At 42.7% G+C, this 57,786-nt stretch overlaps 3 protein-coding genes across 4 annotated transcripts; 1 reads left to right on the top strand and 2 right to left on the bottom strand.

Moving 5' to 3' along the window:
* Positions 1 to 6,576: 6,576 nt before the first annotated feature.
* On the bottom strand, positions 6,577 to 13,967 carry LOC311113731 (uncharacterized protein). Its single transcript, XM_084157042.1, has 4 exons — positions 13,676 to 13,967; positions 9,110 to 9,233; positions 8,314 to 8,930; positions 6,577 to 7,854 (listed from the first exon to the last, which is right to left on the bottom strand). Exons 1-4 carry the CDS (start codon positions 13,834 to 13,836, stop codon positions 7,602 to 7,604), a joined length of 1,155 nt encoding a protein of 384 aa, XP_084013168.1. The 5' UTR covers positions 13,837 to 13,967; the 3' UTR covers positions 6,577 to 7,601.
* LOC311113792 (axonemal dynein light intermediate polypeptide 1-like) lies at positions 13,517 to 18,673 on the top strand (the record flags this gene model as incomplete). Of its 2 annotated transcripts, XM_084157103.1 has the most annotated exons (7): positions 13,517 to 14,229; positions 14,345 to 14,412; positions 14,632 to 14,768; positions 14,914 to 15,083; positions 15,326 to 15,504; positions 16,032 to 16,196; positions 18,553 to 18,673. In XM_084157103.1, 7 exons carry the CDS (start codon positions 14,214 to 14,216, stop codon positions 18,586 to 18,588), a joined length of 771 nt encoding a protein of 256 aa, XP_084013229.1. In that variant the 3' UTR covers positions 18,589 to 18,673. The 2 variants fall into 2 exon arrangements, with proteins under 2 accessions (XP_084013229.1, XP_084013230.1); XM_084157104.1 differs by lacking the exon at positions 13,517 to 14,229 and having other exon boundaries at positions 14,332 to 14,412; positions 18,553 to 18,604.
* Positions 18,674 to 18,720: 47 nt separating this feature from the next.
* Positions 18,721 to 52,109, bottom strand: LOC311113705 (nucleolar GTP-binding protein 2-like). Its single transcript, XM_084157006.1, has 16 exons — positions 51,915 to 52,109; positions 51,184 to 51,274; positions 50,822 to 50,916; positions 50,354 to 50,493; positions 41,877 to 42,061; positions 41,485 to 41,551; positions 39,441 to 39,599; positions 34,740 to 34,853; positions 33,540 to 33,668; positions 25,222 to 25,326; positions 24,275 to 24,433; positions 21,750 to 21,857; positions 20,816 to 21,315; positions 20,196 to 20,272; positions 19,547 to 19,629; positions 18,721 to 19,367 (listed from the first exon to the last, which is right to left on the bottom strand). Exons 1-16 carry the CDS (start codon positions 51,976 to 51,978, stop codon positions 19,224 to 19,226), a joined length of 2,220 nt encoding a protein of 739 aa, XP_084013132.1. The 5' UTR covers positions 51,979 to 52,109; the 3' UTR covers positions 18,721 to 19,223.
* Positions 52,110 to 57,786: the final 5,677 nt, after the last annotated feature.

Raw genomic sequence — 57,786 nt, 5'->3', positions numbered from 1 at the left:
GTCTGTAATAGTTTGCAAGCCCTGCCACATCCGACGAGCGTTGGAGCCGGTGTAGTACGATCCAATCTTAGTACTATATTGACGCTTTGCCTGTTTGATGGTTCGTCGGAGGGCATAGTGGGATTTCTTATAAGAGTCTGTGTTAGTCCCGCTCCTTGAAAGCGGCAGCTCTACCCTTTAGCTCAGTGCGGATGTTGCCTATAGCTATTCTACACATGTTAATCTACACATTTTTCCATGTGGCTGAGAGAACAAAATTCAGTTTATGTTCCAAAAACATGCAGTGCACTGCTTGCTATGAATTCTATCTGATGATGTTTAGTTAAAATGACAAATAATGTCCCGTTTGGAACACTGACAAGTAAAGAGCAGTAAAAATATGTTTTGCTCAATCTAATTGGGTGGGCCTGGCTCCCCAGTGGGTGGGGACAAACCAAGTCTTGAACCAAGTCTCTGGCCTTGGGAAGGAACATTTTAAAGGTCCGCTTCTTGGCATCTGTGAGGAAGCTGACTCTGTAGCACTCGTCACGAACTTGCATTATTTAATTCCCCTTATAAATTGTTTAGCGCGTTTATGTTCCCCATACATGTAGTAATTAATTTATCCTAAATGTACTCTACCGGTCAAAAGTACACCTACTCATTCAAGGGTTTTTCTTTATTTTTACTATTTTCTACATTGTAGAATAATAGTGAAGACATCAAAACTATGAAATAACCCCAAAAAGTGTTAAACAAATAAAAATATATTTTATATTTTATATTCTTCAAATAGCTACCCTTTGCCTTGATGACAGCTTTGCACACTCTTGGCATTCTCTCAACCAGCTTCACCTGGAATGCTTTTCCAACAGTCTTGAAGGAGTTCCCACATATGCTGAGCACTTGTTGGCTGCTTTTCCTTCACTCTGCGGTCCGACTCATCCCAAACCATCTCAAATTGGTTGAGGTCGGGGGATTGTGGAGGCCAAGTCATCTGATGCAGCACTCCATCACGCTCCTTCTTGGTAAAATAACCCTTACACAGCCTGGAGGTGTGTTGGGTCATTGTCCTGTTGAAAAACAAATGATAGTCCCACTAAGCCCAAACCAGATGGGATGGCGTATCGCTGCAGAATGCTGTGGTAGCCATGCTGGTTAAGTGTGCTTTGAATTCTAAATAAATCACAGACAGTGTCACCAGCAAAGCACCCCCACACCATAACACCTCCTCCTCCATGCTTTACAGTGGGAAATACACATGCAGAGATCATCCGTTCACCCACACCGCGTCACACAAAGACACGGCGGTTGGAACCAAAAATCTCCAATTTGGACTCCAGGCCAAAGGACAAATTCCCACCGGTCTAACGTCCATTGCTTGTGTTTCTTGGCCCAAGCAAGTCTCTTCTTCTTATTGGTGTCCTTTAGTAGTGGTTTCTTTGCAGCAATTCGACCATGAAGGCCTGATTCACACAGTCTCCTCTGAACAGTTGATGTTGAGATGTGTCTGTTACTTGAACTCTGTGAAGCATTTATTTGGGCTGCAATTTCTGAGGCTGGTAACTCTAATGGACTTATCCTCTGCAGTAGAGGTAACTCTGGGTCTACCATTCCTGTGGCGGTCCTCATGAGAGCCAGTTTCATCATAGCGCTTGATGGATTTTGCGACTGCACTTGAAGAAACTTTCAAAGTTCTTGACATTTTCCGTATTGACTGACCTTCATGTCTTAAAGTAATGATGGACTGTCGTTTCTCTTTGCTTATTTGAGCTGTTCTGACTTGGTCTTTTACCAAATAGGGTTATCTTCTGTATAACCCCCCCACCTACCTTGTCACAACACAACTGATTGGCTCAAACGCATTAAGAAGGAAAGAAATTCCACAAATGAACTTTTAAGAAGGCACACCTGTTAATTGAAATGCATTCCATGTGATTACCTCATGAAGCTGGTTGAGAGAATGCCAAGAGTGTGCAAAGCTGTCATCAAGGCAAAGGGTGGCTATTTGAAGAATCTCAAATATATTTTGGTTACTACATGATCCCATACAGTATGTGTTATTTCATAGTTCTGATGTCTTCACTATTATTCTACAATGTAGAAAATAGTACAAATAAAGAAAAACCCTTGAATGAGTAGGTGTTCTAAAACTTTTGACTGGTAGTGTATATACTGTTGTTCTTTTCCTCTTTTGCCAGTATCATGGGTATTTACTGTGCTCTAGGCTAATTATGTTTTGAGGAAATGTTTGGTCGAGTTGCATTGTGACGCATTTCAGTTTCATATTTAAATGCAGTAATTTACCATCTTGCAATCCTCCAAGAGGATGCGATGTTCAGGTGCACATGAACACTTGCTACACTGATGAGAAAGAAGTTTGTTTATTTCCATATTGTAATGTGTCCTGTGTTTGTAGTTTGCGTGTCTCAGAGCTGCATGTCTTGTCTGTAATGTCCGTGCGTAATGGGAGCGCAGCTCCATAAGTAATACTTTTGCCACCTATTGGCCTGCAGAACTATTGTTATGAAACATGTATTCATTAAACTGGTAGCCGGGAACTTCAGACAAGTCTTGAGGCTTGTGGGCCTCTTGAGCAAAACAACTGACATGTACTTGTTCTTGAGAGACTCAGTGTGTAGCCCAAACTTTTCGGATGCTACAGAGGAGTCCTGTGAAGCTTGTGGGGGTCATAAAGCAAAACGGAGAACACCATCATGTTTGTGAGAGTCACATTTTTCCATAATAGTTTGTAGGCCAAACCATTTGGACACTTTAGAAGTTTTTGTGAAAAGACAGATTCCTGGTCTCCTGTTCTGACAAACACTGCTCTAGCGTGTTTGAAGTTATGTTCTAGCTCTGGTATGTGAGCTGTGTGGGGAGGCTGTCCATAGCCTGGTACACCCCAACCTGCTATAGTTGGTTTGGCAGGGTAGGCCTGATTAAGGCTTAAGTTTTCGATTTAGGTTCAAATCTGTATTTTGAGTCTGTTTATTTTGTAAATACCTTTGTAGATTATGTAAATATTCATTCATTGGATTTTGTCATTCACCGGGAACCACCTTTCACTGTTAATAAACGGGACACTATTTTGCACCTGAACATTTTAAGGGGAATATAAGAAGTATTGAGTTGAACATTGTTTAATTGATGGAGTACTATGGATACCAATATCGCTGTGAGCCTCCAAGCAATTCTGTGTGGACCTAATACATTTTTTGGGGGAAAGAATATTGTGAAACACTATCATTCCACTATTACTGTAGATCTTAATAACATACATCGTAGATTAAAGGCGCTAGGCTATATGTAATATTTTTTTATTGTTATTTCTGAAAATGATCTTAAGATCTACAGTAACAGTGGAATGATAGTGTATTAGGTCCAGACAGAATTGCATTTAATGGTAGAGCCTTCTTATTGGTCAACAAAAGACGACCATCTCGTTGTCAAATTGACTTGAGTTTCCTTTAGCTTCAATAGACAGGTTAGCTGACGTCACTTAAACGATGCGCACACTTAGAAGGTGCAGAAGGCTGTGTGTTATTATGGTTCTGGATGGCCAGATAGCTAGCAACAATGACAAGAAACTGCCATGTGGTGAATCCTAAGTGGCTCGTTTCAGCTCGTCTGACCTTGTTCTTAATGCTATGTCTTATTTGTAGGTGTTTTGACTGATGTCACAACTATGCTAATATGGCAAAAAAAATTGCTAGCTAGCTAACCAACAACTAACGATGTATTTGAGAAACAAGTGCTCATTGTGCAACTTTGTGTTTTCAATAAACATTGGAGATGGAATATGTTGACAAATGCTGTCAAAAATCTACACCAACCCCATGTTTTGCCCCATAGTTGCGCACTTGTCGGGTTTGTTGCTAAACAACCAACCCCTTCTATAGCCCCAAAGTAAGATTCCACAGCAACAAATTCAAAATTGGCTACAAAAAAAATAGGTTAGGGTTCAATTTAAGGTTAGGCATAAGGTTAGCGGTTGTTAGGGTTAGGTTTAAAATTAAATGTTAATTAGAGAAATGGGCGGGGTTTATGACTTTGTAGTTATAGAAACGAGTGACGACCAATTGACTGGGGCCAGCAAATTGTTGTCAAATTGACTGGGGCTGAGCGATTTCTACGTTTGACGTTTGCTGGCCCCAGTCAATTTGACAAGAGATTTGCTGGCCCCAGTCAATTTGACAAGGGACGGTTAGTCTATTGTTGACCAATAAGGCTGCTCCATTAGAATGCAATTGTGTGCACCCCCAATAAAAATTTTTGGGGTAAATATTGTGAAACACTATCACAGGACATTTAAGAAATTACAATGCAAAAATATTACATCTAGCTCCTTTAATATTATTACATTGTATTGCATTACATTACACCCTCTAAACTTATTTGACATATACAGTGGGGAGAACAAGTATTTGATACACTGCTGAATTTGCAGGTTTTCCTACTTACAAAGCATGTAGAGGTCTGTAATTTTTATCATAGGTACACTTCAACTGTGAGAGACGGAATCTAAAACAAAAATCCAGAAAATCACATTGTATGATTTTTAAGTAATTAATTTGCTTTTATTGCATGACATAAGTATTTGATACATCAGAAAAGCAGAACTTAATATTTGGTACAGAAACCTTTGTTTGCAATTACAGAGATCATACATTTCCTGTAGGTCTTGACCAGGTTTGCACACACTGCAGCAGGGATTTTGGCCCACTCCTCCATACAGACCTTCTCCAGATCCTTCAGGTTTCAGGGCTGTCGCTGGGCAATACGGACTTTCAGCTCCCTCCAAAGATTTTCTATTGGGTTCAGGTCTGGAGACTGGCTAGGCCACTCCAGGACCTTGAGATGCTTCTAACGGAGCCACTCCTTAGTTGCCCTGGCTGTTTGTTTCGGGTCGTTGTCATGCTGGAAGACCCAGCCACGACCCATCTTCAATGCTCTTACTGAGGGAAGGAGGTTGTTGGCCAAGATCTCACGATACATGGCCCCATCCATCCTCCCCTCAATACGGTGCAGTCGTCCTGTCCCCTTTGCAGAAACGCATCCCCAAAGAATGATGTTTCCACCTCCATGCTTCACGGTTGGGATGGTGTTCTTGGGGTTGTACTCATCCTTCTTCTTCCTCCAAACACGGCGAGTGGAGTTTAGACCAAAAAGCTCTATTTTTGTCTCATCAGACCACATTACCTTCTTCCATTCCTCCTCTGGATCATCCAGATGGTCATTGTCAAACTTCAGACGGGCCTGGACATGCGCTGGTTTGAGCAGGGGGACCTTGCGTGCGCTGCAGGATTTTAATCCATGACGGCGTAGTGTGTTACTAATGGTTTTCTTTGAGACTGTGGTCCCAGCTCTCTTCAGGTCATTGACCAGGTCCTGCCGTGTAGTTCTGGGCTGATCCCTCACGATCATTGATGCCCCACGAGGTGAGAACTTGCATGGAGCCCCAAACCGAGGGTGATTGACCGACATCTTGAACTTCTTCCATTTTCTAATAATTGCGCCAACAGTTGTTGCCTTCTCACCAAGCTGCTTGCCTATTGTCCTGTAGCCCATCCCAGCCTTGTGCAGGTCTACAATTTTATCCCTGATGTCCTTACACAGCTCTCTGGTCTTGGCCATTGTGGAGAGGTTGGAGTCTGTTTGATTGAGTGTGTGGACAGGTGTCTTTTATACAGGTAACGAGTTCAAACAGGTGCAGTTAATACAGGTAATGAGTGGAGAACAGGAGGGCTTCTTAAAGAAAAACTAACAGGTCTGTGAGAGCCGGAATTCTTACTGGTTGGTAGGTGATCAAATACTTATGTCATGCAATAAAATGCAAATTAATTACTTAAAAATCATACAATGTGATTTTCTGGATTTTCGATTCCGTCTCTCACAGTTGAAGTGTCCCTATGATAAAAATTACAGACCTCTACATGCTTTGTAAGTAGGAAAACCTGCAAAATCGGCAGTGTATCAAATACTTGTTCTCCCCACTGTACCTTGGCCAAAATGTGTTTAATTTGTTGTGGTTAGTAATATTCATGTGATTTTCTTTTAAATGCAAATTTTATTTTTTTTGATCTGGCAGTACCTGCAGTACCTCCGTGGACCCCACTTTGAGAACTGCCAGGGGAACTCAACTCTTACCCTGCGAGGTCCACAGCCTGCTGGTTTTCTGTTCTACCTGATAATTAATTGCACACACACCTGGTGTCCCAGGTCTAAATCAGTCCCTGATTAGAGGGGAACAATTAAAAATGCAGCGTAACTGGCTTCGAGGTCCAGAGTTGAGTTTGAGGGGACTACGCGATACTATTACTGATGATATGACAGAAATGTATGAGAAAACATAACTCCCACAAAGCAGCACGCCATAGGACTGCAGGCGAGGCTAATAAAACTGAAATAACTGTGGTTATCTGAGTTTTGGGTACATTAGAGTTTGTTGCACTTGCACACTTACATCTGGTTTATCACTTGATGATGTATGTGGTTTACTGTATGGTTAAAATGGTTTACTTGAACATACAGTAAACCATCAAAGGAATGGCAGAGGTAAACCTGAACTATGAACAAATATCAACAAAACTAATAGTCTTTCACAACCTTTATATAAAATACAAAACATCTAAAAAGAAACTACAATGTAGATGGTGTTCGAAAAAGTAAAAAAGAAAATCGTCTTTAGAGGGAATAGTCATGCTTTGCTGTACAGTGTGGTATGATCTTACTCCAAAATCCTCCATAGCCTACAGTCAATCCGGTGGTAAAGACTGGGTAAACGTGAACACACTGCGATACAAACTTTTTTCCTACATCACAAGCACACATTTAAAGCAGATACATATACACATAAGCTTTGTTTACTCCTTGTTGCAACTTGCAACGCTCAAACCCAAATACAGTACACTATATAGTACACTATATGATGAATCCAGCGTTCACATTCAATACATCCAGTGTATTTACAGTGAAGGTCTGGACATAGGCTAGCCTTCAGCAATATACTTACTTTGTATTCAACATTCTATTCCAAAAATATAATAACAAAATCATTTTTTGTAAAGTAACTTATTTCTGGCATTGAGCACTTGTGTTGAACGTAAGCAGTCAGATATAGGGGGAAATATCAACCACACTACTGATCTTATGCTAATGTCCTGAGAATAGAGAGTATTGAGACTGGTTACTGCAGGTTAAAGCAGGTTTCTATGATCGCCAAATAGAGACCACACAGACTTCTCCTACCACTTTTTTATTTGTTCTGTTAACCCCGAAAGCTGCTTAACCCAACACGCCATCTGTTCAGTTCATTGTTCCATTCGTGTTTTTAAAGAGATGATGGCCAACAGGTGGTAGGCATCAGTGAGAACATTATTTTCCCACAATACACTTGATGGGATAATCCATGGCCTTGTTAGAATACTTTAAAAAATGCAAATGTCCTTCCTTGTTTCCCTGAAGTAAGCACATATTTATAAGTGACTGAATAGGTTCAACTAAATAACATCATATTAGTTTCAACAATCCAACCAATTAAGATCTGCGATTACTTCAAAGGAAAGTAGGACGGAAGGACGCATAAATCAACTATTCGAAAAGGCGCCGAGGTCCTGTATTCACTCGTCCATGCCCTCGTCGTCTTCCTCCGCCCTGGCGTCCACCTCGGCTGTGTCAGAGAACTCGTGCAGCAGGACGTACTCGCGGCTGCTGAAGCCAAACTTGAGCACGTCCTTCTCCTTGAGCTCGTAGTAGCGCTGCGCCTCGATGCGCTGGTTGTTCAGGTAGGTGCCATTGCCCGAGCCTAGGTCAATGATGTAGGGCTTCACCCGCCGCCCACCAGTTCCGTCCGAACGCGTGAACTCCACCAGCCTGGAAATCAGCAGACACAGAAAGAACTACATTACCCAGAGGTTGAAAGTGTCCCAACTCAGAACTACATAACCTAGAGCAGGGCTGTCCAACCCTGTTCCTGGAGAGCTACCGTCCTGGAGGTTATCGCTCCAACCCTAATCATCTGATTCTAGTAATTAGCTGGTTGATAAGCTGAATAAGGTTAGTTACAACTGGGGTTGAAACAAAAACCTACAGGTGGGTAGCTCTCCAGGAACAGGGTTGGAGAGCCCTGACCTAGAGATTGAAATCACACAAACACAACTACATTAACCAGACGTTAAAAGTGTCAGACTTCAACAAAATGTTGTGAAATTATGTAAGTGGGGAAAAGGCATAATTTCAAAACAAAGAGAGCTGATTTGCGAAGGCTTAGCAGCTAAACTAATGGCATCCCGAGGGCCTGATTTGAGCATCCAAGTGATTGTCAGATCTCACCTGTACTGGAACACTGCGTGCTGTTTGGAGCAGGAGGGGTGGTCGATTGGGATGTCAGCAATCTTCCTCTGCCGCCCCATCAGGTAGGCACTCTGCCTGTGGACGTACATGACCGGGAGCTGTTCATCGTTCTTGAAGGGGTACAGTCGCCACCTGCGCTTGGGGATGCGAGCCTCGGGGGGCTCGTTGTACTTGATCACTTCCCCCCTGAACGTGTTGGTATCTTCCGTGAGCGCTCCAGACAGTTCAAAGTTGGGCTTCTCTTTATCGACTGGGGGGCTGTCTTCGCCCTCACCCCCCTCTTGGGTACCTTGTCCGAAAGCTTGTCGCTCGTCGTTGTTCTCCTCAAACCGGTGCCGGTTGTCCCGTCGTCGATTGTCATGCTGCTGTCTCTCGGCCTGCTGCTCCTGGAAAGAGCGGGAGTCTCTGTCTCTGGGCCTGCCCCCACCTCCATCCCGTTCCCTCTCTCCTCGTTCTCGCTCCCTGGGTCTGTCAGACTCTCTGGGTCCGTCAGCCTGCTCCCACCTGCTTCGCCGCACTGGTGGCTCCGAGGGCTCTGGCTTGTCGTTGCGGTCACGCCTTCTCCGGTCATCGGCACCTCTGTGGTCATCCTGCTCCTGTAGGGGGGACAGTGGGACAGGAGATGGGACAATTAGCCTAATTCCTGAGTCAAGCACAGGGTCAAAATTATTTGGTAAAGTGTTATCATTTACAGAATACATTTGCTGCATTAAAAGTTTTACATGTATGCATTTCCCCAATTGTTACATTTACTCATAAGTAATGACAGAATCACCCGCTTTATTTTGACATCGGCACCACTGGTAGGGCTTCGGCTCCTTCCGGTGTTTTTGGGCGATCTGTCTCGTCTTCCCAACGCCCTTCTACCTGGCGAATGACCTTTTGTCCTTGGTGGCGATCTAGTCAATCAAATCAACAAGGAAAGGCTTTAAAACCAATAGTTTAGTAATTTAACACCAAGGCTAACTAGCTACAACGGACAGCTCCTACTGGATTCTTCTCTGAGCGACATCTGATAAATAATTTGTAACGCAGGGCTCGACATAAAGGATGGCCGCTGGCCTAGGGAGATTTTGGAAACCCTTCGGGCCAGTCAATCATCCACGTCAGTGCCCTGCTTAGGCCAGTGAAAAAAATATTGTAATAATACTATTTTCAATCTAGGATATATAATTGATGAAAAACAGACAAATTCCCAAAGCTGTTACTTCGTTATGAACATTATTTATTACACGCACTGCACACATAGCTTTTGAGAGGAATATAATATGTCGGGCAGCAAGAGCATGCAGCTCTCAACTGGTTGTCGCGTAGAGCAGCTCACAGAAGAACGACAGCGGTAGGGAAAACGTTTCAATTTATGATAACTACCAGTAAAAGCTAAGGCAACAATGGGTGTGCAAACCAGGTATGTAAAACGTTTGGTCCGAAGTCTTGGTTAAATCTTTGCGATGCGCATTTCAGTCATCATGCTCTGTTTGAATGAACATTTCTAAAGGCTTTCCTAAAAAACCTTCCCAATTAAATTAGGACTGCTAAGTAGACCTACCTGGCAGAATGATATGCATCAATTGGGTCTGCATTTGTTTTGCAAACTCTGGCATCACATTTAGGATACACTGTACGGTACAGAAACACCGCTAGCCAAACAACTGGCTCTTGCTAGGTGCGCATTTGAATTGAAGGGCAACTACACCCTCCCCCAACATGTCTTTTTTTCCAGACCTCAAAAGTAGTCTCCTGATGTGGTTTAACCTCTTAAGGATCGGACCCTTTTTTCCCCAATTTTCAACTAAAATGACATACCCAAATCTAACTGCCTGTAGATCAGGACCTGAAGCAAGGATATGCATATTATTGATACCATTTGAAAGGAAACACTTTGAGGTTTGTGGAAATGTGAAATTAATGTAGGAGAATATAACACATTAGATCTGGTAAAAGATAATAAACAAAAAAACATGCATTTTAATTTTTTTGTTTTTTTTGTTCCATCATCTTTGAAATGCAAGAGAAAGGCCAGAATATAATATTGCAATTTAGGCAAAATTTAGATTTTGGCCACTAGATGGCAGCAGTGTGTGTGCAAAGTTTCAGATTGATCCAGTGAAGCATTGCAATACTGGACTATTTTGTATCAAGTCTGCCCAAATGTGCAGAATTGGTCAATTGATACATTTTCAAGTACATAACTATAGAAAACATACAAAATTGATATGGTAATACAAAATGTCAGTTTACACACGCCCAGGAATGTCATACATGATGGATCATTAGCTTATACACTAACTTTCACACATCTAGCAGGGTGGTGTGGAGCCAGCGACAGCAGGGGTTCAAACTGTAGATCCCAGTTCCTACATTTGAATATAAAAACTGATTTTATCAAACAAAACCGGATGACTGTGTGATATCGCTCTTTGTGGCAGATGTGAGCAAAATGTTTAAAACAGATTTACAAGCACAAGGCTTGAATACCAGGGTGCATTCCCAAAGCACAGATCGGCTGGCAGTGTCTTCACAGACATTTTCAATATCTCCTTGTCCCAGTCTGTAACCCCAACATGTTTCAAGCTGACTACCATTGTCCCTGCTCCCAAGAGCTCCAAGGTAGCCTGCCTAAATGACTATCACCCTGTAGCAATCACATTTGTAATTATGAAGTGCTTTGAAATGCTGGTCATGACACACATCAACCCCATCATCCCACACACCCTAGACCCACTCCAATTCGCATACTGGTGCAAACAGATCCACAGATGACGCAATCGCACTTCACACTGCCCTCTCCCACCTGGACAAGAGGGGAAATTACTATGCGAGAATGCTTTTCATAGACTACAGCTCAGCGTTCGACACCATAGTCCCTTCCAAGCTCATCAAGCTAGGGGACCCAGGGACTGAACCCCTACCTTTACAACTGGATCCCCAGGTGGTGAGGGTAGGCAACAACACCTCCGCCATGCTGACCCTCAACACGGAGGACCCCTAAGGGGTGTGTGCTTAGTCCCCTCCTGTACTGCCTGTTTACCCATGCAGCTGCGTGGCCCTGCACGTCTGCAACACCATCATCAAGTTTGCTTGAGGAAAACAACCTCAATGTCAGTAAGACCAAGGAGCAGATTGTGGACTATCGGAGAAAAAGGGGAGAGCATGCCCCCATCTACATTGACGGGGCTGTAGTTCCTTGGCGTTTGTATCACTAAGGACATAACATGGTCCACACACACCCCCAGTCGTGAAGAGGGCACGGCAGCACCTCTTCCCCCTCCGGAGGCTGAAAAGATTTGGCATGGGCCCTCGGATCCTCAAAAAGTTATACAGCTGCACAATCAAGAGCATCTTGACAGGCTGAATCACCGCTTTGTATGGCAAATGCACCGCCCTTGACCGCAAAGCACTTCAGAGAGTGGTGCGGACAGCCCAGTACATCACTGTCAGAGGAAGGTCCGAAAAATTGCCAAAGACTCCAGCCATAGACTATTCACTCTGCTACCGTCCGGAGCATCGGCTCTCAGACCAACAGGCTCTGAGACAGCTTCTACCCCCAAGCCATAAGACTGCTAAATAGCCAGAATGCTAAATAGGGAGTTAATGGTACCAGAACTATCTGCATTGACTATCTTGCACTGACCCTACGCACACTCACTAGACTACATATATGCACTCACTCATACACACTACACTGACACTCCCACATTCACTACATATGTACACACACACACGCATACCGACAACACAAACACACACACATTACACACACACAGACACACTTTTACACTCATCATTTGCTGCTGCTACTCTGTTCTTTATTTTACTCTTATAATTATCTATCCTGATGCCTAGTGACTTTACCCTGCCTTCATGTGCATATCTACCTCATTTAGCTCGTACCTATGCACATTGACCTGGTACTCGCTGTATATACACTGTCAAATCAAATCACATGTCACATGCGCCGAATACAACAGGTGTAGACCTTACCGTGAAATGTTTCCTTACAAGCCCTTAACCAACAATGTAGTTAAGAAAATAGAGTTAAGAAAATATTTACTAAATAAACTAATGTAAAAAAATATTTAAAAAAATACAATAAAATCTAATAACAATAATGAGGCTATATACAGGGGGTACCAGTACCGAGTCAATGTGCGGGGTACAGGTTACTGTAGCTCCATTCTTGTGGGCGGCAGGTAGCTTAGTGGTTAAGAGCGTTGTGCCAGTAACCGAAAGGTCGCTGGTTCTAATCCCAGAGTCGACTAGGTGAAACATCTGTCAATGTGCCCTTGAGCAAGGCACTTAACCCTAATTGCTCCTGTAAGTCGCTCTGGATAAGAGCGTCTGCTAAATGACTAAAATGTCAAATGTATTCCTTGTTACTATTTTGCATCATTTGGAAGGGCTCATAAGCAAGCATTTGATGGTAAAGTCTCCAGTTGTATTCTGCGCATGTGCCAAATAAAATTTGATTTGAATTCTAGCTAGCTATCACTTTCCAGTCAACTAACAAATGAGACTTAGCTAGCTAATTGAGGTAAAACTAAGCGGCATTCTGCCTTCTCCCTACAGTTTTCAGTCATTTACTTTGCCCACGACTACCTCATGTGAACTACAATCCTGACACCATTTTAACGTTTTTAGAAACGTCAATAATCATCGCTTGCCATATGTCTTTCGAAACATATGCCACTTATCTATCATCAGCGAGAAATAAAGTAGAAATACATTTACTCTAACAGTTTTGCAGATCCATTCAGCTATGGGTGCCTCCATCAGATGAAACTACACTTCAGCTACAATTCCCGAGTTAGGCTTACACACAGGTGTTGGAATGGAGCATGTTAGCTAGATAGCTAATTAGTACAGGTGGTCGGTCGCCTCTTGTCTTCCGTCAACAAGCGCTGTAACAGAGATATTTCCGTGGGGGAACACTAACCTTAACCCTATCAAGGCGTGTATCAATTTAACCTTTTATTTTTTGAAAATTATATGATACGAAATATAAGGTCCTTATGCTTCCAAAGCACCGAAGCGCAATCTAAACATTAACGCGTGTTAATGTTCAGATTGCGCGTCGGTGCTCTTAACAAAACTCCCCCGTACAGAAGACGCCTTCTTCCAATGATTTATGTGTAATGGAACAGTCATGATCAAGGGCTAATTGAGGACTGACGTTAACGTTACACGACTAAAGCATAACATAACGCCTACTAGCTAAATCGTTAGCTCAGTGGCTAGCTAGTTGCTATTATTGATATTGTGTAACATCATGGCCTTGCAACCATTCTGTGTAATTTGTGCTCGCTAGCAACAATACCATACACCCATGAAATCAGGCTACCTGCTCGTTCGTCTCCTCTGCGGCGGTGGGCTGCCGTTGGACCCCGAACTCGAGCGGCGTGATCTCTGTGGCCTAGCAGGGCTGAGTTTCTCATGTTTGATTTTCGGTTTTGACTCCCGCACCGGGGATTCCACTCTTTTATGCCGTCTCTCTTTATCCATTATGAAACTTAACCAATATTTGTAAATCGACTAAATCAAGTTCATAGCGAATAAATATGTATAAAAAGTGAACAACAAACTCCGCTGAGAAAGTTTTCTATTGTGCGCAAGGAAACGTGTTTCCGCTTCCGGCAGAACGCTGGAAATATTTTCCACCGTGACTATGTACTACTTCACTTAGTTCCGCTGTAATATTGCATACCTATTGTATCATCTTTTTAATAAGGTCATGCACCTACAGAATGTTATAATTAAATTAAATGTATGTACTTAATTTTTCTTCCCCATTTCATAGCATCAAAGGTTTGAAACTTCTCTGAATCATGCCTTTGAGCAGCTCGGAGAGGATAGTGAGTAGTGCATGGAATTAAGTTGCCATGGTAAAAATAAACAGTTAAGTCTTCAATTCACATTTCAACAACACATACATTCCTTGAGACATTACTTGCTACAACAAACCACGTTTTTTATGTGTAGTGTAATTAAAGTATCACAATGATTCCTCCAGCTGATTCTCTGCTGAAATATGACAACCCAGTCTTGGTGAGCAGAAACACAGAAAAGAAGTCACCAAAGGTATGATAATTTTAACAAAACACGTTTTGAATGCTGGCTGCTAACGTTAGTTACAGTAGCTATAGGTAGCTAAATGTATCCATCTAGTGGTATCTAACATACATTAAGTGCACTGTCAATACTTTGAAATCAATGTCATGCCAATGTTCCTTTTTTCAACATCAAATTGGCTGAAGATGGATGTTCTTCTAATCTAAATTATGTGTACTGCAAATTCAGGCACGGCCTCTGAAAGTGGCCCCACAACAGCCTGCCATGACTGGCCCTGTGCCACCTCCACCCAAACCCAAGATCCCCTCAGCCGATGCCAACAAACAGCAAACCGAGGAGATCCTCAATGCCATACTACCACCCAGGTATGACATGACACACTCACATCTTCACTAATAAAACACCCTTCTCCCTATTTCTTCCCCTTAGGGAAATTAACTAATATTCCTGGTTTTGCAAAACCTGAAATCTGGCAACCCTGGGTTAATCTGAGTTCTACCACTGTTACAGGGAATGGATGGAGACCAACCAGCTGTGGGTGCAGCAGGTGTCCAGCACGCCGTGTACCCGCATGGATGTGGTGCACCTACAGGAGCAGCTGGATCTGAAGCTGCAGCAGAGACAGGCCAGGGAGACGGGCATCTGCCCAGTCCGCAGGGAGCTCTACTCCCAGTGCTTCGGTAAGGAGAGAGGGGAAGGAAAGATGAGATGCAAGGACGGTAGTATTAGTAGAAAAGAGTGTTGGATGCAAATCCTAAAGCCAGGCCAGTTTGCAGGAGGAGCTAGATTAGGCTAGCCTAAACCTGGTCCTGAACTAAAAAGCTATTTCACTGGGTTTAATCTGTGTCCGGGAAATTGGCCCTAAAGAATGTTGCATTGTGAGTTTCTGTGTTTAAAACTCTATCCCATTGATTGTCTGTAGATGAGTTGATCAGACAGGTAACCATCAACTGTGCTGAGAGAGGACTGCTGTTGTTGCGTGTGCGAGACGAAATCCTTATGACCATTGCTGCTTACCAGACACTGTATGAGAGCAGTGTGGCCTTTGGCATGAGAAAAGCCCTGCAGGCCGAGCAGGGCAAATCTGACATGGAGAAGAGGGTAAGGAAATGGGACACAAACAAACATTTGACACTTTTCTAAAAAAATAATTAAAAAAGAGCATTTTCCGACCTTTGCATCATTGTAGATTAACCTCTACATTCAGAATGCTTGACCTGTCTGCAGTGTCACTGGGAAACTTTTCAAGCGACCAAGCTAGTGTAGACCAGCAGAGGGCACCATCTTTCTAACCCTCTTGGCTGCATTTACAAAGGCAGCCCAATTCTGTAATTTTTTTCCACTAATTGGTCTTTTGACCAATCACATAATCTTTTCACATATCTTTTTCAGAGTTGATCTGATTGGTCAAAAGACCAATTAGTGAAAAGAAAGATAAGAATTAGGCTGCCTGTCTAAACCCAGCCCATGACGTCAGAGAACACTCAGCTTTTACCACTTCATCTCACAGATAAAGCTAAAGATAGTGAATGAGGAGAAACAATCCAAGTGAATGGACTGCTGCACCATTGAATGATTAAAAACCTTTATTACCCGAAAGTGAATTTGATTTGCATCTACTTGTGTAGATCTCCGATTTGGAGAGCGAGAAGCGGGACCTGGAGAGACAGGTTAACGAGCAGAAGGCCAGGTGTGAGGCCATCGAGAAGAGGGAGACTGAGAGACGGCAGGTGGAGGAGAAAAAACACACAGAGGAGATTCAGTTCCTGAAGAGGACCAACCAGCAGCTCAAGGTAAAGGCGCTCAGTCATCATCACTGCGCGAACTCCTATGGGCATTGTCGCGCCAAATATCTTCTAGAAAGTCTTTCAAATTATATCAATCAATTGATTTCATTTGAAATATACTTAACAAAACTATAAACGCAACATCAAAAGTGTAAGCCCAAACCAGATGGGATGGCGTATCGCTGCAGAATACATGCGGAGATCATCTGTTCACCCACACCGCGTCTCACAAAGACACGGCGGTTGGAACCAAAAATCTCAAATTTGGACTCCAGACCAAAGCACAAATTTCCACCGGTCTAATGTCCATTGCTTGTGATTATTGGCCCAAGTAGGTCTCTTCTTCGTATTGGTGTCCTTTAGTAGTGGTTTCTTTGCAGCAATTCGGCCATGAAGGCCTGATTCAAACAGTCTCCTCTGAACAGTTGATGTTGAGATGTGTCTGTGACTTGAACTCTGTGAAGCATTTATTTGGGCTGCAATTTCTGAGGCTGGTAACTAATGAACTTATCCTCTGCAGCAGAGGTATCTCTGGGCCTTCCATTCCTGTGGCGGTCCCCATGAGAGCCAGTTTCATCATAGCGCTTGATGGTTTTTGCGACTGCACTTGAAGAAACTTTCAAAGTTCTTGAAATGTTCTGTATTGATTGACCTTCATGTCTTAAAGTAATGATGGACTGTCGTTTCTCTTTGCTTATTTGAGCTGTTCTGACTTGGTCTTTTACCAAATAGGGTTATCTTCTGTATAACCCCCCCACCTACCTTGTCACAACACAACTGATTGTGTCAAACGCATTAAAGAGGAAGGAAATTCCACAAATTAACTTTTAAGAAGGCACACCTGTTAATTGAAATGCATTCCAGGTGACTACCTCATGAAGCTGGTTGAGAGAATGCCAAGAGTGTGCAAAGCTGTCAAGGCAAAGGGTGACTATTTGAAGAATCTCAAATATAACATTGATTTGTTTAACACTTGATTACTACATGATTCCATATTTGCTATTTCATAGTTTGTCTTCAATATTATTCTACAATGTAAAAAATTGTAAAACTAAAGAAAACCCCTTGAATGAGTAGGTGTGTCCAAACTTTTGACTGGTAGTGTACATGTATATTTACATTTACGTCATTTAGCAGACGCTCTTATCCAGAGCGTATATTATTCAAAATATGCAGCCAACAGCTGTACAGATATTGCTGGAAAACTAATCTGCAGATTCCATCTTGTCATCATAAATTACACTTATCCCACATTTCCGCTTTATAAATACACTATATGACCAAAAGTATGTGGACACCTGCTCATTCCAAAAATCATGGGCATTAATATGGAGTTGGTCCCCCCTTTGCTGCTATAACAGCCTCCACTCTTCTTTTCCACTAGCTGTTGGAACATCGCTGCAGGGACTTGCTTCCATTCAGCCACGAGCATTAGTGAGGTCAGACACTGATGTTGGGCGATTAGGCCTGGCTCGCAGTCGGCGTTCCAATTAATCCCAAAGGTGTTTGATGGGGTTGAGGTCAGGGCTCTGTGCGGGCCAGTCAAGTTCTTCCACACTGATCTCGACAAACCATTCTGTATGGACCTCACTTTGTGCACGGGGGCATTGTCATGCTGAAACAGGAAAGGGCCTTCCCCAAACTGTTGCCACAAAGTTGGAAGCACAGAATAGTCTAGAATGTCATTGTATGCTGTAGTGTTTAGTTCCAGTGAAGGGAAATCTTAAGGGCCGAGCCCGAACCATGAAAAATAGCCCCAGACCATTATTCCTCCTCCACCAATCTACAGTTGGCACTATGCATTTGGGCAGGTAGCGTTCTCCTGGCATTCGCCAAACCCAGATTCATCTGTTGGTGAAGCGTGATTCATCACCCCAGAGAACACGTTTCCACTGCTCGAGAGTCCAATGGCGGCAAGCTTTACACCACCCCAGCCGACGCTTGGCATTGCTTGTGTGCGGCTGCTCGGCCATGGAAAACCCATTTCGTGAAGCTCCCGACGAACAGTTCTTGTGCTGAAGTTGCTTCCAGAGGCAGTTTGGAACTACATGCGTCAGCACTCGGCGGTCCCGTTCTGTGAGCTTGTGTGGCCTACCACTTTGCGGCTGAGCCGTTGTTGCTCCTAGAAGTTTCTACTTAACAATAACAGCACTTACAGTTGACCGGGGGAGCTCTAGCAGGGCAGGAATTTGACGAACTGACTTCTTGGAAAGGTGGCATCCTATGACGGTGCCACGTGGAAAGTCACTGAGCTCTTCAGTAAGGGAATTCTACTGCCAATGTTTGTGTTTGGAGATTGCATGGCATATATAGTGTATATTTGATAGATATTTTTAACATTTCAATTTCTTATCCTTTACAGGCCCAGCTCGAGGGGATCATTGCCCCCAAAAAGTGACCCCTTCATTCCACAAGTGATCTGTAACCAGCAGATTTCAGATGGTCCGACACAGCATTATGTAATAAAAGTCTACTTCATAACCATAAAGCCTTGCGTTTCTATAGCAGAATAAAATAACTCAAATCATTTCTGTTCATATAATTTTTTATGGTATGACATTGTAGATTTGAAGATGTTTTTTTCAAAAGTGCAGTACATAACCTGGGTGCCAATGAGTTTCTGCTCTCTTGCCAACTCATGGACTTGTCATGCCAAATTTGACAGTTCCATAAGGAGTTAGCAAAATAACAAACAGACTGGCACCCAGGCTATGCACTGCGAAGTGAAAGGATGACACTCAGCCTTTCACTTCGCAGTGAAGCTCCATATAAGTTTAAGTCATAGTTTGACACAACAGTGATTGTGTCACTTCGTTGAAGGTCACTCAGGATCAGGTTAATGCATCAAGTGATTCACTTGATTAAGAGATGAATAAGAACCTAATTCACTCAATGCCCCCTCACCCAAATCACTTTCCATCAAGATACCAAGGGTAGGTACCAAGACACCTTCAAACAATTAATTACAATGACAGGGTCATTAAAATAAGGACTTATTAGAAAATGTCCCAGTTTGGTCTCTTGGACCCCAGACTAGCGCTTCGATCTCTTGGCTTTCTTGCCCTCACTGGGCGCCGTAGGCATCTTTCTGTTCTTGTTCTTGTTCTTGACATTGTGTGTTTCGTAATAGCGCGTTCCAACTTTCTTCACCTTCTGAGCACGATCCGCTGCTCTCCTCTGTAGAGAGAGAGGGAGATAAAGAAGACAAATGAGTGAGATTGAAGCCTGAGGAAGAACAGTGCCTTCCTTCATTCCATTAACATTAGCGGTAGGTGAGCGGCCATCCATCGGAGGCATCCAGTCTAGAGAGACGGGTCTGTTTGACGTCAAACAGCGGGTAAGGGAACACGCAGTACCTGCTTGGATGTTAGACTTCTGTGTGGACGCGTTGGCTCCTCCGCCTCCTCGATTTTCCTCTTCTTGCCGACCTGTGTTACAGCTGAGGAACAAATGGTTGGCCAGTAAGTGGATGACCCGTAGGCATGGAATTACTAAAACAGTTAATAGGACATTCCCATTCTATTTTTATGGTATGATTGCTTGTTTGTTTGGTTTCAGTCTTTGGCCAAATATCTACTCCAATGATATATTTTATCTGCTGCTACCCATGAAGACTTGTAAAGTCTGTGTATTTTGTGTAAAGGAAGGTGCCCTTTTATTCTTTGATGGAATAAATTTGCCGGGGTTAAAGCAACAACAACAAAAAACATGACTGAAACTTAAGTCGATCTCAGATTGATTGTCTGCAGAGCCAAGTTAACCTCCCCTTTCATGTAAAAAAAAAGAAGTAATGACCATCATGCTTTTAGGAAAAGAAGATCATTTTGTACATGTATTAAACTGCAAGTTTTACCAATTCCAGTCCTTTTCAATTGGAAATATAACAAAAAAGAATCCATACGACAGAAATCCGTCACAGTGACAGAACTTTAACCCCTGCATTTGGGATGTCAGGTTGGCCATAAGCACACCAAGGAAAATCACAAGTTGAAATGAAGTTGTTACCTTTAGGTTGTGGTTTATTCGCCGCCTGCTTCACTTTCATGTCTGTGAGCACTTTGTCAGAGAGTGCCTTCGGAATCCTGTACAAAGAAACCAAAGTAGAAAGAGACGTCACATATCTCATTACTCCCTACACATCCAGACAGTTAAGTCCCGTTGGAATTCGCTGAGCCGACAATGGAAAGCAAATTGGCCGCAGACGACTCATTTGGCATTGTTGAGCGAGGGATTGAGCTAAAGTTCACCAGCGAGAGAGACGGTGGGCGAGTGTGCGAAACAACGTGACAAATGGTGATGAAAAACCCATCGATCAGACAGAACGGTATGAGCAGCTGCCAATCCCCAGGTGCTTGGACAGTGGAAAACGTGGCATGTTTCACCTCAGAGGACCCAGGCACCCTTAATCTCTCTCTAGAGCTTCGTCCCAAATGGCACCCTATTTCCTACATAGAGCACTACTTTTGGTGCACTATATAGGAAATAGGGTGCCATTTGGGACAGATCTATGCCCGTCTTTTGGACAAGCTCTGGGGTTGATGTGGGCTTACAAAACAATAAAGCACACCTTCAAAACAAGACTGAAATGATAAGTGGTGGAGAGAACTGAGAAGAATAAGACAAACCGGATGGCGGAGAAGCGCTTGAGTCTGGCCCGGTCCAGGAACTGCTTGTACTTTGCAATCTTCCCATCCAGCTCGCGGATCGTCTCACGCGAACTCTTTTTTTCCTCCACCTTGGCAGGCTGACCAGCTGGGGTGGTGGCGGAGGCCTCAGCGTCTCCAGCTGCTGTCTCCCCATCCCCCTGCTCTTCATTTTCCTCATCTTCGCTATCCTTCTCCACGTCCGAGCCGGACAGGTCCGAGAAAACTAGGTTGTCGTTCTCCACGGGCGCCAGATCATCGTCGTTGAACTCGGGCGCCACATTGATCTTGCCGAAGTTCTGCCGGACGTTGGTGAGGATCTTCTGCACCTGCTCATGTTTGAGTTTCTGCTGCTGCTGCTGGGCCTCCTGCTCGGCCGACACTGCAGCCACCACCTCCTCGCTCTGCTCCTCTGTTGCTCCTTCTTTCTGTACACGCTCTGTACCTTCTGGTGCCCCCTCCACTGGGAGTTTCTCCTTGCCCTGAAAACACACCAGTCAGTACAGCTTTCATAATCATGGCTAGGTTCCGATTCTCCTGAAGTGCACACTAGCACATTCATTTGCATGGATTTAAAAATGATGCCATCTTGTTGCTCACCTGAGAGGACCATAACGGAAATAAGACTTTGGGTTTTAGCCTCAATCATTTTAATATATGCATTGTTGTGCCCGGCTTGAGCAGCTTTATATCTATTTTTACAAATAAAAAAGAACCTGAGCAAAGTCAGTCAATGTGACCATACAAGCATGCACTCTTGCCCAATCTTGGCAATGCATGTGATGATATTTTACATTTAGCCAGAGGGTGGCAGACTATAACCAGAGCATGTGCTAACATTACTGTTGGGAATGTCTCTTTTTGTTTTGGTATGCGAGACAGAGGGTTTTATTGCAGCCGTTCGTCCACCTCTCACCTCATGCTCTCCCTCACAGCCAGGGGGTTTTACGAAGAAGGGGATGCGTCCTCTCTGCCAGTCGTTCAGCACCATCTTGGAGACACAGGGAAGGTCTGGCTCACCCCCCTGCAACAGATAATGCATTAGGGAAACATGAGAAGAAAATAAAGTAGGAATAAATGGAGGGTCCTTATATACAGTTGAATTATTATTTATATTATTAAGTCAGAAGTTTACACACACTTAGGTTGGAGTCATTAAAACTTGTTTTTCAACCACTCCACAAATTTCTTGTTAACTAACTATAGTTTTGGCAAGTTGGTTAGGACATCTACTTTGTGTATGACAAGTATTTTTCCAACAATTGTTTACAGACAGATTATTTCACGTATAATTCACTGTATCAAAATTCCAGTGGGTCTGAAGTTTACATACACTAAGTTGACTGTGCCTTTAAACAGCTTGGAAAATTCCAGAAAATGATGTCATGGCTTTAGAAGCTTCTGATAGGCTAATTGACATCATTTGAATCAATTGGAGGTGTACCTGTGGATGTATTTCAAGGCCTGCCTTCAAACTCAGTGCCTCTTTGCTTGACATCATGGGAAAATCAAAAGAAAAATGTATGCACTCACTAACTGTAAGTCGCTCTGGATAAGAGCGTCTCCTAAATGACATTAAAAATTAAAAATAATAATCAGCCAAGACCTCAGAAAAAATATTGTAGACCTCCACAAGTCTGGTTCATCCTTGGGAGCAATTTCCAAACGCCTGAAGGTACCACGTTCATCTGTACAAACAATAGTACGCAAGTATAAACACCATGGGACCACGCAGCAATCATACCGCTCAGGAAGGAGACGCGTTCTGTCTCCTAGAGATGAACGTACTTTGGTGCGAAAAGTGCAAATCAATCCCAGAACAACAGAAAAGGACCTTGTGAAGATGCTGGAGGAAACAGGTACAAAAGTATCTATATCCACAGTAAAACGAGTCCTATATCGACATAACCTGAAAGGCCGCTCAGCAAGGAAGAAGCTACTGCTCCAAAACCGCCATAAAAAAGACAGACTACAGTTTGCACATGGTGACAAAGATCGTACTTTTTGGAGAAATGTCCTCTGGTCTGATTAAACAAAAATAGAACTGTTTGGCCATAATGACCATCGTTGTTTGGAGGAAAAAGGGGATAGCTTGCAAGCCGAAGAACACCATCCCAACCATGAAGCACAGGGGTGGCAGCATCATGCTGTGGGGGTGCTTTGCTGCAGGAGAGACTGGTGCACTTCACAAAATAGATGGCATCATGAGGAAGGAAAATGATGTGCATATATTGAAGCAACATCTCAAGACATAAGTCCGGAAGTTAAAGCTTGGTCACAAATGGTTCTTCCAAATGGACAATGACCCCAAGCATACTTCCAAAGTTGTGGCAAAATGGCTTAAGGACAACAAAGTCAAGGTATTGGAGTGGCCACCACAAAGCCCTGACCTCAATCCTATAGAAAATGTGTGGGCAGAACTGAAAAAGCATGTGAGAGCAAGGAGGCCTACAAACCTGACTCAGTTACACCAGCTCTGTCAGGAGGAATGGGCCAAAAATTCACTCTTATTAAATTCAACTTATTGTGGGAAGCTTGTGGAAGGCTACCTGAAACGTTTGACCCAAGTTAAACAATTTAAAGGCAATGCTACCAAATACTAATTGTGTGTATGTAAACTTCTGATCCACTTGGAATGTGATGAAAGAAATAAAAGCTGAAAGAAATCATTCTCTCCAATACTATTCTAACATTTCACATTCTTAAAAAAAAAGTAGTGATCCTAACTGACCTAAGACAGGGAATTTTTACTAGGATTAAATGTCAGGAATTGTGAAAAACAGAGTTTAAATGTATTTGGCTAAAGTGTATGTAAACTTCCGATTTCAACTGTAGACCTTATGTGCTACTTGGCATGATGGGTTCCAAATAAGCATTAGGGTCAAGTGTAGAATTTCAAACTGATCAAGAAATGTCACATACAAAAACATAGACTATGTTTAGGGAAGATCATTTTTTACCACTGACCTACAGCTTGTCAAATACACAGATAAAGCCTGAAGATAACATACACCTTTCAGGACTAAAGTATATTGTGACATTCAAATTCCATTGACCACAAACAGTTATAAAGCTAATTTCAGACAGATGAAAGATGAGGTCAGAAATGAAGACAAGCAGCCCAGACAATGTAGCCTGGTGGTCTCAGATCTGTGCCGTCTTGCCAATCCCTATGGCCATTAGAATGCCTAACAACAACCATAGGAGTTGGCTATGAAGCACAAACAGATCTGGGGCGACCAACAGGCTACAGACAATGACCCTGGACTGTGACTTCAGCCCCCATTGATACACTCCAGGGTTATGTTAATTAAGTACCAAACGAGAGAAAACTGACTGAAAACAGTGAGGGACTATCTGAGCTTGTCCAATATCAAACACTTTGTTTTCCGTAAAGAAATTGCTACAGTGTGCACTAATTAATATGACCCAGGCCCTGACCTTGAGGAGTTTGCCCATGCGCATTGCCAGTTTCTCCAGGAAGTCCTCTGGGGAGCTCCAGGTTGGGATGCGGTACGTCTTCTGGATGTACTCTGGTTTGGCCCGCTCTAGCACCGCCGGAATGTGCTCCTCCGGGTTACGGATCTTCTCCACTTGCACCTGAGAAACAGGACAGGACACGTCATGGAAACAGCAGTGAGGCATACAATTGTTAGGTTAGAAATGGTACAGCTTTAGACATGGAAGTATAAAAAATAATGAGTGAGAAAGTTAGACACACAAATATCATACCACCAAGATATGCTAACCTCTCATCATTACAATGACATGGGAGGGTAGCATTTTGGGAGGGGGGTATGATATTTGTGCATCTAACTTTCTCACCCATCATTATTCACTATTCATTCTGGACTATCTGTAATCATGGTAGCGTCCACATTAATGTACAAGTGTTTAGAAACATTCTATTCACCATGAAAGTGACTCCAAAATGATACAATACATTATTTACCATTCATTTCTATTGGGCACAAAATAATCTGAAACGCAACTAAAACAAACAGCAAATGCATCCAACAAGTTTGTAGTCACAAGCTTGATGAAATCATTGCATGCTATGAATATGGGACCAAATACTAAACTTTTGACTACTTTTAATACACAAGTGAATCTGTCCCAATATTTTTGGTCACCTAAAATGGGGGGACCATGTACAAAAAGTAATTTCCAAACAGTTCACCCAACATGGATGAAAATACCCTCAAATTAAAGCTGACCGTCTGCACTTTAACCATTTCAAGTGCTGGAGTACAGAGCCAAAACGATTTTCCACTGTCCCAATACTTTGAGCTCAATGGATAACACTGACTGCTCCAAAAAAATTAATAATGGTTTACTACAAACAAAACAACCATTTATATTATTGATGGGAAAAAATAATAACGTACCACTCCTTTCAACACGATGTCGCTCTCGCTGTCTTCAGAGGGGTAAACAACGCCGGGGCAGTCGATGAGGAAGATGCGTCGCATCAGGGTGATGTACTGCCACACCTGGAAGAAGAGACCGGGACCAACATCAGCTAAGTCACAGGGTCTAATGATTTTATACTCAGAGCTTATTCACAAGAATTCACCGGTTTGGGACAATAACATTTCATAATGTAGCAGAAATGAAGACCCTACTGCATCAATATAAACAAAACAGATTATCTTAAAAGAGGACAGGCCATTCAGAGCGCACCCCATTAACACTAAAATGATGTACAACACGTAGTTTTAAAGGGATACTGCTAGTTTGAGATGTCATTTATCTATTTACCCAGAGTCAGACGAACTCAAATCTAATTGTATGTCACATACGAGCCCTTAACCAACAACTAAAAAAGTTAGAAACGTGCTAAATAAACTAAAGAAAAAATATAAAACCCAACATGCAACAATTTCAAAGATTTTACTGAGTTACAATTCATAAGGAAATCAGTCAATCGAAATAAATAAATTACGCCCTAATTTATGGATTTCACATGACTGGGAAAGGGTGCAGCCTTGGGTGGGCATAGGCCCAACCACTTGGGAGCCAGGCCCTGCCAATCAGAATGACTTTTTCCCCACAAAAGGGCTTTATTACAGACAGAAATACTCCTCAGCACCCCCTCAGACGATCCCGCAGGTGAACAAGCCGGCTGTGGAGATCCTGGGATGGCGTGGTTACGCGTGGTCTGCGGTTGTGAAGCCGGTTGGACGTACTGCCAAACTATAAAACGATGTTGGAGGTGGCTTATGGTAGAGAAATTAACATTCCATTTTCTGGCAACAGCTCTCTTGGACATTCCTGCAGTCAGCATGCCAATTGCACACTCCCTCAAAACTTGACATCTGTGGTGTTGTGTGACAGAACTGCACATTTTAGAGTGGCCTTTTATTGTCCCCAGCACAAGCTGCACCTGTGTAATGATCATGATGTTTAATCAGCTTCTTGATATGCCACACCTGTCAGGTGGATGGATTATCTTGGCAAAGGAGAAATGCTCACTAACAGGGATGTAAACAAATTTGTGCTCAAAATGAGAGAAATAAGCTTTGTGCGTATGGAACATTTCTGGGATCTTTTATTTCAGCTTATGAAACATGGGACCAACATTTTACATGTTGCGTTTATATTTTTGTTCAGTATAGTAACATAATAAAATCCCAATAATGAGGCTATATGCAAGGGGTACCAGTACCAAGTCAATGTGCAGGGGTACGGGTTAGTCAAGGTAATATGTACATGTAGTAAGGGGTAAAGTGACTATGCATAGATAGAGGGTAGCAGCAGCATGTGTGAAGGAATGTGAATGTATGCGCGCGTGTGTGTGGCATCAATATGCATGTGTGTGTTGGAGTGTCAGTGTAGTGTGTGTCAGTGTAGTGTGTGTGTGGTTAGAGTCAAGTGAGAGTACATCAAGCCTGTGCAAGAGACTCAAGTGCATATAAATAAAATAAGGGGTCAATGCAAAATAGTCTGGGTAGGCATTTGAATAACTGTTCAGCAGTCTTATGGCTTGGGGGTAGAAGCTGTTAAGGAGCCTTTTGATCCCAGACTTGGCGCTCCGGTACCACTTGCCGTGCGGTAGCTGGAGTCCGATAATGTTTAGGGCTGCCTGGTATAGAGGTCCTGGATGGCAGGGAGCTTGGCCCAGTGGTGTACTTGGCCGTACGCACTACCCTTTGTAGCGCCTTGCATTCGGATGCCGAGCAGTTGCCATACCAAGCGGTGATGCAACCAGTCAGAATGCTCTCGACAGTGCAGCTGTAGAACTTTTTGAGGATCTGAGGTCCCATGCCAAATATTTTCAGCCTCCTGAGGGGGAATAGGCGTAGTCATGCCCTCTTCACGACTGTGTTGGTGTGTTTGGACCATGATAGGTCCTTAGTGATGTGGATACCAAGTAACTTTAAGCTCTCGACCCGCTCCACTACTGCCCCGTCGATGTGAATGGGGGTGTGCTCAGCCCTTATTTTCCTGTAGTCCACAATCAGCTCCTTTGTCATGCACACGTTGGAGGGAAAAGTTATTGTCCTGGCACCACACTCCTTCCTAGGCTGTCTCATCGTCGTCGGTGATCAGGCCTAGGGCTGTGGCAGTCACAAAATTGTCAGCCGGTGATTGTCAAGCAAATACAGTGGGGAAAAAATTTATTTAGTCAGCCACCAATTGTGCAAGTTCTCCCACTTAAAAAGATGAGAGAGGCCTGTAATTTTCATCATAGGTACACGTCAACTATGACAGACAAATTGAGGGAAAAAAATCCAGAAAATCACATTGTAGGATTTTTTATGAATTTATTTGCAAATTATGGTGGAAAATAAGTATTTGGTCACCTACAAACAAGCAAGATTTCTGGCTCTCACAGACCTGTAACTTCTTCTTTAAGAGGCTCCTCTGTCCTCCACTCGTTACCTGTATTAATGGCACCTGTTTGAACTTGTTATCAGTATAAAAGACACCTGTCCACAACCTCAAACAGTCACACTCCAAACTCCACTATGACCAAGACCAAAGAGCTGTCAAAGGACACCAGAAACAAAATTGTAGACCTGCACCAGGCTGGGAAGACTGAATCTGCAATAGGTAAGCAGCTTGGTTTGAAGAAATCAACTGTGGGAGCAATTATTAGGAAATGGAAGACATACAAGACCACTGATAATCTCCCTCGATCTGGGGCTCCACGCAAGATCTCACCCCGTGGGGTCAAAATGATCACAAGAACGGTGAGCAAAAATCCCAGAACCACACGGGGGGACCTAGTGAATGACCTGCAGAGAGCTGGGACCAAAGTAACAAAGCCTACCATCAGTAACACACTACGCCGCCAGGGACTCAAATCCTGCAGTGCCAGACGTGTCCCCCTGCTTAAGCCAGTACATGTCCAGGCCCGTCTGAAGTTTGCTAGAGTGCATTTGGATGATCCAGAAGAGGATTGGGAGAATGTCATATGGTCAGATGAAACAAAAATATAACTTTTTGGTAAAAACTCAACTCGTCGTGTTTGGAGGACAAAGAATGCTGAGTTGCATCCAAAGAACACCATACCTACTGTGAAGCATGGGGGTGGAAACATCATGCTTTGGGGCTGTTTTTCTGCAAAGGGACCAGGACGACTGATCCGTGTAAAGGAAATAATGAATGGGGCCATGTATCGTGAGATTTTGAGTGAAAACCTCCTTCCATCAGCAAGGGCATTGAAGATGAAACGTGGCTGGGTCTTTCAGCATGACAATGATCCCAAACACAACGCCCGGGCAACGAAGGAGTGGCTTCGTAAGAAGCATTTCAAGGTCCTGGAGTGGCCTAGCCAGTCTCCAGATCTCAACCCCATAGAAAATCTTTGGAGGGAGTTGAAAGTCCGTGTTGCCCAGCGACAGCCCCAAAACATCACTGCTCTAGAGGAGATCTGCATGGAGGAATGGGCCAAAATACCAGCAACAGTGTGTGAAAACCTTGTGAAGACTTACAGAAAACGTTTGACCTGTGTCATTGCCAACAAAGGGTATATAACAAAGTATTGAGAAACTTTTGTTATTGACCAAATACTTATTTTCCACCATAATTTGCAAATAAATTCATTAAAAAATCCTACAATGTGATTTTCTGGAAAAGAAATTCTCATTTTGTCTGTCATAGTTGATGTGTACCTATGATGAAAATTACAGGCCTCTCATCTTTTTAAGTGGGAGAACTTGCACAATTGGTGGCTGACTAAATACTTTTTCCCCCCCACTGTAGGCCTACATGAGGTGTGGGACTATGATTTAAAAAAGTCACAAAAAATAGGTATGCATTGTTTCTTGCCTTACGCTGGGCATATAATAATAATATGCCATTTAGCAGACGCTTTTATCCAAAGCGACTTACAGTCATGCGTGCATACATTTTTTTGTGTATGGGTGGTCCCGGGGATCGAACCCACTACCTTGGCGTTACAAGCGCCGTGCTCTACCAACTGAGCTACAGAGGACCATCATTCACAAGTGATAATATACACTGCTCAAAAAAATAAAGGGAACACTTAAACAACACATCCTAGATCTGAATGAATGAAATCATCTTATTAAATACTTGTTTCTTTACATAGTTGAATGTGCTGACAACAAAATCACACAAAAATTATCAATGGAAATCAAATTTATCAACCCATGGAGGTCTGGATTTGGAGTCACCCTCAAAATTAAAGTGGAAAACCACACTACAGGCTGATCCAACTTTGATGTAATGTCCTTAAAACAAGTCAAAATGAGACTCAGTTGTGTGTGTGGCCTCCACGTGCCTGTATGACCTCCCTACAACGCCTGGGCATGCTCCTGATGAGGTGGCGGATGGTCTCCTGAGGGATCTCCTCCCAGACCTGGACTAAAGCATCCGCCAACTCCTGGACAGTCTGTGGTGCAACGTGGCGTTGGTGGATGGAGCGAGACACGATGTCCCAGATGTGCTCAATTGGATTCAGGTCTGGGGAACGGGCGGGCCAGTCCATAGCATCAATGCCTTCCTCTTGCAGGAACTGCTGACACACTCCAGCCACATGAGGTCTAGCATTGTCTTGCATTAGGAGGAACCCAGGGCCAACCGCACCAGCATATGGTCTCACAAGGGGTCTGAGGATCTCATCTCGGTACCTAATGGCAGTCAGGCTACCTCTGGCGAGCACATGGAGGGCTGTGCGGCCCCCCAAAGAAATGCCACCCCACACCATGACTGACCCACCGCCAAACTGGTCATGCTGGAGGATGTTGCAGGCAGCAGAACGTTCTCCACGACGTCTCCAGACTCTGTCACGTCTGTCACATGTGCTCAGTGTGAACCTGCTTTCATCTGTGAAGAGCACAGGGCGCCAGTGGCGAATTTGCCAATCTTGGTGTTCTCTGGCAAATGCCAAAACGTCCTGCACGGTGTTGGGCTGTAAGCACAACCCCCACCTGTGGACGTCGGGCCCTCATACCACCCTCATGGAGTCTGTTTCTGACCGTTTGAGCAGACACATGCACATGTGGCCTGCTGGAGGTCATTTTGCAGGGCTCTGGCAGTGCTCCTCCTGCTCCTCCTTGCACAAAGGCGGAGGTAGCGGTCCTGCTGCTGGGTTGTTGCCCTCCTACGGCCTCCTCCACGTCTCCTGATGTACTGGCCTGTCTCCTGGTAGCGCCTCCATGCTCTGGACACTACGCTGACAGACACAGCAAACCTTCTTGCCACAGCTCGCATTGATGTGCCATCCTGGATGAGCTGCACTACCTGAGCCACTTGTGTGGGTTGTAAACTCCGTCTCATGCTACCACTAGAGTGAAAGCACCGCCAGCATTCAAAAGAGACCAAAACATCAGCCAGGAAGCATAGGAACTGAGAAGTGGTCTGTGGTCACCATCTGCAGAACCACTTCTTTATTGGGGGTGTCTTGCTAATTGCCTATAATTTCCACCTTTTGTATATTCCATTTGCACAACAGCATGTGAAATTTATTGTCAATCAGTGTTGCTTCCTAAGTGGACAGTTTGATTTCACAGAAGTGTGATTGACTTGGAGTTACATTGTGTTGTTTAAGTGTTCCCTTTATTTCTTTGAGCAGTGTATATAGTGATAGGCTAATTGTCACCCATCAGACTATTCTTGATTTAATCTGGTCTTTACATACACTAAATAAAATGTGACATTTGTTTTGATTTAGAACAGACCATTTTCATGCACCTGCTTCGAAAAAGGTGTCTATACTTAAATAGCAAGTGGAGGACGCTTTTCCCGTGGTTCATTTTCATGCCAGCCAGGTAGGCTATACTCCTGTTGCAAAGACAAGCAATGCACTTAATATTAGGAAAGGTGAGATATAAATATAGTAGGGCTAGCCTATAGAAAGCTGATGGGGATCCTCCTCTTTTTAATAGAAGCCATCACTCTGTTTTCTCACGCAATTGCATAGCCTATAGAAATGTTGCGCAACATGAGCTCTTGGGCTCTCATGAAGTGTTTGATTAGATTTTTGATCACATTTGCATTGATGTTAGAGTGATTAGAGGGACAATAGAGTGCTGAGTACCAGGCAGTTAGCAAGTTTGGTAGGCTACTAAGGATCATCAGCGGCATCAGAGCTTGGAGAAGACTAATTACCGTGACTAACTGGTCACGTAGAATTTGACTGCCTTCATGACTTGTGACCGCTGGTGTGGCGGTAATACGGTCACCGTAACAGCCCTAATCAGGCCTACCACCGTCATGTCGTCGGCAAACTTAATGTGTTGGAGTCGTGCGTGGCCACACAGTCGTGGGTGAACGGAGTACAGGGGGGGACTAAGCACGCACCCCGAGGGGCCCCCATGTTGAGGGTCAGCGAGGCGGATGTGTTGTTGCCTACCCTCACCACCTGGGGGCGGCCCGTCAGGATCTAATTTAGGTCTGATTTAGTCGTTTATCTACTTACCCAGAGTCAGACAAACCATTTTTGTCTCTGCGTGCAGTTTGGAGATTATTGAAGTTAGCATATCGTTAGCTTAGTGCAATTGCTGGAAATCTCCCGGTACAGTAGCCAGCTCTTCTCAAAAGCAGGGAAATAGACCTACACCAAAACTGGGTGGTTAGTCATTTATAGTCTTACAAAGCTATACATAGTAATCAATATTTTATACATTTGTTTATTTCAATGATAATCATATAAAACTAGATTCTATCCACTTCCTCATTCTCTGACCCGTTGTCGTATAGAGATTTAGAGATTGCGATGTTGTATCGGTCTCAAATGGCGCTGCCCGTGTGCTTACAGACGCCATAATAAAATGTTATTAGCTCTATAAATCTCTATGCAACAACGGGGAAAGAATGAGGAAGTGGATAGAATCTTGTTTCTTATGATTATCAGTGAAATGAACTAGATATTTTTTATCAACGCTAGTTAAGGATACTATAGTTATCACGTTTCACATTGAATTTATTAACTACAAAAAGGTAAGACGTGTTTTTATATTAATTATGGTGCCACTCCGCACACACAAGCTTGTTAGCTAGCTAGCTAGATCTGGTCCAACGTTAGTTAAGCCAAATCTCTGAAATTCAAAGACATTAAAAGTTTCTTCATATAAGCCACTCCTCCATAGGTATAATTCTGTAGGCCTAATTCAGATAACACGTCATAAGAACAAGATGCCCAGCACTCCTCACCCACAAAATGTCAGTGGCATCGCGCACCCTACACTACACTTCTCTGTCCAACGCATGTACGTAGCTTGCACGCTCCATAGCAAGCGGCTCTATCCATTTGTGAAGTAATTTAATCGAGGTCAATAAAAAAAAATTCATTTCAGAGGTTTAAAAGGAACAGAAAGGAATGATATAAACTGTAAAGTATTTTTTTCTCTCAAACCGGTTCAGAACTTTATTTTGCTGGTCGGAACGGAACGAAAAACATCATGGACAAAACGATTGGAAACTAATTTCAGTTCCAACTCCTGGTCAGAAGGTCTATTCCCCATTCTTTTGAGAGGAGCTGGCTACTGTACTGAGAATCACATAGCTTCTTTCCCCCTGCCTGAAAACCTCGTATATCCATTTGGATGACGGGAGGAAACATTTGACAAGCCTTTTCACACAAACACAAACGCGTTGCACATCCGTTCAAACAACCGTAGAGCGAGAGACCTGAGCAACCTTGTGTTTGGCCACAGACACTAGCAGCATCTGGAGAGACCCACCTCGCATTGGGTGATAAACTCTTGCTGGTTACGTGCCGATCTGATATATCACAAAGAACATTTTTTATCGCTTTTGCGCGCTCACAGCTCTGACAACAGACGGCCAACTCCGATAGTATCTCCCTCAGTGGGATTTCCAGACCTCCAGATCTACCATTTGGTTCCAAACAGGATAAACAGATCCAGAGAGAGGAAATTAAGGATGAGGGTTATTGTTTTTCTTGCTTTTTGGCCACGTCTCTGCCAGGTATTCAGACGTGTATATATAGTCGAGACGGAGGGTTTAAATACATATACTTCAACGCATCGTTGGGAAGTTACTTAGGGTATGAGTAGCACATTAATACATAAACAGTGCTGCCTGCAACATCCCGTTTTGTGCTCTCTCTTAGCAATCAAGGGAATTGCGTGAGATTGTCCCCCCTGCATTGTCCATTATTGAGATAACATGGACGTATGTAAATTGCTCATCATGACACCCAGGTATCAATATGGGCTTATGTTCAAGTGTTTTTATTTTGAAGGTATTTTTGAGGGGAATGATAACATACCTTGGTCTCACCAGCGAGGGGTGCCACGTTGCAGACCTTCTTGGAGCGTAGCGTGTTGATGACAGAGCTCTTTCCCACATTGGGGTAGCCTATGAACCCGACGCTGATCTGCTTCTTGTCTGTGTGGAGCTGAAGAGGCAAAACAAGTTAAAATAGCAGTTTCCAGAACAATAGTCTATACTTAGCCTGTCTTCAATTCCGGACAGCAACAACTCTAGACCGCACTTTGACGGAGGCCAATACTAATAAAACGTGACCATGTAATCTAAAAAACCTTGTTTTCACCAGAGAAAAATAGCTACTGGAAGCAGATAAGTCTACACCATGGGTCAAAAATCTGTCAAAACCAAGAGGTAGGTATAAATATTAGTCTCTCCACTTTGTCCCGAAAGGTAAATTCTAACAGCGATTTCTTTAAACCGTTTCTTCGCTTCGTTATCTCTCCAACATGTCTGTGAGCCGAGGCCAACAACTTAAACCTATTTGGAGTGGGGCGAATGCCTAAAGAACCTCAGTTCACACACACCTCATGCAAGGCTCTTTAAAGCGTTTATTTATTTATGTCCAGCTCGATCATGGCAACATTGGTATGTTTTCTACTCAACACGGTCATCTTAAACCCAACAGAGAAAGTGTCAGCGAGATTCCTTTCGACTTTGTTAACTAAGCCTGTGCTCTCCTCTGAGCATCCAAGGCCCTGTTTTATGGCCAGTGCGTACCAAAAATAGATCGGCAGCAGATGTGAGGATCCTGTGCGGAGCCGTAAGCTCATAAGGGTGGTTAGAGTAGGGTGCCAGGACAAAAGTGGGCCAAAAGTGGTCTAAGGCACTGCATCGCAGTGCTAGCTGTGCCACTTGAGATCCTGGTTCGAATCCAGGCTCTGTCGTAGCCGGCCGCGACCGGGAGACCCATGGGGCAGCGCACAATTGGCCCAGCGTCATCCAGGGTAGGGGAGGGAATGGCCAGCAGGGATGTAGCTCAGTTGGTAGAGCATGGCGTTTGCAATGCCAGGGTTGTGGGTTCGATTCCCACGGGGGGCCAGTATGAAAATAAAATAAATAATGTATGCACTAACTGTAGTCGCTCTGGATAAGAGCGTCTGCTAAATGACTAAAATGTAAAATTTGTACCAACCTCTGCCCCTTAGGGGTTTAGTTTGGGCTGTGTGGAGTCGGGGACTCGTGAGAATGCTGTGCCTACCTTGCCAAACTGCCTGAGGAGTTGAATGAGGGAGCCCTTGCCGAACGAGTTGGTGAGGCTGGCATGGAAGGCCAGGGTGGGGTACTCCGTGGAGAGCACGGCTACCCAGCGTCTCTGGTTCGAAGACAACAAAACAGACAGACCTAAGTCAGACAGACATGGACTCTATGTGAAATGTTAGTTAGTTTGCACAGCACGTGTGTCAGTAGAAAGGAAAGTGTGTAGATCGTAGCCTACAAACTAGGCGAATGTCAAACCATCAAATATCGCGCAAGTATGCACAATTCAGTTGGCCATTGAAAAATACATGTCATGAAATGTTTCATTACGCTAGGGTAGGGCAGCATCTTCTCTGATGCTGATGGAGTAAATAATATACTTATGAGCGGGAATGAGGGGTGGTTACACAAGATTAGCACTGAAGAATAAGCCCATTTAACAACACAGGCACAAACAATGTGTCATATCAATTTAAGTCTGACATTCATTCATAATGTGTGCTGAACAGTGCATCTCTAGCGTATTCTACTGGCACTAGAGCAAAATCCTGCAGCACATCATAAAAACAGTTGGCGCGCACACCATCCTTCCTGTTTTGGTGACCCCTGAATCCACACACACACGTTATTTGAGGCCACAGGCTATTCTTTGTCAAAGTAGAGCAATTTGTGGATAACTACTCACATAAATAACTCCTGAGAACATCAACTCACTGCAGAAAACAATTGACATAGAAGGCAATGCCAGTCTTTTGATCCTGTATTAGACTTTCGAGCACACATTCACAGTTTTGGGGCTTTTCACACTACTGAGCCAAACTAAACTGGACTGAGCTGGCTTGGTTTCGCATCCGCCATAGTTGGAACCGTGTTGAAATAGACCATGTGAAAAGAAAGACAGCTCAGTACAGTTTGGGCCGGCACAAAAGCGTGAACAGGGTACATGTGTAGGCTTGGCCAGAGGTGTGGACTCGAGTCTGACTCAAACCACAAATCTGATGACTTGAGACACGACTTGATAGAAAATCAAACTTGAGACTTAACTTAGACTTGAGACTGATGACTTGAAATTATCTGGGCAGGTTTTGTAACGTTTTGTCACTACTCTCCACGCAGCCAGAGACAGCATCGCACTTGCAAAAAAAACTGGTTGGCTAGTGAAACGCACACTCGGCCCTCTGATTGGACCAGCAAATTGTCAATCAACACAGGTCTGGTGAGCTACAGTAGGGCAGTGGTTTTGGGGATATAGCCTACCAATTGTATTTTATATATTTACCTTATTCGATCTGGTCACTAACATAGGCCTACGGAATTACACCAAATTATTGTAATTACTGTATTCGTTTAGAAAATGCATCGCATGTGCGTGTGTGGGGGGGTGGGGGCATCAAGCAACAATTAGTAGCATAGCTGGTCCTTTGGTATGTCAAAATTCCTTGGAATTGATAATTGAGTTATGAAGCTTGCATTTGGAATTTGTTAAATTATTTATTACATAAAGGGCTGTCTGGTTCCTCAATAAATAGACAAAATATTGTGACCTAAGAACCTTATAGTCCTATCGGCACGAAGCATAGTTCTGAGATATTGAGCATCAGTTTTCACATCCCAGAACTGTCTTGTAGTGAATAATTTTTTAAAACCCATTAAGGCCCTCACCTTAAAAAGGTACCTAAAGTACAGAGTATCAAAATCCTGAGACATTTGGAAATTCATTTTTTAGGGGGGGGGGGGGGGGGGGGGGGGGGTGCAATCGCAGATAAAACCTTACGGCTCTGAAATGTCAATCTGGGTTCAGCCATATCATTCTGGCACTTCTGAATTAGATATGTTCTGTTTTTAAGAAGACTTTAGCTATTTGAAAACATAAAATTATATAATAGTGCTATTTTACCAAAATAGTCAGGACACATCAAATACATTTAGAAATGTATTATGATCAGACAAATTACTGTTATCACTGAACAACAATGTGACATTTACTTTAAGATTTCTGACAGACTTTTTTGCTTGCTTGCCATTATTGCTGGTTTGACTAGCCTAGACCATACTGTCAAAGACATGTGTTCTGATTGGTCTGTCTATTAGTTCAGCCTTGTGATTGGATTGCAGATAGAACCTCATTGAGCCAAATTTGTTTATGCAGATAAACTAGAAAGTTCTATTTTTCAAAAATCTAACTTCACAGACATGAAAAACCATCTAAAAGATCTATTATATGTGACTAACTCATGTTTGACAAAAATGTCAGATATAACCTTATGTCTCAAGGTCTCGATTTGTAGTTAAACAAGTCATTGCATGTATAGATATTTTTTTACTTGACTTGCTCAGAATGCACGACTTGGACTCGACCCGTTCTACTTGGGACTCTACTTGAGACTCGAACCTTGTGACTTGAGACTTGCTTGTGACTCGAATAATAGTGACTTGGTCTCACCTCTGGGCTCGGCCATCATTTATGTGCTCTGTCACCTGGAGCTGCATGGCGAGGAAAACTGATGCTATCTATATGGATGTATGATCTGTGGTAACTTGTTTCTGTACAGGATGAACTCTGAATTACTATATGCAAAGGGATTCTGTCTTCCTTACAATGGTCTCATATCCCACACAAGCCTTTAAATGCTGTGACACCCTGTAGAGATTGGGCCTTGGTGATCAGGTTACTGCAAACCTGGTATTGTTTGATTGGTCAATGGTAGTTGTTTTTAGGTTACAGATGGTATCAATGGAATCAAGGTATATTGTTATCTCTCTCATCCTGTATCCAGTCCATGGAGGAAGGTTGTATGATCAATTCTCATTTCCTAGGCTTCTAGGTCTCCAGCCTATTAAGGCATCTCTTTGTTCATTCTTTGTCTTGAAAGTTAACCTTAAGATCGATATGCTTGGAATAATGCCTTGTAATGCTCGTAACTTCATCGTTATGTCTTGTATGTGAATCCATTCATTTTACAAAGTAATTAAATACACTTCTATTTAGAATTCCATTCTCAGACATTTCTTGATTGCCTATTACTGTAACTCAACTGTAGTCTCTTGCATATTGCCATCTCTTTTGGAGTCAGATACATTTTAATAAGCTAATTGTTTTGTCTTATGAGACGCAAGAGACACTTTACAAAAATATAAAACGCAACAATTTCAAATATTTTACTGAGTTACAGTTCATATAAGGAAATCAGTCAATTGAAATACATTCATTAGGCCCTAATCTATGGATTTCACATGACTGGGAATAGAGATATGCATCTGTTGGTCACAGATACCTTAAAAAAAAGTAATGGCGTGGATCAGAAAACCATTCAGTATTGGTGTGACCACCATTTGGCTCATGCAGCGCAACATCTCCTTCGCATTGAGTTGTTCAGGCTGTTGATTGTGGCCTGTGGAATGTTGTCCCACTCCTCTTCAATGGCTGTGCGAAGTTGCTGGATATTGGCGGGAACACGCCGTCATACACGTCGATCCAGAGCATCCCAAACATGCTAAATGGGTGACATGTCTGGTGAGTGTGCAGGCCATGGAAGAAATGGGACATTTCCAGCTTCCAGGAATTGTGTACAGATCCTTGCGACATTGGGCCGTGCATTATCATGCAGAAACATGAGGTGATGGCGCCGGATGAATGCCACGACAATGGGCCTCAGGATCTCATCACGGTATTTCTGTGCATTCAAATTGCCATCAATAAAATGCAATTGTGTTCGCTGTCCATAGCTTATGCATGCCCATACCATAACCCCACCGCTACCATGAGGCACTCTGTTCACAACGTTGACATCAGCAAACCGCTCACCCACACAACGCCATACACGCCATCTGCCTGGTAGAGTTGAAACCGGGATTCATCCCTGAAGAGCACACTTCTCCAGCGTGCCAGTGGCCTTTGAAGGTGAGCACTTCCCACTGAAGTCAGTTACGACGCCAAACAGCAGTCAGGTCAAGACCCTGGTGAGGATGACGAGCACGCAGAGGAGCTTCCCTGAGACGGTTTCTGACAGTTTGTGCAGAAAATCTTTGGTTGTGCAAACCCAGTTTCATCAGTTGTCTGGGTGTCTTAGACGATTCTGCAGGTGAAAAAGACAGACGTGGAGGTCCTGGGCTGGCGTGGTTACACGTGGTCTGCGGTTGTGAGGCCGGTTGGATTTACAGCCAAAATCTCTAAAATAATGTTGAGGCGGCTTATGGTAGAGAAATGAACATTCATTGCGCTGGCAACAGCTCTGGTGGACATTTCTGCAGTCAGCATGCCAATTGCTCAAAACTTGAGACATCTGTGGCATTGTGTTGTGTAACAAAGCTGCACATTTAAGAGTGGCCTTTAACAGTGTGCAGGCCTTCTTGTTATTTACTGGTCTTGTATTGTCCCCAGCACAAGGTGCACCTGTGTAATGATCATGCCGTTTAATCAGCTTCTTGATATGCCACACCTGTCAGGTGGATGGATTATCTTGGCAAAGGAGAAATGCTCATTAACAGGGATGTAAACAAATTTGGGCACAAAATTTGAGAGAAATAAGCTTTTTGTGAGTATGGAAAATTTCTGGGATCTTTTATTTCAGCTCATGAAACATGGGACCAAAACTTTACATGTTGCATTTATATTTTTGTTCAGTGTAATACGCATATACAATAATTATTACCCCACTACACCTGTGCGTTGGTCTCAGGATAACGTAAAGGGGTCTCTTACCGTGACCCAGGTGGGGATGAGGTCGCACTTATTGAGTACGAAGATCAGGTGCTTCCAGGGCTTCTCCTTCCTCATGTAGGTCTCGATGCTCTGCGAGCGCGTACCCATGGGGTCGCGGGCATCCAGCACCTGTATGATCACGTCGGACGAGTCTATCACCTGTGAGTTAAGGAGGGAGATTGAGAGAGGAAGGCAGAGTCAGGGTATGGGCTTAACCAGGAGTGAAAGTGTTCTTAGTTGATCTAAACTAATCTAAAATCACTATACTTCAGGGATGCAAACTGGCGAGGGCCCAAATAGGCGACACATTTTTCACACAGGAACATGCAAAAAGTCTGTAAACTGCATGAAAATGTGCCTATTTTCAGAATGAGGTTGTCACAATACCATTTTACAAACACCTCTACTCAATACAACACATTTAATTTAACTCCCTACTTTTTACTGTGTAATAGAAAAGGCTACTGCAGAAAATAGCTGATTTGCTCATATCTAAAGGCCTGTGAATGTAGTAAGGAATATAAAATGCATAATGATCATTTTTCCCCCACACACCTCTCACACATTCCTCCCAAAAGTTAGGCATCAAACAGAATTTAATTAAGGAACACCAAAAATATATATATTTTTATTCAGATTTAGCTTAGAATGGCATTGATTAGGCATCTGCATCCTACCTATGAAGCATCTCTTTGAATGGGCTATCTATCCCTATTCTGTTTTCCCTGTGCCAGCCAAATGTGTGCATAACCAAGGTACCATGTTCTTAGCTAACATGACTAAACAAGGTCGCTTGCGGCCCAGGAGTAGTTTAAAAACAGCCTGCGACATGGTTTATAAAATATAACATGAGCGCCAATTCGCGGTAGAAAGTGGTTTGGGTTAGAAACTTGCGGTTTTCAGTGATGTAAAGGCGCAAGCATGACTGTCACTGTGGTCCGCTTTTCCTCTATGGCAGTGACACTCAGAGGCTGCATGACAGCAAAGCCTAGTCAGACTGGCCTGCTTGTTCTTACAGGCGAAATGAAAAAATGCGTATCCACTTTGCTCGCGCTGCGAGTCGCACCAATAATTAAACAAATTTAACAGAAACCCCATCACTGCCTGCACACCCCAGCTCGCCATCATGGCTAAATAACATTTGAAAACGTATAGACATGCACAGAAAGAACAGACAGAGAAAAGCAGCTGAGTAGGCTAATGGCTGGCTGCTCACAGCTGTCACACATGATATTATTAGATGAAGCATTCTGTTATGACATATTGGACATCATGCTCTGAACGCTGATATTCTATTTGTAGGAAGCGTAGGGATGCATTCTGTCATTAATTTCGATATGAGAAACATACACCATTATTCATTGGTGGGTGGTAATCTTAGCTTGCCAGTTTATATGCTAACGTAGCTGGCAAGTTAACGTTAATAACTTTGTGTATAATCATTTGCGCTATTGAAACATCCATGCAACTATATAATGTGCTTCTTATCAACTATTACCGCGGCATTACTTCAAAACAGGTTGCTTACCTTGAGTTGCATTCCAAATTTCCCAGTCAGCAACAAAGTGAGTGATGAGAAGGTAATTATATAGAAGCCGCCAGAGAAGGTAACGTTAGTGAACACACAGTGGGAGAATCTCAATTGCATACTCTTCGCGTCCTCACCTCCTTCCCAAAACCCATTGGATGAGGTCCCTCCCCTCTGACCTTCTACTCTAAATGGGTTTTGAGATGGAGGCAAGGAGAGAGGACGCGAGGAGTATACAATTGAGATCCTTCCAGGGAGAAGATCGGTTCACTCCCTTCTTTAATAGTTCAAGGGGTGATACACTCTGCGTACTTTGTCAGGCCCCCCCCAAAAAAGTTTTTTACGGATCTACAAGATTCATATGGATGACCTAATTTGAGATCAAAATGGCAAATATCGCCGAAAAGTGGCAAGTTTGCATCCCTGATACCGGCACCATATGCAGTATCTATTAGGAAATATCAAGGTGAACTAAAATAAACATTCCTATATCAATCAAATGGAAAGATCCTGTACCTTGTAGAGTTCTCCCCAGATCCTCTTGGACTGGCCCTTCTTAAAGATCTCCTCACGAGCTTCCTCTCTGTGTGTAGATAACATACAGTTCAACAGGTGCCACACCCTAACAATAACCACAGACTGGAACTGCTCATGTGGTCCAACATACAGTCAAAAGCGAGGCTATATTATCAAAACAAAGAAAATGAGTATCAATCATGGAATTGGGGTAGAAGTAAATTTAAAATGGTTAGTAGTTATTGGTAGACTTTGAATACCTGAAAAAGCACAGTGCGGATGAAGGCATTGTCACTGTCAGTAAAAGTGACATCAGTGACAGTAGCCAGTGACAGACTTCACAGTGCCAAAGTGACATTAGGGTGAGTGACCCCAGGAGCTACTGCACTCACCTGACCCCGTCGTCCTCTGTGACCAGGTCGCGGTCCTTCTCAGCGCTGTAGGTCTGTGCCGAGACCTCGGCCTGCTCTGCCAGGTCCTTCATGTCTCCCACCATCAGGTTGGGTCGTTTACGCTGTGCCTTGGGCCCGAACGTAGTCTCAAAGCCTTCTGTGTCCAGGATGTGCACCTTAGAGTTCTGCAGAAGACGGTGGCCAAGGGGAGGAGATGGGGAGAGATAATAATTTTGTCAAAATTATTGTTTGACAGAGGCTGCACTGGTTAGATAACAGGAGGAGAAACAGGGGCTTTTGCAATCTATTTGAGAGGCCATTCTATGACAGTTGCTTCCAAAGGAGGGAAGCAGCAGGAGGGAGACAGACGGGGAAGACTTTACGATAGATGTGAAAGATGGATGTGGGACGATAGATGTGATTCAGTCTGTGCTGTGCTCTCTTATTATGGTCTCCTCCAATGGGTGTCTGAGCTCTATAACCATAAATGTCCTCAAAATTTAAAAATGTCTGCAAGTTGTTCTGCTGCCTTAAGACAAACCACAACCCAGAGGGCTGGAGGAGAGCAGCGCTGTGCACGCCCAACAGATTTACCGCCGCCTGTGTTGTATCACAGTGAGGCTTTGTAACACTGCCTGCAATGCAAAATAAATGCTTCCGCTAAAGAAAAAGTTGATTTCTCTCTCATTGAGAACAAACAAGCAGAATAAAAACCCAACGGCTTGGAGGTGTTACAGTTGGAACAAAACTCTTGGGTGGAACAGTAGTGGAGAGAAAGAACAGTGATGTAGAATTCCATGTGTGTTCCGTGTGAGGTATAGATTAGGTTATAATTAGTTGGTGCAATGAAGCTGGTGGCCATGTTCCAGGGGTTCCACCAATAAACAACAGTGGAGAACAAACACAGCACACAGAACCCCAAGTATGCAGTGAAACTGTCAATAAACTGCATTGTCTGAGCCCGATCTGATTAGGAGTTAAATTACCCTCCAACGCAGCTGTAAAAGGCAGCCTTAGTCCTATTGCAACATGGAGAGATCGAGAAAACAAACAGTTTATGAATCTTGTCAAAAGCAATAATTTTTAAGATTTCAGCTTCACCTTGACCATCCGCCAGTATGTTTTGGAGGTTGTTCTTTCTAAAACAATGTGTCTATCACCTCCCGTTTCATTCTTCCACCCCCTCTGGTCTCGTTTTGCAGTTTTCTAAAGCTAAGCCTGGCTTTTGAAATTCAAATCTAACAGTAAATGACCATTTTTTATCCTCGAGGGGGAAAAAAAAAGCAAAAACTCCAAATATGTGTTACCGACTGAAGACAGAACCTATGGTGAAAACATAGAATAAGAGACCTGACAAAGACCTTGGCGAGAACACTCAGCCAACAAACAGTGAAGATCAGGAACAGATCAGAAGAGAGAAACAAAATTGACATCCAATAAATAAATAAAATTCAACATATCTGGACTTGCTCACATTGCCTTGGCATGGGGCTCAATTCCCTAAAAGCGTAAGACATGAAATGGCAAGAGGAGGAAGGAGGAGAGAGTAAAAAAGGAAAAGGCCATTCATCTCCAACAGCTTTGAGCGTCTTGAAAGTCTTGCACGCATATGGAGCTATTTAGAGGTAAAAGAACACTGAAACTCAGTCAACAACAATGTTCAGAGAGAACATGAAGAACCGGACAGAAGTGTTGTTTGGAGCTGGGCGATATGGTCATATTGTGATACATTTTACCATGTTGCTCGATAACAATAAATACAAGGACATTCACTGCACATTGGTGGCAGGGCTCTAGACAACTATCCAGTGCCAAGTAAGACAACAGAGATGGTAGCCTATGATTAAAAAAGTAAGCTATCATTTCATCTAACATATCCAGGGAATGGCATGATTGATATTTTAATGTGCAACCTGTCAAAATAGGATCCAGAATTATCCTATGTATTTTTGGCTCTTCAGAGAATTTGCCAAGATCTTTGTGCTATAGGCTATATTATTCACATCCTGTGGAGGTGGGAACTCAAAACATTTAGCTAGATTGCTAAATCTAAATATGATATTGCTATATAGCCATGTAGGATAATTGATTCATCCATCAGTAAAATGTGGGCTAATGTCCTACAAATACTTTCCAGTGCTAGGTGTAACTAAAACAGTAGATGCTTTGAAAGCTGTCATTTCCCTGCAACAGCATTTTGATCAATGGTGCTTCTCAGAATGCATCTCTCACTCCACCGTGCACACAGCAGCCGGCCGCGAAAAAGGGACAGGCAGATACTTTCATGAATCAACATAATGCATAGGCTATTACGGTTGAGAAAATAATGGTTTTAGAACAATCTACAGGAAACGTCGTGTAGCAAAAATCACCGGGGGCAGGTGCAAAGTTGGCCGCTGCATCGAACTCTCTCTTGCGAAACACAACTCGATACAGGCAGGTTGGTTCATGGTGAAGCGGAGCAAAACGAGGCCGGTTGGAGAGGAAGATACCAACCCTTGCATATATAGCCTGGTTAAACCGGACTGAACGCTCAGTCTGGTGTAACCAAGCTCTAAGAAATAGGTTACCTGAGATACACAGAGTAATGATTTTACAATAAGTTAACTACTGACTTTCAGCATGTTTAAAGAGAAGGGACCTCGACTTGTACTGCACTGACTCAGATGATTGATTAAAAATAAATGGATAATAAGATGATGGTTGGAGCTGTATTGTTAGATTTCAGTGAAGCCATTAATTTTATTTATCATAAATTGTTATTGAAATAAACTCACTTGCTATGGCTTTACATCACCAGCCATCACATGGTTGCAGAGTTATTTATCCAATAGAACCTAGAGTGTTCTTCAATGGAAGCTTCTAACATCAGATACACTATATATACAAAGGTATGTGGACACCCCTTCAAATTAGTGGATTTGGCTATTTCAGCCACACCAGTTGCTGACAGGTGTATAAAAATCGAGCACACCGCCATGCAATCTCCATAGGAAAACATTGGCAGTAGAATGGCCTTACTGAAAAGCTCAATGACTTTCAACGTGGCACAGTCATAGGATGACACCTTTCCAACAAGTCAATTAGTCACATTTCTGCACTGCCAGAGCTGCCCCGGTCAACTGTAAGTGCTGTTATTGTGAAGTGGAAACGTGTAGGAGCAACAACGGCTCAGCCGTGAAGTGGTAGGCCACACAAACTCACAGAACGGGACCGCCAAGTGCTGAAGCAAGTAAAAATTGTCTATCCTCGGTTGCAACACTTACTACCGAGTTCCAAACGGTCTCTGAAAGCAACGTCAGCACAAGAACTGTTCGTTGGGAGCTTCATGAAATGGGTTTCCATGGCCGAGCAGCCACACACAAGCCTAAGATCACCATGCAAAATGCCAAGTGTCAGCTGGAGTGGTGTAAAGCTCGCCACCATTGGACTCTAGAGCAGTGGAAACGCGTTCTCTGGAGTGACTAATCACGGTTCACCATATGGCAGTCCAACGGACAAAAATGGGTTTGGCGGATGCCAGGAGAACGCTACCTGCCCGAATGCATAGTGTCAACTGTAAAGTTTGGTGGAGAAGGAATAATGGTCTGGGGCTGTTTATCATGGTTCGGGCTAGGCCCCTTAGTTCCAGTGAAGGGAACTCTTAATGCTACAGCATACAATTACATTCTAGACGATTCTGGGCTTCCAACTTTGTGGCAACAGTTTGGAGAAGGCCCTTTTCTGTTTCAGCATGACAATGCCCCCATGCACAAAGCGAGGTCCATACAGAAATGGTTTGTCGAGATCGGTGTGGAAGAACTTGACTGGCCTGCACAGAGCCCTGACCTCAACCCCATTGAACACCTTTGCGATGAATTGGAACACCGACTGCGAGCCAGGCCTAATCGCCCAACATCAGCACACAATCTCACGAATGCTCATTGCTGAACGGAAGCAAGTCCCCGCAGCAATGTTCCAACATCTAGTGGAAAGCCTTCCCAGAAGAGTGGAGGCTGTTATAGCAGCAAAGGAGGGACCAACTCCATATTAATGCCCGTGATTTTGGAATGAGCTGTTCGACAAGCAGGTGTCCACATCCTTTTGGTCACGTAGTGTATGTGCAGTGTCCCTCAGGGCAGTTGCCTTGGGCCGTTACTCATCTATTTTTACAAATGATTTGCCACGAAGCTATAATGACTATGTATGCGAATGAGTCGACACGCTACATTTCAGCAACCAAAGCCAGAGAACTCACTGAAATTCTAAATAAGGAGTTAGTCAGCATCAGAATGGGTGATTCATAATAAAATGGTTTTAAAAACATTAAAACTAAAAGCATTGTATTTGGTTCAAAACATTCTCTAAGACCTAAACTGGAGTTGTACATAAAGGTGTGACCATTAAGCAAGTTGAGGAAGCTAAACTCCTAGGTATAACATTGGAAGGTCAATTATCATGGTCAAGTCATATTGAGAAAGTTGTTGTGAAGATGGGGAGGGTTGTGTCTGTTATAAAAATATGTTCTGTACTAGTTGTTCCGGCTCTGGTCTTGTCCCATCTTGATTACTGTCCGGTAATATGGTCAAGTGCAGCAGAGAAAGACCTAGCAAAGCTGCAGCTGGCTCAAAACAGAGCAGCATGCCTTGCCCTTAACTGGACATACAGAACTAACATCGACAATATGCATGCCAGTCTTTCTTGGTTAAGAGTTGACGAGCGATTAACTGCTTCTCATCTACAAGAAATATTACTGTGACAAATTCCAGATTGTCTATATAATCAAGTAACATTCAGCTCAGACACCCATACATACCCCACAAGACATGCCAACAGGGGTTTCTTCACAGTCAAAGACCAAAAACGAATTCACTGCGACGCACAGTTTTATACAGAGCCATCATTGCATGGAATGCACATCTCCAATTACTCAAGCAAAACTACCTTTAAAAACAGATTAAAAAGCAACTCATGGAACGGCGGGGACTGTGAGAGCCACATTTTTTTGTATCTAAAAATTGTGTGACTTTCCTTTTCTATCAGTGTTTTGTTACTGTTTTGTGTTTTTTTGTGGACCCCAGGAAGAGTAGCTGTTTCTTCTGCAAAAGCTAATAGGGATCCAAATAATAAAAAATCTCATCCATATCACACTAACTACACAAGACAGACCGCTACAGCTTTGCCAGATGGGACAATATTGAATAACATTGTGTGGGATCGAACACAAATCAACACTCCCTGTAGTCAGAAACATCACCACCACAAATATGAAAGCACACAGTGGGGAGAGTGCCGTCTGCTAAGCATCAAGTAGCCAACTCCACCCCAGTGTTGAGTCACTTGGTGTCCTAATTTGACCAGGGTCGTATTCATTAAGCACCAAACAGAAGAAAATACTAAAACTTCTGACCCATTTTTTGTTTTGTCGCAAAACATTTTGATACAGTAGGCTAACGTTGCACGGTCAACCGAAATGTTGGTACTTTTCCGATACTAAAACACGAAAAACAGTTTGATACTAGAATTTGTTACTTTCGGTAATTGTGTCAAATGTGTCTCAAGTCATATACGGATTGAGAGGATCGAGTCTGTCTAGTAATTTGTCTGAATCTTCTCAAGGGGGCAGTAGTGAGCTAGCCAGGCTACATGAGCTTGTGCATGCAGCAGACACAGTGCAAGCCACTTTTGAGAAGCAAGCGAGAGAGAAAATGCCGACAGCATGGCTTCTTGAAACAAAAACATCATACCTCCACGCCCGCAGCTTGTTGACGAAACTGTCTCAAGAAGCGAACATTTCTTTACATTTTAGTCATTTAGCAGACGCTCTTATCCAGAGCGACTTACAGTTAGTGAGTGCATACATTATTATTTTTTAAATTTATTTTTTCATACTGGCCCCCCGTGGAAATCGAACCCACAACCCTGCCGTTGCAAACGCCATGCTCTACCAACTGAGCTACATCCCTGCCGGCCATTCCCTCCCTTACCCTGGATGACGCTGGGCCAATTGTGTGCCGCCCCATGGGTCTCCCGGTCGCGGCTGGCTACGACAGAGCCTGGATTCGAACCAGGATCTCTAGTGGCACAGCTAGCACTGCGATGCAGTGCCTTAAAATCCATTGTATTTCTACAGTGGGGGAAAATTTTATTTAGTCAGCCACCAATTGTGCAAGTTCTCCCACTTAAAAAGATGAGGCCTGTAATTCTCATCATAGGTACACGTCAACTATGACAGACAAATTGAGATTTTTTTTCTCCAGAAAATCACATTGTATGATTTTTTATGAATTTATTTGCAAATTATGGTGGAAAATAAGTATTTGGTCACCTACAAACAAGCAAGATTTCTGGCTCTCACAGACCTGTAACTTCTTCTTTAAGAGGCTCCTCTGTCCTCCACTCGTTACCTGTATTAATGGCACCTGTTTGAACTTGTTATCAGTATAAAAGACACCTGTCCACAACCTCAAATAGTCACACTCCAAACTCCACTATGGCCAAGATCAAAGAGCTGTCAAAGGACACCAGAAACACAATTGTAGATTTGCACCAGGCTGGGAAGACTGAATCTGCAATAGGTAAGCAGCTTGGTTTGAATAAATCAACTGTGGGAGCAATTATTAGGAAATGAAAGACATACAAGACCACTGATAATCTCCCTCGATCTGGGGCTCTATGCAAGATCTCACCCCGTGGGGTCAAAATGATCACAAGAACGGTGAGCAAAAATCCCAGAACCACTCGGGGGGACCTAGTGAATGACCTGCAGAGAGCTGGGACCAATGTAACAAAGCCTACCATCAGTAACACACTACGCCGCCAGGGACTCAAATCCTGCAGTGCCAGACGTGTCCCCCTGCTTAAGCCAGTACATGTCCAGGCCCGTCTGAAGTTTGCTAGAGTGCATTTGGATGATCCAGAAGAGGATTGGGAGAATGTCATATGGTCAGATGAAACCAAAATATAACTTTTTGGTAAAAACTCAACTCGTCGTGTTTGGAGGACAAAGAATGCTGAGTTGCATCCAAAGAACACCATACCTACTGTGAAGCATGGGGGTGGAAACATCATGCTTTGGGGCTGTTTTTCTGCAAAGGGACCAAGACGACTGATCCGTGTAAAGGAAAGAATGAATGGGGCCATGTATCGTGAGATTTTGAGTGAAAACCTCCTTCCATCAGCAAGGGCATTGAAGATGAAACGTGGCTGGGTCTTTCAGCATGAAGATGAAACGTGGCTGGGTCTTTCAGCATGACAATGATCCCAAACACACCGCCCGGGCAACGAAGGAGTGGCTTCGTAAGAAGCATTTCAAGGTCTTGGAGTGGCCTAGCCAGTCTCCAGATCTCAACCCCATAGAAAATCTTTGGAGGGAGTTGAAAGTCCGTGTTGCCCAGCGACAGCCCCAAAACATCACTGCTCTAGAGGAGATCTGCATGGAGGAATGGGCCAAAATACCAGCAACAGTGTGTGAAAACCTTGTGAAGACTTACAGAAAACGTTTGACCTGTGTCATTGCCAACAAAGGGTATATAACAAAGTATTGAGAAACTTTTGTTATTGACCAAATACTTATTTTCCAGCATAAATTGCAAATAAATTCATAAAAAATCCTACAATGTGATTTTCTGGAAAAATGTACCTATGATGAAAATTACAGGCCTCTCATCTTTTTAAGTGGGAGAACTTGCACAATTGGTGGCTGACTAAATACTTTTTTCCCCCACTGTATGTTGTGTACTGCGTAGACCAGGGGTATTCAACTCTTACCATACGAGGTCTGGAGAATGCTGGTTTTCTGTTCTATCTGAAAATGGCTTCGAAGTCCAGGGTTGAGTTTGAGGGGTGTAGACTATTGCAGTATAGAAGCTTCAGACATGTTGTTTTGGAACTAAACTATTAAATTATTTAGCAGTGATGAAAAATGAATCATAGGTCTAATGAATGTCATTTTACCCAATATTATGGCCATAGATTATCAAATTAACCCGGATACTGTATGTATCAAATTACATTTTAGAAGAGATATTCTTCTGTTATTTAATTCTTAAGTCAATAAAAATGTGATAACATATTGAATTTGGCCTTTAGTACTATAGTCCATAGAAACGCATTGAATAACACATTCATAAAATGGCAAAAAAGACAGTCAAATGTTTTATAATAAAGAATAAGGTTTTGAAGTGTGTCATATCTAGGAGATATAAGAAATCTCACATAGATATACACACACACATTTAACCCCCAACTCTAGGTGGTTATTAATATGGTGTTTTATTTTTTGAAAGAAATTGAATATATTATTTTAGATGTTGTACAAGTTATCAACATATTGTTCAATGTTTAAAAAAATAAAAGGCCAGTGGTTATTCTGTCACTTTTCTTGCAACTGTATTGTTTCAGTATCGTGATAGTAAACCTGGAATCGATGTCAAAATGCTGGTATCGTGACAACACTACAGTGTGCCCAAATGTATGCGACCCTGTTTGTTACTCACATGTGCCTTGACTCTGTCATGCAGGAGGGACATGGGCAGCCTGCTCTGTTTCATCACCACGCGGTATGGGTCCTTCTTCACTGCACCCATCTCATCCTGGAACTTCTGTAGGGACGACTGCTTGATGACCCGAGTGTTTGCTGAGACGGAGGAGACCAGAGGGGAATAATTAATCAGTGTGTGTGTGTGTGTGTGTGTGTGAGAGAGTTGAGGCTGCTATCTTATCTCTCCATACACAGATATTTAAAAAGGCATAAAACAGATTTATTCTTACAAATCAAGGGTTTGCCAGTCAATATTGACAAGAACTTCACTATTCTGTACACATTTTCAACTTGCTCAGAGCCAATCAATTGTTAGACAAATTGCCATTATACCCATCTAATCAATAATAAACAACACAGACCCAAAATCATTTGTGGGTTAACCTGTGACAGTGTGGCAATTGCAGTTAACAGCACTACTCACCAAACCATTTGATGTTGGGCTCCACTCTGGCCTGTGTCCCATCAGCCACAGTGGACTGGTATGACAAACGCTTGATCACCTGGCCTCTGTTGTTGCTAATGGCAGAGGAAATAGTCAGTGGTCACGAAAGCAGGTGCATGGCAATGATATTACAGTCAAATATATTACAACACAATCATTTAAATAAATAAAAAGAATGAAGAGGAGCTAAATGTAGAATACCAGGAACTGGTGTGCTTTATCTGGGTAAAGTGTCAACTGAACAACCCCTGACCTGAGAGTTACACTAGCATTAAAGGAAATAGTGAATATGCAAGTCACAGGGGAAGTGTCACAAATGTTTTTTTCTCTCCATCATTTACCATCTCTGCTTCTGTCTGTACATATTCAGACGCCTGACAGTTGCTCGGTCCCTCATGCTGTTGCCTGAACCTGCAGGAGTCTTGGGTCGGTCTGGAAAAGGTAGAGTCGTAAGGTTATGGTGATATAGCAATTTCATGTCACACAGTGTTAGAGATTGTAGGTGTGTGGTGGTACTTTGGGTTAATTAATTGTCAGTGTAAGAACAATATTGGAAATCCATATAAAGTGTAGTTATTACCCTATTTAAATAACCACTATGTTATAGATGCAAGCAAAAATAGGTTGGACGTTTTACGATCTGAATTCTTTGTAACTTATTTTTTAGTCATAAATATGGCTAGGACATCTGGTGGTTTTTCTGTTTGCTATCATACATACAAATAGACAAGACATATAATGATGACATTCTGCCTATTTCAGGTAGAGGAAAATATGTTCTCAATGTTGTTATTGAAGTTACGTTGTGTTTTAGACATAACGTTAGACAGAATGTGTAGCTAAATTAGCTAGTTACTGTAGCGAACTAATGATGTCAGTGCCAAACATATTGTATACTTTTCCATTTGTAGCTAGCTAACACGAATGTCACATATGGACCAAATGTTTTTGTATAGCTAGCTAGGTAGGTAGATCTGTCAGTTTCATCTTTTCAGAGAAAGTCTATCGGGCTAGCCAGCTAACTAACATTAGCTGTAAACAAACAGTACATGGCGCATGGACTGTAATTTACCAGGATTACTGCTGGCCGTCGAGGTGTTTATCGTGCTTTTCCCCTTGAACCGTGGCTTCACCATCTTGGCAGGTTATCTAACACACACGTAGACGATGAACAGTAAACGAAAACACTCAAAATGTCAAGTTATATCTTCAACTTATTCTATGTACCCGATCCACGTGTTCTAACCCAGAGTACCGCACGTTCCGGAAGGACGTCATCAGAGAGCGACAATACATGTACCAAAACGCTGATCTGTATACAATGACGAAACGCATTAGGTTTACGCCGCGTTCAAAACAACTGGGAACTCGGAAATCTCCGACTTCCGACTTCAACGTATTCAAAACAACTGGAAACTCGAAAAAAAACGAGCTCCGACTGGGGAAACGGTCATCCAACTCAGAATTTCAAATCAGTAACTCAGCCTCTTTCTAGAGTTCCGACTTTACGACCTGAAGATCACTGACGTCATGATTTGACCTCGTATTTTCCGAGTTCATAGTTGTTTTGAAGGCCGCATGAAATCTCTCACTTCACCTCCTCCTCTCTGACCATGTGATGCTCAAGTAAGGGTCAGTGCTTTCCGGGATCATTGGGACTTCCCTACCCTTACCTTAACCATAACCCCTAACCATATAGTTCCACTAATAAAGGACTATTAAATGTGCAGTGCACTACTTTTGTGAAAAATTATATTCAATTCAAGCACCCCTACTTCCCGCGGCTATGCCCTAGCCCATTGAAACATTTACCTTTACACATAAGAGTCATTGGACTAAGGCGTCTTCTGTAGGGGGAGGTTTTGTTAACATCCCTGACGCTCGGTCTGAACTTTAACATGCATTGATTGCAGTATGGTTCTTTCATATCAGCAATAAATACATTGATACACACCTTTATAGTGTTAGAGTTACTGTTTCCACACAGCCATATATCCATGTTACAGCATGTGCTTACAGAAGACAGAGGGACCACCTGTGCTAATTAGTTATCTAGCATGCTCCACCTGTGTGTAATGGAGGAAGGCCGCCAGAAAGGTGTTGTCAGTGACCACGTTAACATGCACACCAATATCCCGTTATTATTCGGGATACTCAAGTATTCTGTTTTTGAGTTGACACATACTGTATAAACCTCATATCTCGTTTATAATAACCCGAAAAAGCTTGCATCCCGGTTATGAAAACCCGGATAAGATGCCTGGGATATGCTGATCTAAAACGTGATACTGTGGCATGTAAACATCTTATCTCGTTTACTGTTGTTTTTGCGGTCTGTGCAGGCTCTGTTTCACATATGATGGATGTTGTGTGATGATGTTTTCATCCGATTGTCAAACAAATCACCTCAAAAAGCAGGCTACTGTTGATAAAACAAGTTTACTGGAGAACGGAGACCAAGTAGAGACTTTTGGACAAGGTGGATAATTGTATAATATAAGGCAGTTTATTCAGAGGTAAAGATATCTGGAATCGTGTGCACGGACCCGTTCGTCAATCTCGTAGGGAGATATCTGAGAGAGCCCCGAAACATTGTGTGCTGACATTTTATACAATAAAATGAAGTAGGTTGATTCTAGTAGTTCTGATCTTCTGATTGGTCCTGATGAGTTGGGCGAGGTCCCCTCCAGGTTAGTATCACTGTTGCATTGGCTCTGAGTCGGGTTCTCTGTCTTCAGATGTTCAGCCTAAGAGAAGGGGATTTTTGTGTGTGTGTGTGTGTGTGTGTATGTGTGTGTGTGTGTGTGTGTGTGTGTATGTGTGTGTGTGTGTGTGTGTGTGTGTGTATGTGTGTGTGTGTGTGTGTGTGTGTGTGTGTGTGTGTGTGTGTGTGTGTGTGTATGTGTGTGTGTGTGTGGGGGTGTGTGTGTGTGTGTGTCCTCAGAGCAAGAACTCGTGAGTTGGAAGAACTGAGAGACCTATGGCGTGGGTGTTGTCCTTAGCCACCTGCTGATAAGGCTGACAAGATAGGACTCTTTTGTGCATTGTATTGAATACAAAGGCCCAACACAAAATGGGTCATGCACAAGATTTTAGTCAGACCAAGCTATAACATTATATATTTACTACGACACTACCTGTGCAGTTCGATGCACCATAATAATTTAGCCTACTATAATTAATTTACTATAATCTTCTACTGGCTACTTTCCCTCCTAATTTAGACACGTTTCTGCTTATAATGTCCAACATTTGATAGGCTATTATAATTTCCGACATTTGGTAGGCCATTTGTTTGTCAACTATAGTTTGATACATGCAGCTTCTCTTCTGTCATATAAACGCAACATGTAACAATTTCAACAACTAATTGTTTTGTCTTATGAGACGCAAGAGACACTTTACAAAAATATAAAACGCAACAATTTCAAATATTTTACTGAGTTACAGTTCATATAAGGAAATCAGTCAATTGAAAAAAACTAATTAGGCCCTAATCTATGGATTTCACATGACTGGGCAGGGGTGCAGCCATGGGTGGGCCTTGGAGGGCATAGGCCCACCCACTTGGCAGCCAGGGCTCACCCACTGGGGAGCCAGGCCCAGCCAAGAATGAATTCCCCCCCCCCCCCAGTATGTGGCATTGTGTTGTGTGACTAAACTGCACATTTTAAAGTGGCCTTTTATTGTCCGCAGCATAAGGTGCACCTGTGTAATAATCATGCTGTTTAATCAGCTTATTGATATGCCACACCAGTCAGGTGGATGGATTATCTTGGCAAAGGAGAAATGCTCACTAACAGGGATGTAAACACATTTGTGCACAACATTTGAGAGAAATAAGCTTTTTGTGTGCATGGAACATTTCTGGGATTTTTTATTTCAGCTCATGAAACATGGGACCAACACATTAAATGTTTCATTGAGTTAAGCGGGATATGAGCTACTATCCGGAATACTGTGCGCATGTAAACTTGATCATTGAAAAATATTGTCTGCTGCAACTGTGATAAAGCCGGTTAAAACAGTGCATAGTAAGTGTATATTTAGCATTTGTGAAATTATTTGATGTGACATGAAAGTAAAGGGCTTTATGTTTCTAGAACCTTATAGCCATTAAGAATCGATTCACGTTTAGATGGAGTATTTGGCTGTTTTGGCTGCCAGAGCCAGTTGCCTCTGAAAATAATATATAATTTAACAACCTTGGATCTTAAGGAGTAAGGGTAGGCTCCTTAAGAGCAGACCGACCTCTTGGGCTGCAGTTTTGTCCGAAAATCGTTTAGCTGGTGGTCTCGGGTCTGTTGCTTATTTTGCATTTCCTAACAAATTCCCAAACTGCCGCTGTTCAGCCAAGCAAAATGCTAACAATGTAAACCACGTACCAAAACGACCAATAAAATAAATTGTCTGAGAAAGCAGTTTTTATGTAGACCCTATTTATATAGTAGCTTGTACTGGTGATACTTGCTACTAAATGCTATACTTCTGCACATTGCTGCTTTTTCCAGAAGAGGGTGCAACACAGTTGTATTGGTTTGCTTGCCTGGGTCATAGAGGATTATGCACAGAAGTGTGCATTAAGCCTTTTCCTGTCAATCCTACACATCTATTCCTATTGCAACTGTTCTGTCAGGTTATAAATTGGGATTATAATTATCCTTCCTATTTTAGTTTTACAGTTGCACTTTATTTAACTACATAACATTTATTTTACACCCTACCCATGTGTGCAGTTTATAGGCCTACACAACTATTTATATAGGCCTAACTACCAACTTTGGACTGTTTGTCATACAGCCTACCTGTGTTTTTGCTGTTGTTTCCATTCTGCATTCCTAACTGAAAACACTGTCATTCTGATTACTTGTCCACTAATGTATTAAAAAGTTAGCCTAAATGCATCCGTTTCAGCTCAAATGCAAATATTGGTTAGATTACATTGTTATTCTGCAACAATCTGTGCTAATAGTAGACAAGTTGATGAAAATGTGGTCTTAAAGGTATTTTCGTGTGTGACGGTACAGTCATGGCAAATATAATAAACGTGTTTACCCTACAGGATATAGTCTAATACACTTGAAACCTGTGCAGAGAGCTTGTGGAATGCGTAGATAATGGATTCAAAGGCCTTGCACGTTGCCAATAAGAAACAGGCATACCCAGCTTAATAATGGTCCTCTATATCCATTTTATATGTGGTTTAAAGGAATTTAAAAGTGTTTTACCTTGGCCGTGAATTTAGAGGTATTTTACCCTGTCGGAAGAGACTTGTAAGGTACCACTTTAACAGCCTACTTAGTATTTTTACTTTCATCATCAAGGTATATGACGCAAGAACATAAATTGCACTCAATTCGACACTTTACAGAAGTAAAGATAAGATTGTGTAGAGTTGGCTACAGTGGTAGTACTACACTATATGGCACAGTGCCATGCCATAGCACTAATTTGCACAGCCTCTGAAGGTGGGTCTGCCAGTGTTCAACTCCAGTAAGCTCGCAATAGCAGCAGGAGAAAAGTTCTGACCAGACCAAGGAATGTTCTCTGTTCATTTTCGTACAGATGAAATTGGAGCTGACGGCATCAGCAATGCACTGCAGATAAATAAATAAAACGCCCTCAGATCATGAAGCTGCATTTCCCCCTCAAAATTGATTGAAATGTCAAGCAAAGGCTGGGGTCTTGTTAGGACAAACAAAGAGAGAACAGACAAATGCTCCTAAATTATTTTCAGGTTTTATACCTTTTGCCTTTTTGAGCTCATCTGTCTTTTTAACAATAGAGCTGTTGTCAGAGCAAAATAAGCAAATCAAACAATGTCATACCTTTTTGCTTCAATACCACTTCAGGTATTCCTAACCATTTAGATTAGTGGGAGTGCAATTTCGGATAATTTCAGAGTATTACTCAGGTCATGTCATACGTCACAGCTAATACCCAATTCCTGTTTATCTTTTAACTTCTTAAGGATCGGACCCTTTAAAAAAAAAAATCGCTTAAAATGACATACCCAAGTCTAACAGGGATGTAGCTCAGTTGATAGAGCATGGCGTTTGCAACGCCAGGGTTGTAGGTTCGATTCTCACGGGGGGCCAGTATAAAAAAAAATAAAAAAAATAAAAAAAATGTATTCACTAACTGTAAGTCGCTCTGGATAAGAGCGTCTGCTAAATGACTAAAATGTAAATGTAACTGCCTGTAGCTCAGGACCTGAAGCAAGGATATGCATATTCTTGATACCATTTGAAATGAAACACTCTGAAGGTTGTGGAAATGTGAAATGAATGTAGGAGAATATAACACATTAGATCTGGTAAAAGATAATACAAACAAAAAAACATGTGTTTTCTATGTATTTTTCTGTTCCATCATCTTTGAAAGGCCACAACATTATATTGCAGTTAAGGCGCAATTTCGGCCACTAGATGGCAGCAGTGTGTGTGCAAAGTTTCAAATTGATCCAGTGAAGCGTTGCAATACTGGACTATTTTGCATCAAGTCTGCCCAAATGTGCCGAATTAGTCAATTGATACATTTTCAAGTACGTAACTTGGTATGGTAATACAAAATGTAAGTTTACATACTCCCAGGAATGTCATACATGATGGATAATTAGCTTATACACTAACTTTCACACATCTAGATGACCGGGCGGGGTGGGTGTGGAGCCAGAGACAGCAGGGGTTCAAACTGTAGAACCCAGTTCCTACATTTGAATATAAAAATGGATTTTATCAAACAAAACTATGCTACATTTTATCTCTGGGACCCTCAGGATGACAAATCAGAGCAAGATTACTGAATGTCAGTACATTATTTACCTTCAGAGGTGAATGTATCAAACCAGTTGCCGTGATAAGATTGTTGTTGTTGTGCACTCTCCTCAAACAACAGCATGGCATTTTTTCACTGTAATAGCTACTGTAAATTGGACAGTGCAG

Source organism: Coregonus lavaretus (assembly GCF_964263955.1).
Source record: "Coregonus lavaretus genome assembly, chromosome: 3".
In the NCBI taxonomy this organism is placed as follows: Eukaryota; Metazoa; Chordata; class Actinopteri; order Salmoniformes; family Salmonidae; genus Coregonus; species Coregonus lavaretus.
Note: the sequence above shows the minus strand (reverse complement) of the source record. Positions and strands in the feature narration are given on the sequence as shown.

Coding starts and splice junctions, on each gene's coding strand:
- LOC311113731 (XM_084157042.1), bottom strand. CDS start 13,836: ATGGATAAAGAGAGACGGCATAAAAGAGTGGAATCCCCGGTGCGGGAG. Junction 9,234..13,675: donor CAGAGGAGACGAACGAGCAG/GTAGCCTGATTT, acceptor TTGATTGACTAG/ATCGCCACCAAGGACAAAAG. Junction 7,855..8,313: donor CACGCAGTGTTCCAGTACAG/GTGAGATCTGAC, acceptor GCTGATTTCCAG/GCTGGTGGAGTTCACGCGTT.
- LOC311113705 (XM_084157006.1), bottom strand. CDS start 51,978: ATGGTGAAGCCACGGTTCAAGGGGAAAAGCACGATAAACACCTCGACG. Junction 42,062..50,353: donor ATGACAGAGTCAAGGCACAT/GTGAGTAACAAA, acceptor CGTCTTCTGCAG/AACTCTAAGGTGCACATCCT. Junction 24,434..25,221: donor ACATCGTGTTGAAAGGAGTG/GTACGTTATTAT, acceptor CCTGTTTCTCAG/GTGCAAGTGGAGAAGATCCG.